Source organism: Sinohyriopsis cumingii, unplaced genomic scaffold (genome assembly GCF_028554795.1).
Source record: "Sinohyriopsis cumingii isolate HCF-2022 unplaced genomic scaffold, ASM2855479v2 utg002885l, whole genome shotgun sequence".
NCBI lineage: Eukaryota > Metazoa > Mollusca > Bivalvia > Unionida > Unionidae > Sinohyriopsis > Sinohyriopsis cumingii.
Genome location: NW_028316329.1, coordinates 332,869 through 404,957, shown reverse-complemented (window position 1 = coordinate 404,957; position 72,089 = coordinate 332,869). Strand labels below are relative to the sequence as shown.

The 72,089-nt window shown below is 32.8% G+C and overlaps 1 protein-coding gene across 2 annotated transcripts; it reads left to right on the top strand.

Moving 5' to 3' along the window:
- Positions 1-25,571: 25,571 nt before the first annotated feature.
- Positions 25,572-64,760, top strand: LOC149770000 (uncharacterized). 2 transcript variants are annotated; one of them, XM_089949551.1, is made up of 4 exons: positions 25,572-25,674; positions 26,035-26,294; positions 57,706-57,806; positions 63,932-64,760. In XM_089949551.1, the coding sequence occupies exons 2-4, from the start codon at positions 26,253-26,255 to the stop codon at positions 64,134-64,136; spliced, it is 348 nt and encodes a 115-aa protein (XP_089805677.1). In that variant the 5' UTR covers positions 25,572-25,674; positions 26,035-26,252; the 3' UTR covers positions 64,137-64,760. The 2 variants fall into 2 exon arrangements, with proteins under 2 accessions (XP_089805677.1, XP_089805676.1); XM_089949550.1 differs by lacking the exons at positions 25,572-25,674; positions 26,035-26,294 and adding an exon at positions 53,680-53,737.
- The last annotated feature ends 7,329 nt before the right edge of the window (positions 64,761-72,089 follow it).

Sequence of the window (72,089 nt, the reverse complement as noted above, 5' to 3'; positions counted from 1 at the left end):
TGGCCTGTCCCTAGCATAAATATAGTCAGAGGGCTTGGGTTATAACAAGCTTTATAAGAATAAAACTCTCAGGGTATTACAATAGTTTCATATCAAATCTTAGCCTTGAGCGCATTAAATCCATTTCTTTTTACTCTAAAATCAGCAAAACTGAATAGCGTACGTACAGTTGTATTTGTGTTCTCTCCAGGTTTGTTATCTGTTCTGCAATACTTTGACACATTAGTACAAACTTTATGCATGACTCTGTTTCATGAAGGTTCTCAGAACACAACAAACATTGCCATTGCCGATTGTTTCTTTTGAAGTCAGGTGAGTTTAATCGAACATTTCAATGCTACATTCTCTCGGCACCTGGGTGGACCATATCTGCTATAATGCTGTGTATGAATTTTGTGTCGACAGTCAGAAACCAAAACAATGGATCTGGATGGTCATGAATGGATATAAGTTGATGGGCAATAATGCAAGCATCCATGACTGAACAGTTGGTGTACTGTACCCCTCTAATCGGATGGCTCTACGGGCCTGCTTTAAGACCGCTTTGCTGCTTAGCGGTATGGTGGGGTGCAGCTCATGGTTTCTCGAATCAATGACTCTTTTATGGTCAGCCTTTGTCATGATAGTGTGTTTCGAGCCCCGTTTTGTCAGCAAGTTCTTTTAAAATTCTGCTGTGATCCAGTTCGTTCTTCTGTTCAGCACTCCAGGTCCAGGTCAGATTCATATTCAGTCTATGCTACTAGCTCGACTACTTCCTCAGGTAAGGCTGGTTTATCACTTTGGGCCGGCATCTCTTTTGGCATCTATTTACTGGCAACTTGTGGAACTGGTTGTGGTGGTGGATGGGCGGGAGGTGGGGAGGTCGAATAGGTGGAATACTTTCCCTCACCTCATTGTTTCTTTCACGTCGCCTTCGTGGTGCTGGTTTAACCGGCGGTTTAAGCTGTGGGGGATCTACTCTTCGAGAGGGGGTCCCGTCTTTGCTGAGTGGATACGTTCTATTGGGTTTTTGTTGATACCTGTTGCGATATATATTATTGCCGTATCCATTTCGCCTATTTGTATTGTGGGGACCTCGAGTGGCCGAGTGGTCTAAAGCGCGCTCTCCGTTACGGATCACTGCCATCTCACCTCTGTCTGTGGAGGTTCAGTTAATGTGGGTATGTGAGAATAAATATATGTGTGTGTGTGTGTTTGTGTGTGCATGTGTTTGTTTATGTATCATAAACTGGAGGCAAGGTGGTTGAAACAATTAAATGACTGCTTATGTGTGACCGTTACATTTTATTCACTTTAACATCGAGCAGTCGCTCGTTCATTTCATGAAGTCGATTTTAAACGCGAGCACCAGTATAGCCTTAGTACTTAGTATCATGATCACTTTTGTACATCTTTGGCACATCAATCTAATTAATATGTATCTGCCTCGTGAGTTCATTGTTTAATAAATTTATCAATTGTGTAATTGCATATTATGATCTTGAACTAAGCTATATGCAAGCAAATTACTAATTTTTTAACTAAAGAACTATTTGCTGCTGTTATTTAGATAATGTTGACATTATCTTTTTACATGTCAATTTGCGTCATTCATGCCGTAAATAAAACCTGTCAATAAGTTTAATTCTTATGACTTCTAAACTACCTTCTGGTCTTACATAAAAAGGTATACTTTGTATACTTTATCTGTTTATGCATGCTTCAGTGTATGCTATTCATATTACTTGTATGTACACCATTCTCTCTCTCTCTCTCTCTCTCTCTCTCTCTCTCTCTCTCTCTCTCTCTCTCTCTCTCTCTATATATATATATATATATATATATATATATATATATATAATCTGAGATGCATACAAATATATATGTGTTTTATACTCCATTCCAATATAGCTAATAGTATTGTGCCCATTGTTCAAAGGCATTCGCCTTTACAAATCACGGGAACGTCACCTCTGCGCGCATGGTTTCGAGTCTCATGCTCGGCCAACATTGACATGTCATATCTACACTGTGTTGTCTTGGATTCTTCTTCTGCCATATATAATGGCACCCATATATTGTAATACTGTGCACCAAAAATGGAGTTAAGCCCACAAGAAAACAACAACAGCAACAACAAAAAATTTGCTTATAGAATCGAAGTTATACCGTTGCCGGTGTATTAGTATTGTGCAATGGATTACGTTAAAATGACTCTTTAGTATATAGGCTTGTTATGCCATTCATGAGTCACATACGCTTTACATCGTGTTCGATACGAGATGTAAAATGTCGATACGTTTTGCGCATACTACATAATTGTAAATGCAGGATAGTGTTTCCGCCAATGAGTAATCAAGTGAATCTCTTAAAAGTTATATTATACTGTTAAGTATATTGTCTGTGTTACTTTGTTTGTAAGCATATTGTCTGTGTTACTTTATTTGCGATATAGTGGTTATTGTTGCTGTTGTTTTTACAAACGTAGTATGTTCTTTGCTTGTTTTTTTGCACACATTTTTGTTTTAGCATTGCATTTAGACTGGTAGAGTATCTTTGTAGGTTGGTTACAAAGAAAACTAATTACGAATAATAATGCAGACTGAACGGTAACAACTTGATGAATTATGCCTAGCATAACTTAAATGAATTTCGAACTTCCTTGTGTATTCATCGTATTTTTAATTGTTACTTCGATGGATATTTATTGCAAATGCACGTACTTTTGTATGTATTGACTGTTAGTTTCCCCATTATTGAAGGAAAACAGAATCTGTTAAATTGAGTCTTTTCATCTCGCGTTGTTCCGTTACGTAAACTCCGTAAGTAATATAGAGCTTGAGTGCACATGCTCAGGAGGTTTGATTGTTTGCCAGGCAGACATTGTCTGCATAGTCACCTTTGAAGGTCATATAACTATATTCAATTCCGAAGATAGAAGTACTTATTTGGGGGGTGGAATTGGTCATGGGGTGGGAGTCGATTTACTATGGGGACGTGCGTTGGCCATTTTATGGGAGATTAGTGGGGGTGGGGGTGGAAGCTAGGGTCGATGTGCTTTGTGACTTATATTAATTTAACGTTATAGGTCCCTCTCTCGGGGCCTATGGAAATTTAACATTTCGCTTGGGTAACTATATACTTAAGTAGTACTGAGATGGTGAGTTCTAGGCTACTCCCTTGTACCTTGATGACTTTAATAGGGATTCAAAATTGGCCAATTAAAAACAGAGTGAGTTTAAAACTTTTCAAGATTTTGGAACATCATCGCTGCTATGCAATTGGACTTACATAATTAGCATTGTTCTTCCATATGCATGACAAAACAATTATTGAAAATAAATGGAGTAACATAATCTGCTATTTCTACAGAATAAATATTCCAAATGTTATGTGTGATCAAGTAAAGTTCAGGTACACGTATACAAGTTGTGAACATTCAAAACACAAGGTTCAATGTAATGAGTTTCAAGTACACCTACACTAATTATTTACATTCTAAATACAATACGTTGTATAATCAAGTACTCCTAACGTGTTGCCTACATTGCGAACATGCGTATCCTCATCTCTAGAAAAAAAAGATGTTTCCCAACAAGTCTTGAACTGAAAATACAACAGTTCCTCCATCAAATCTTAAATAATTAAGTAGCCTTTGATTAAATCAGTGAAACATACGCATACAAGTAGCTTCATTCACTCTTTAAAACCTAGTTTGTAAGGAGTAAACGCTAATAAGGTTACGTTCCTATTTAATATCGCAGTTTCGCACTGTTTTCCATTTAGCTCCTTTGAACAAATTTACCAATATGTACTTGATAAAGTGTGCAATATCGCAATATGCTCCGTCAACTACAAAGAAACCATTAAACATTTCGATACTATGTATTTGTTAGCACATCAGCGACAGTCATGTTATTATTTTTCTAGCTTTGTACCTTAAAATATTGCAAAAGTAATTAATAGCTTTCCTTCATTATGCCATTATGTTCCCTTTTGCTATATCGATATAATACCATGTATTTGATCGCTTAACCTTTTCTTTCGTTCATTACTTCATTTCTTTTCTCATTTTTCTAAATGTTTGGTAAATTCATCAACAAAATCTAACGTGGTCATACTGGTTTTAGTCTTAATTCATGGAGAAAGCCGATGATATTTGCTTTGATATGAATGATAAAGCTAAGCAGAAATGTCATGCAGTATACTATAAGCCGACGTAACGTAAAGAAACTGCAGGTTTTCCAGATATCAGAAACATTAACCCACGCGTACTTTTGTTTGTTCTCCTTACGCAATAAATCATGTATGATGTGTGTCATTGTATATAGCTATTTATGGATTTCGTCTCATAATCTCCGTCGCATAATCAATGAAGCCAAATTTGAACATACAAATTTAGAGAATTGGTCTAGCCTTAAAAGTAAAATGTTAATCGTCTGGATTCCATGCAATAACCTCATTAGTTCACATCAGCTGTACTTAAATATAGGTTCCGTAATTAATCCTGAAATATACGGCTTCCATGATTAACCTTTACTTCCTTCATCGCTTCATGTATCATATGCAGGTGTTTAGGACAGATACAATGCCGAAATGGACTATCGAAATAACATGTTTCAAAAACGTTTGGACTTTTGACATTAATACTTATTTCGGATTAGATACACATAAATAGTAGTTACAAAACGAAAATCAAACTCTTCAATGTAGTAAAAGAATAAAAGACGATATCTGGAGCGGAAAGCGGTTTTATTTTGGAACAGTAAGGTATATTTGAAGTTATATATATATATATATATATATATATATATATATATATATATATATATATATATATATATATATATATATATATATATATATATATATATATATACATATATATATATATATATAAAATAAAGAATGTATCAAGAATGTGTCAACAAAACTGTAAATTATATGAACCATAATTCTTTCCCTTTAATTCCAAACGAGAATTCAGAGATGCTACTAAAAACTTATGATATAGTGAGACAGAATGTTCCTAGTGATTTCCAATCGTATTGAATGAACTGAAATAACGCAATGATGCAATTCAGAATCTCTTTCACTGAGTCCACCCCAAAAATACAATGTGAGGGATACATTCAAAACTTAATGAGCACTTTAATAATTCCAGTGAATATTTTAAATTAAAAGTAAGTCTCGAATAATTTCTGACACAATTGTAAAGTCTGATCACGGCATTCAAAAATTGACAAAAATCGAAACACGCAATATACATTAAGTTTAAATCACACATCTCCTCGTCAAAAATAAAACTTTAGACAAGATGGCGTCATTTTGCATCTGAGTCAAATATGCAGATGAAACCACGATTACTACAATTAAATTCAAGTTATCTTAGGAATAGCGCTCAACATAATTAGACAATTAATATGCATAAGATAAAGATGCAAATAAAGATATAAACATTAAGAAATATAATATTTATATACACGTGTGACTGCATCTGCAATTATATTATCTTTTCTCTTGTCTAATGAATTGCTCTTGCAGTATTAAAGCCTACCTCAGCAAACTCAGATTTGTATTTTACCTTTTGTTACAGAAAGAGTACGGGTTGTTATCACTAAATTCAACAATCAGAGAAAGACCTGAACTCATATCAACTTTGAAATGTCCATATGTGAGAGTAATTTGCCAGAATACGTCCACAGGTTCAGAATTTGGGAGATATCTTGCATTTCCAATTCTATTGATACAATCATCTATTCATGAAATTGAACAGGAACCCATTTTGGTAACACTGTTGACTTTTCTATTCATTTGATACAATTGTAAAGTAGTATCTAGTTTAGACACAACAATGCATGGAGAACTTCAGTTACTTGCACTTGGTTCTATAAAATCAGTCCCGAGTAAATATTGCATGTACAAACATTCCTGCTTAAGATAATGTTTTACAGCATATAATCTAGAATGTGAACGTCATGCTGACTACTGAATGAGCACCCAAGGGAATTTCATATTTTATACTAAGGATTTACTGTCGATATTATCTCAGAATGATAATTTGAGAGCACACTGACCACTTATCACCAGCGAGCACCTCAAGTGGTCTCCATTTTCTGATAAGAACCCCATTTTTCACTATGGATCAATCTGGTACTTGTGTGGCTTTCTTTTCGCTAATATGTAAATATATACGGATTAAAAGATAACACTGCACGCATATATGTCGTATCAAGGCAAAACTTAAGGAGCATGAACATACAGAATTTTGATATCTGGTTTGTGATAATATTATGTTCATTAATGACATCAACATTGGATATTGCTTACTACATCTATCAACAGGTTATTCCACAAGAACCAAATGATGCTGCAAAGTGTGTCGAGGAATGGGAAGATGATAGGTTTATGGACTGGCGCAAAGAAAAGATTCTTAAAGTGGAAGTTTATTTAATTATTCAAAGAACATAGATACATATGAACAGTCATCTTGAACCTTTGGCAATTGTTATAAATATTTGAAAGCTTTTACTAAAGTAGTTTAAATTTATCTTGGAACTGAAACCTAATTTTCGTAATGCGCTTATCTAGATGAATTATTTGCGTAATATTTTCCTAAGATGTATACTGATTTCCACAAGTATTACCCAAAACTTTCTAGTAATCAGTTATCAGGTGAACACAAAGTAACCCAAGTAAACGTTCCGTAGCACCTTACTATTGTCATCATCATCGTTATCATTAATTATTATTATTATTATATTATTATTATTATTATAACGCTTGCCCATTATTCATCTACACCATAATCATGCCATATATCCCTAGTACCTCCATGCATAACTTTATATTATAAATATTGTAGCTGGCGTTGATTATTCGCCACTCATTATGTCCGTCCTTTATTCAAAGTCTTGAAGTAGCTCACAAAATTTTTCTTATACACACAACAAAGACAATACATGTGTGTCTGTTTTGTGCGGTCAAATTAGTTCAAAGCATCGCCTAGCATATCAGAACCATGCTTGTTAAAGGAAGCAACGAAGTCTGGTGGACCATCACTGGATCTTTAAAGTGAGATCTTGTGTTGGCTGTAATTTACTTTGATGGGTTTTCTCATGTTTAAATGGACTATGTGTGCTCTATTACCTCATGAGTACGTAATAATATGATGTAGGTACGTTCATACTATGCGAATTTGTCTTTTCTGCGTCAAGAAAGGGACACAAACTTTAACACCAACGAGTGTTTAAAAAGTGTTGCCACCATTTACGTTCCTAATATGCCAAGTTCTAATTCAACACTTATCTTATCAATATGCGCATCTTATTTATGTGGCATCTCTATTCAATTGATGATATTATAAGGGATTTTTATGTCATAAATTATATATGTAAGAAATAAGAAGAGATAAAATAATGCATTGTCGGGAGTATCTATTTTAACAACTTGTGCTCGTGAATAAAATTCCTTGACAGCCTTTATAGTTTACATGTTTATCAACGACGTTCAAAATAAATTTATTAGCAGTGGTGTTCGAGTACTGATATAGGCATGCCATAATGTTTTATTTTTTTTCACCGATGTTCCAATTATATTTTCTGAGTCAAAACAGGGTCTACAAGCGGGCCTAAATATTTTGTGTATATATTGTAACAAGTGGCTCTTTAAATTCAATACAAAACAAAAGGGTTTTCTGTAAAGTTCGTCTAACATCCATTACCTAATTCTTCTGAAACGTTAAATGTTGCCGATAAATATGTGCTTTTTCTAATTGCATTTATAACAGGCGTCTTTTCGCACTTAATTAGGAAATCATATGTGTACTAGCTTCAAAGACATTATTTTCAATGCATAAATATTTATGCAAGTTTGGATATTTGCAGCTAAATGAAAAAGTTGCAATTTTGGCACACTGGTTTCACCAGTTATTAATTAAAGATTAGAAGAATGGGTATCTATTGAACAGAATGCTGCTGAACATCTTCACCTAACCTTGTGTAAACAAAAAATGATTGAATAAACTCAAGAAACATATCTGTTGGTAGCTATCTGCATTATTGAATACACAGCAACGGTATTAATAAAATCTCAGATTATATTTGCTCATTAATTTATTTTCAGTAGTCGGAGGTTTGAAACTGTCATAATATTTCCTTTTTCATGTTCCTGTAGCATAATTATACATGTCATGTTCAAACCTCCAGTACTGTAAATCCTGTGTAAATAGGATTAGTTAATTTCTTATTTAATGTTCAGGCTAACTAAAGCCGAATCCATATTCATTGTCAATCCATTTGCAAATGAAAAGTCTTTTTGATGTTTTATTATCGTTTTAATTTGACGATATTTTAGTTATGCATTCGCGGTCAGGTTGAAAAGAGGTTAAGTCCAACATGCAGTGTTACATTATAATATATGATGATTTTTAAAGACTAACAATTCAAAATAAATAAATAAATAAATATATATATATATATATATATATATATATATATATATATATATATATATATATATATATATATATATATATATACATATATATATATATATACATATATATATATATATATATATATATATATATATATATATATATATATATATATATATATATATATATATATATATATATATATATATATATATATATATATATATATATATATATATATATATATATATATATAAGAAATGTAACGACGGATGATGCTGGCAATCATCCTAACGAATTAGTTGTGATTGAAGGAATGAAAAAGCAAAATAAGATAAAACAAATAAATTAGAGTTTCGAAATATGAGCAATGACACTTTACTGACAATAAATTGAAAAATCAACCGGAAAGAATTCTGTGTACATTCAAAGAAGTTACAAGAATTTTATAGAACATTAGATGTCTTAAAATGAATCACTGATTGATAAGGTAGACTTCATCAAGTACGAGCAGTGTAAATTATTCGTGATGAGGAGATGAACAATCTTAACATAAATTATTATCATAAAAACGATATATATAGAAGAAATGTAACGATGGATGATACAGGCAAGCATCCTAACGAATTAGATGTGATTGAAGGAACGAAAAAGCAAAATAAGATAAAACACATGACTTAGAGTTTCGAAATATAAGTAATGACACTTTACTGAAAATTGTTTGAAAAATAAACCGGAAAGAATTCTGTGTACATTCAAAGAAGTTACAAGAATTTTACAGAATATTAGATGTATTAAAATAAATAACTGATTGATAAGGTAGAATTCATCAAGTACGAGTAGTGTATTTTTGTTCGTGGTGAGGAGATAAGCAATTTAAACATAAACTGTTATCATGAAAACTTAAGGAAACGATTTAAATAACAGTCATATTCTTTTATTTCCGCATGGCATATTTTTAGTATTACCTTGCCTTCAAGGGTATAGTATCAATGGATAAATCTAAAATAGAAGAACCCAATGTTTAACCTGTTATGTATATTTATATCTTTTAAACTCCTGGTACATGATTTCATCTCCTATTTAAAAGCCTTATTCATGAATGTAATGTGTACAAAATATCTTTAGCTAAATTTGGCCTGCGAGACTTGAATCTGTGAGGAGACTAATATTGCACAGGATCTATGATTATGTTTATTATGTGTTTGACTGTTATAAATACTAATTTTTCGACTTTTGGAGTCATTCACAATCATTGTGTTCCTGTTGTAAGTCTGCAGACGTGATTTATGTTGTATTTAGATATTCTAGAGAGAAAACACGTTTGGACTGGTCCGTGGAAGTAGAAGTGCTTATTATTTGGACTATCACAATATTATGGAACTGTTATAAATTATTCGAAGGAATTCTGGACTACGTCATCTTGACAACATCACAGTTCTTTGAGGACCAGTACATTTGCTGTATTGAAATTGATAAGGAACGTTTGATTCGATTAAGACCGTCATAGACCTATATAAGGGCTAGTTTGATTTTGATTCATAATAATGAATGTTTGTCTGATATTTTTCATCTATAACATTGATAATTATAAAACTTGTTCTTTTGCTTCTTTTCTGTTTCTGAAGCTTGTGACCATAGAGTCGTAACGGAAAATCGGGGGCTTCCCCGGGATTCGAATTTCATTGAAATTTAAATTGTATTGAAATTTAAAATCATTTTATTTCGGACTTATCTTAATACCATTTTTTTCGTATGCTATTAATTTTGTATAACCCGCTATCAATGTAGGAAATACGTTTTAAAAACTGATCAGCAAATTTCAGTTTCAGCCGTTTTCACAACTTATGTTGTTATTTCGTTTTATGACTTTACATGTACGTCCATTGTTATACAAATATCTATAACGATATATATATATATATATATATATATATATATATATATATATATATATATATATATATATATATATATATATATATATATATATATATATATATATATATATATATATATATATATATATATATATATATATATATATATATGTATATATATATATATATGTATATATATATATATATGTATATATATATATATATATATATTATATATATATATATATATATATATATATATATATATATATATATATATATATATATATATATAATTTCTATCAATTTTTCAATCCCAGGGAAGCATTTAACAACATGACTAAGGAAGAGATTGTCTACTACGCTAACATGAAGAGAATGGTAAGATAAGAGCGACGAGTTCGTCACTCCAATAGTAGATGCACTAATATGTATGCATGCATAAATGCATTAAAATAACAGTCTTCTCATATCGCATTAGATCATATACAGGTCAACCGTGCAAATTTGGTGGGGACAAACACACCACGAGATATCGCGACTAATGGATTCCTTTAACTAAAGATATCTCAACAATCTTTGATATCTGTGTTTCATTTTGTTAATAACAGCAATGGGTTTGTGATCAGTAAATATAGCAAATGGTTTCTAAACTAATAAATAACTCAGACTATTGCAAAGGCATTAGCGAGACCAAAGGCATTAGCGACACCAAAGATTCTTAATTTCTCTTGTGCCTCTTTATTTGCTTAGAAAGTATCACACCGAATGATTACCACTATATTATTCTCCTTGAATTAATTTTTCACCAACAAATTTGTAACTGAATTATGAAGCTAAAAATAAATGGTGTGAACTGAAGTTTGACCTTTAATTTGTTTTAAGATTCATAACCTGTTTCACACCAATGATATTTGAATTTCTTACCCATCACCTTTGTTCGGTTCAATAGCTCTTTACTAGCACTGTAAATTTGACTGTATACTCCAGAGGTTTAATTTGACTGGGCTGTACAATGTGTCCTAAAAACGTAACAAAAGCAAGGCCAAACTAACTTCTAATTAAATTAATTTTGCGATTCGAATCGTTGAGTTGATCAAAAGAATTTCTGAATGGTTTCCAAGTGACTTTTAGAGGTATCGTTGTAGATGATGTCATCGATGCATGCGTCACAATTACCTCAACTAGATGTTTTCATGTCACTTAAACCCTGAATTTTAACGGAGAATTATTAAATATGAAATTTATATCTGAAATCAGGTACAGAGTCAAGAAGGTTATTCTTGAAATTTCCATTTTAAAGAAGCTTTTATTCTAATAATTGCAATGGTATACGGATAGTAAACCCAACAACTAATTCAAATGACTAAAACTAGCGATTCTTGAACTAATTCCCTAACAGGAAACAACAGCAGGAAATAAAGACATGAATCCCAATCTTTTCATGAATAAATCAATATGACTGAATCATATGCTTCAAACGTTTGATGTAACCTCTTCAAACACCCTTGAATTTCATCAATCTGATGGGGAGACCATTTCAAATGCTGGATGTATAATTCATATACAACTTGTAGGAAAAGTCCAGAAAAGAAAAATTGGCCCTTTATCAGATTGGAGAGAATTGGGAAGGCCAAAATTAAGGATTGGTTGCCTGACATGGTCTTAGGTAAGAGACAGACACAGATTAATATTCTGCTAAATGGTTCGCAAAATGGAGAGTTTTGTCTAATCTCAACCTTATACATTTTCTGATTGAATTTTTCTACAATGTGACACGTTTGACAAGATCTACATTATTTACAAATATAAATATTACTTTTCGGGCAATAAAAATGGTTCAAGGCCTTGAGATAATTGTGGTAAGTTTTATTGATTCCTACATGATCAGCCAATACAGCTTTGTGGCTTAGATCAATAATGTCCTGTCGATATTACTTAGCAATAACAAATTGATAGCTCACTGACTACTCATCACCAGCGGGTACCTCAGGCTGGTCTCCATAATTACCCAATTTGCAGCAAACTAATAAGCTGAGACTTGTGTGGGTTTAGTTTAACCAATAGCGTTCTGAAACAAAGATGAGATCTCAGGAACCTGTACCTGTTGGGCAAGAGCTTCTCTTTTGTTACCCTAATTAGAACAGAGATATAGAGTAGTAAAGGAAGGATCAGTGTAATCAGTACTTTTAAATGAAAAATACGGGACAGAAACTAACCTCATCAAAAGACTAGACAATCTATGTTTCAGCTAAAGGAATTATATCCTTAATAATATTATTCTGAAGAGAGTTCTGTCTGTCTGTCTGCCTGTCTGTCTCTCTGCCATATTTCTGATAACTGCACACGAATGATACAAATCAGGGATTTTAATCATGATACGATTGGCCTTTCGGCCCAAACAAGTCTTGTCAGTTACAAGTGGATTACCCATAAATAAATAAATAAATTTTAAAAGAAACTTTGTATAATTTCCACAAATCGAAATTTTTAAAAATTATATTGTCGAAATTATATAAAAAGATTTTTAATTTATTTATATATTTATTTTCTATATCTGTAATGAGTGTGCATTATGCATAATACAAATATTGACAAAACTGTTTATCTCTATTTAGTAATAAATTTTATACATAGTTATAAGTAGAGATATATGTATCTTGAAGATCCAGTTTTACATATTCTTTTTGTATTAAGGTATCATTAATCTTTGCTGTATATGCACATCTCTATGTAAATTATTCGTTAAAGTATAAGGTAATTAGATTAAAAATGTAAGCTATGATGTCATCTTGTTTATGTCATATTGTTTATTTCATTGATTACTTAGAAACAACATATTTAATGACGTAAGTAGTGATATTGAATTCAGTTTGAAATCAGTCTGATGAAGCATTAAAGCGAAACCGGTCAACTTTACACTTGCCTTGGAGGATATAGTAACAAGGTAAATCAAATATTCAACGGAGATCATGTTCTAGTGAACGAATGGATACACCTTTAATTTACCAAAATGTAGACGTCACATAATATTATTTTCACTTTTTGTCATTCCCCTTATGAAGGCAGTAAAATCGTATACACACAAATGTTTGACGAAACCATTTATTTCACAAAGTTATAAGTTGATAATTTGACATTAATTGATACATAGATAATCTTCGCCGATATTAAATGAAGGTGGTTCAGGTTAGGGAACGAATTAAGTAGAGATCGATGATTGTTTCAGCGTTTGGTATGATACTCTAAGCATATCGGATATATGTACCAAGTCCTTGAAAATTAATCAGTTCATATTCACATGTATGTTCTTAAAAGCTTTCGTGTTTTCGGCGTATTTGCCATTTAGTAAGAATAACGATATTGGAAATAACGTCATGCAATTAACTGGATGCGCATTTCATATATTATTGCAAACGTCCTGCTCATGGACCATATGAGGACCAAATTCATTAACGTGTGTTGCTTATCTGTATTACTGTTGTCATCTTGTTTGTTTTCAACACATGCCTACGTTGACAGCATTTTAGAGAACAGAATATGGACTGTGTTGGTTGTCACGGAATAAGTTATAAAATAGCTTGAATAATTTGACTATGCTTTAGAACACTTTTGTACAATTGACTTAGTAGATGCGTACAGCGTTCCCTAGGGTAGTTTAATTTTGTTTTTCTTCTAATGGTGCCTGAGTAATACATAAGTCTTTTTGTAGTTCGCACGCAGCGACACACCCATATATCGTGAAGTGAAAGGGTACTTTACCCCTTGTTCTTGTACGATTATTTTAGCATTTATAGGAGTCATATTGTCATATGCAGGCACATATATCTCTTGTATCTCGTCAGGTAGTGTCTATAGTACACAACGTACTACAGGCATAGGGATGAGCAGTAGTTTATGCTGAAGTTAAATTTGAATCTGCATTTTAAATGCCTCATACCTATACACCATTTATAGCTCAATGGTCTGGAGGGGATATAAAAACTTCAAAAGGCTAGTAAAAACTTTAAAAGGCTAGTAAAGGATAGAAGAGCTGGCATCCTAGCAGCATATAGCTCATGGCCTAAGTTGTTAGAGCGTCCGTCTCAGATGTAGGAGGTGCTCGCGGGTCTGAACCCAGACGGAGTAGTAGCAAAGACTTACAAAGATGGTAGTAGCAGCTGCCTCGCTTGTCCCTTTGCATCAAGATATTAGTGTTGAGACTGATTGGTCTGGTGTCAGGATAATGTCTCTGAGTGGGACATGACGCTACATGTCTGCGGCATGATGTCCCAGTGCTAGACATCACTATGCAACACTGCAGATATCGTAGCAATATGACTGGAAGATTGTTAAAGCTACGTTAAAAATCCAGGTCACACAGACATACACATACACGCATGTAGCCCATGTAGTAGCGTGACCTGCAGCGTAGCATTTAGTATAATAGATTTTCCAGCAGTATGGCGGATGTTTTCTATGTTTAGCAGCAAGACACACCTGGTGGCAAGTTAGACGGCAGGGGCAGCGTAATTTGAATCAGAAAGCCGTTGAAAGATACAGATTCCTGAATCTCGAAAAAGACAGTGAGCAGTTTTCTGTGATATTAATATCACATGGCTGTATGAACACTTTTGTCTTTAAAACATATGGTTGTATGAACCATACTCATTTTTAAGCATTCGGTTCTGCAAAGTATACTCATCTTTCAAGTGTGTTACTGTATGAACCGCATTCATCATTGTTTTATCGTACATGAATCGTATTGTCTATTAAAATATTCAGTATGGTCGTTTTAGTGGCTATTTTAATTTTCCGAGATATTTATGTTTCTTGCGTTTAATGAACTATCCGTGTGCAAGATCGATCCTTAACGGGTCTTCGGTTTTTACTTGATGTCGCATGCTTTGACTTTCATTTCATAAAATCACATTAATGCACAAACATAGTGCAAACCTTATCGGTTTGTTGTGATATCAGCTCTCAATCACCGAATAGTAGCATTAAACATTTATATCAATTATCATTCCATACAATGTATATATTCTGGTTTCAATTTTGAAGCACACAATGTCTCCCTTTTGTCTCGGTGGTTTAAAAATCTCTTGAAAGAATGAATATGAATATATAGTATGATCAAAATCATGCATTAAACAGAACATCAAAATGTAAGAATTGGTTTTACTTTACTTGTAGTTACTTGAATATCACCTAACAATGTTTGCTACTACTACCCATGGTGACAATATCTATGATAATGATGATAACAATGGTAACGGTAACGACGATGGTAAAATTAACGCGTAATTAAGACGAGAGGAGTTATCAATTTTACTATTGAGCGGAGTAAAACAATGTACAATAGACGGATTCGTGGTGTTTCATTATATCAAAATTAAGAGACGAATTAATGAATAGCACAGTGATATGTCGATATACTTCGATGATAAATATATTTATCGACACAATTTGTACACAACGGAAAAGTTCTCTGGTGACCAACACACTATGTGAAATAATGCAATATGCGTTTCTATGAAACCCATATTCCAACCCAATATGATTTAAACGATTTATTGCTAAATATTATACATAAAAGAAAAACGAAATAAATGCATCAAGGAGTCAATTTACATAATTTTGCATCGTCTGATCCACACTTATTCCGCTAATAAAATATCGATTTTCTTATAATGAAGCAAAACACAGAATAAAACCATGATCTAGCCATAAAAATACTTACACCAATATCAGAAAAACAATCAGAGCAAGGTTTGAAGAAAAGATACAAATTGTAGCAGAATGATACAGTTTGCAATGGAATTATTACAGATAAGTAAGGAATTGAATTATTATGTTGCTTATGACGATTAGTGGGCATTTACGGAACAGGTGACAACACTATTTTAAAAAGCACCGTTCCCCCAACCATCTATCCTCGATATTGCAATTCCTTCATCAACCGTGCCTTTTTGTCATATATTATCTTGTACAAAAATATTTAAAACAATTGTTGATAATATATTTCACAGCTTTCCGAGATAGTACAGATATTATGCATACGGCGAACATTTTGTAAACCCTTGAACAACTTCCTTCTTCCAATCTCATTTTGTACTACCTCATTTTGATTAGTCACTCGTGCCATCATGGCAGTAAAGTTCCACTTGAAACTTTGACCAGAGAATCCAAATGTAGTCATTTTGATGAAAAGGGTCTAGTTACATAGAATAATTACTGCACAATACAAATTGAATACCAGACACAGGGTGAATACCCCTGGATCAAACAGGAGAAAACATATTATTTCAAAGTGTATTTAGTTAAAAAGAATGTTTATTATCTACATAAAATATTTTCGAGAGTTAGAATTTCTCACCTACTGGGAATACAGTTGCGAACCAAAACTTCTCTCTCTCTCTCTCTCTCTCTCTCTCTAGTGCACCATTATGGTAATGTAAATTGTTCATAGATATCCCCGTGTTTAGATTAGTTACTACAAGAGACAGGTTCTCTTGAGGCAGGGTGTCCTAAAGCCCAGCAATTGATGAATTCTGATCAAATGTCTACTCTACAATTATGTTTCGAAGCATAACAGTCTGCTTATCAGGAAGCTGCCTGTGGACATGCGTCACATTTGCATGTACCCAGCTAACAGTTCAAAGCTGTCATTTAACATTGCAGCAACGTGGTTTTGTGAATTTGATGGAATTTCGCTATAAAGTTGTTGTTTAACGTCATAAAGTGAGATTCCTACAATAATCTGACAAATTTACAAACTTGTACTGAAAATTGAAGAATGAAAGCTGCCTTTAGTTTCTTAAATCCATATACTGGCAAAAAAGTCCAATCAAACGTTCAAAAATGCCAACATTACTATCCATCTAGAAACAGCAGGTTTTCAGGGAGTGCTTACATTTTCTCCATATTGCATGGCAGATCTGTACCATTTTATTTTCGGACGAACTAAACATCATCAGTCTTTTGATCATATGAGAAGGAGTAGCGTAACGATGCCAAAGCATACGAGTACCCAGATAACATAAATATTGTACACATTTTCGCACTTGGAAGGCTGTGATGCGTGATACCTCCCTCAAAAAAGTTCAAAGGTGCACATATAAAAATGTACTCAGCACTGTATAGAACTTTTATTTACCTGCGAAGGTAAACTGAATAGGAATCTAAAAAGATTAAATATTAAGTTTACTTAATTAAGGACAGAAACGTGGGTATAAGGAATGAAAACAATTCAACATATATTTTACCATCACTTTGTTTAATGATTTTTCCGGATTTTATTAAGATTGAAAATCGGAACCGGTATCTTCCACAGCAATGTCGGGCTCTTGCAAATTGACCAATAATTGTAATGCTTGAGCAAGGTTGTATCATCTCAGCACAGCGTGCATATGTATAAGTCAAGTTAACTAATGTAAGGAAACTTTCTTCACTGTACTTGTGCTTCTGTTAATATCTTTAAGTATTGTTGCGTGTCAACTTTTGCACGCAACTGTCAATTCACGCAAGTGGAATATGAAACTAATTTGTGCAGAAACAGGTTTTTTTTTGTCCAGATAATTCACGTCAATAAAATTCCAAGTTGAATCACTTTCCCAATTAAACGAGATGGATGTAAATTGTAGTTGTTTGTACTCAAATTTTGTTAGTCCCAAGTACTGAAATAAGCATCAGTTTTATTTTGCAATTTGAAATGCATCCAAATTTCTAAATACAAAACATAAAACGACAAAATTGAATCCAGTATGTATGAAATAAAATCTCAGTCTGCTAACCTTTTGTTTAGTACTTCCTTGTTGGTTTGGTGCATGCTTGAGGGTCTCCGAAATGACTTAATTACCCTTGGAATTGCTATTCTTTGAAAGCAGGTTATTGTAATATCAGCACAGTGTCTTTAATACAAACTAAAGAAATATGATATATTGAATTTTTCTAACCATCTTGAATAATCAAAGGAAGATTTATAAAACTCTTTCTGTGAATTGTTGTCTCAAATGCCAATAGTGATCATCTTCTCAAACGTTCAAAATCAGTCTTTACAAATCTTAATCTGTTACAGTTTAAGTCTTCGATTCTAAGAATATATTATGTGTGTGGCTCCGTGGATATTACATCCATATTCTGTAGCAAGACACATTTTTATTTCTTATCAAAATATGCATAATAAATTACACGTGTGACGTAGTTATCCTTGTCTGAAAATAATAAAGAAAGTCAGTTATTGACAATTAGGAATGCGTCAAAGTAACGGTACATGTGTCATGTACCATACTTTTGTTTCAATTAATATGATTAAAAACAGAAAATTATTTATTTCACATTTGAATGTGTATGCATCCGCCAATCATGCTCCTCGACCCACAACCCCCACCAACAAATTATTCCAGACCTTGCATATCTATGATATTATTTCGTAAACATACTGTATAGTTGATAACAGATGTTATTCATGCGTGCTGTGTTTATTACTCAAAGAAAGCATCATATACATAATTATCACTGAAAAATGTCATGATTTAATTCTTTACCACAAATGTCATAATATTAAATGTAATATCAAAATATATGGTTTATTCTTGACTGTAATTGCCAAAGTTAATTACCTTTAAAAGTGCATCTCCAATTGTAGAACTATGCATATCAGATTGTATATATTTGTCTAAAAATACCTTTCTTTAAGTTTAGGTGAAACGTTATTCCATTTCAGTTAACCTGAATTTTAAATCTATTTTGATCAAGAAGAATAAATCTTACGTTCATGATCTAAGAGCATGCTTAATTCAAAAAGCGGTTAGCTAGAAGCATTACGTAAACCCATTCTCATTCTCAATACTTTTCTTTACACCTCCCATTAGTTTATCAACATAATTTACTGGATACAGTCAGATAAAGGTCACAGAAATACCCCAAAAATTTACATTATGTCATGTACAGATTGAATATGTTGGCCAAGGACCACATTTTGGTTGCTTGGAAATGGTAACGCATAGTGTCATGGTGTTTGCATGTGCACGAAGGCGTCCATAGACATAAATAAATATCTGTATCACAATAGAAACGTTACAACTGCAACTAAAAATGCGAATTATTGAATAATAAATGAATGTGTATATCTAGACTAGTGAAAAGATCAGATAGCTCATAGAATCATGTTGTTCTGCCGGTAAAGGAAGATCGACAAGCTACGTCTCGTAGAAATTGACAATGCAATGTTCAAATTTTCATGACAGTAATCATAAAAGCCAACAAAGAAAATTTTTACCGAAAAATAGCAACATTCATTCAGTTCTTTTGAAAGTAAAATGAAAAAAAATAACGACGAAACAGTGATTGTTTCCTCACGAGGACCCATTTTTAATTTCAAAATATTTCGCGTACCTCTTCATGCTGAAAGCTGTAAATATGAGCGAGATGCTATTTATTATGTCTGTCTTCGGGGGATCAGGTTTGGAACAACTGGCGTCAAGTTAAACACAACCTCGCTACAACGTTGTGGAAACGTTGTATATTGTCTTTGTAAAAATAACTTTCTTGTACATGCTGTTATAATCAATGCACAAACGTGCCATTTGTAATTTTATTCATTTTTTAAATCAGAGGACTATTAAAATCATGTTCATATCTAATGTTTTATCAATATTGCTTGAATGTTATTTTTCCTCGTAAAGGAATTACAACCTTGTAGAAACGTTGTGAAAAACAATTGTGTCCTACCTTGGTTGTAATGCAGACAGATCGCATCACATTGATACTATCCTGGGGGATGAATCATAAGAAATACTCCAGGAATATTAAGCGAGAACCGAGATAATAGTCTGCATGTGGAACAGTTTAGGCAGCAGTAGTATATTTTTGAAAATTATTTGTTCCTCACTCCAGGCATTCTTCTCTTAAATTAACAACTGTGATAGTGGACCAAGTTCCCGAGTAGTCTTAGGGTCCTGTCTTTATAGATCATTGACATTTATCTTCTGTCCGCGTGAGTTAGAGTCTGGGCCTCGGCCTCGGCTAAGATTTTCCAGTGAGGTTTCCAATTGCTCTACCTCCATTGTGACGCTAATCTATTTTGTATTATGAAAATGGCGTTATGCCTACAACAAGAATCGGATGCAATGAACATAATCTCAAATAAGTGCAGGTTTTACGAGATGATCAATTTTAAATGTTAAAGCCAGAAATTATTAATAATATTATATAATATTTCGTATCAAGTACCTCTAACACAGGATAATAATCAAACAGGTTTTATAGTAAGCTTTAGACCAAATCAAGTTACTGCGACCTATTTATGATTTTTCCTTCCTGTTGCTACCTGTGATAACTGCTATCAATAGGAAACATGTAAGGTTACAACAACGCAAGTCTGTGTAACAGAGTGTCAACAATAAATAAAAGTTATATCTTATATAAAATATACATATATTGTGAACAAGATTTCTCCCCTGACATAACTTGTATTTGTTAGCAAAGATGGCCTTTATATAATTTGAACATTATGCTTATAAACGTGAAACTCGTTTCGAAACAACTCAGCGAGAGGTAGCAATATGAGTTGTTTAATTTTTTATAATATTTTTGATAAATATTTTATCGTAAAACCCTGCATAAGTTTGAAAAGAAGTATCTTAGTTTTAATTTAAATGCAAATTTGTAAATAAATTATGTTGTTTTGTAATGTTTTATACATTGGTAAAGATGAATTCGTTCAACCTCTAATTGCGCTTTAAAAACTCCAAGATTCTTTTCACATAGGAATGCACAAAATAAAATAGAATGTAAAGAATTCCGAACTTTCCTCTGAGGGGACGTGTAATCTATAAGAGAGTTATAATATATTGCATGTATTGTGATTGTATATACGATATATATATATATATATATATATATATATATATATATATATATATATATATATATATATATATATATATATAATTTCAATTATTTATGCAGATAATACATCGACGGTTAGCAGAATGATTCGACTACTTTTGTATCAAGTGTGCATATGATGTCTGTGAAACTATTTTAATTGATATATATAGAGGTGATTTGGCCTTTTTTACACGTTGTACAACACAGAGGCAATGGTTAAGTCTGACATAGTCGCTTTAAAGACATCGCAATATTCTTGTCGTACTGATGACTTTTTATCTGAGCCAGGAGGCAAACCCTTTGTCTAATATAATTTCGCGATGATTATACACTGAAACGATAGCTGTTTAGTACATTTGTTTTATTTTGATACCTTTAGCTTTTGTATATGTACCAGGCACTAAAAGACAGAGGTAAGAATCTCGAGTTGATTAGTTCCTCAGAAACCAGGAAAATGTATCTTTGGTAACATGCAAATTCCTTTTTACCTATCCGTTGACAGATACACTCTGGCATTCTTTTTACTTTTCGTCATCTACAATAAATTTAAAATATACAAAATGCATTTATAAATGTATCTAAACGCGTATTTAGATCAGGCAAATATGTCACTTCAGATAGATAAACTTCCAAATGAGTCATACCAGGAAATACCAGGAAATTATGACATCATATATTCTTATGCAGTACTGCGTGACAGCTGATAAATTTCCATATAATGGAATCTCGAACATTAGAACTAATAATCTAAACCTGCACAAAGCAATTTAGAAAAAAAAAATATAAGTTCGTTACCAGTCAATGTACACAGGAAAGGCCTAGCGATAGCAAGACCTCAAATTGATGCTAAATATTTGTTGTAATAATAAATATTGAACAATCTTCAGTGCATCTCGTTTTAATTGCTTGAAACATTGTAATCTAAGTTTTTACAAAGCAGGATCGTAGATTTACAACATTCACCTATCTTATACGCGTTTTTAAAAGAAAATTATGTTGATTCTAATGCACGTTTTTATCACACAGTCAATGCAAGTTCGATCTTGTATGCTCTAGCACTACAATTTCTTTTTACTACTTTAAACAGTCTATGTTGCAATGCTATTACAATTAGCCTGAACTGGATCTTGTGTTTTGAAGCGTAGTACCAAGCTAATGACTTAGATTTCCATGTAACAAACGCAACATTTCTCAGTTGAACACTTTAATGCTTTTACAATACTATAAGCTTGATATATATATATATATATATATATATATATATATATATATATATATATATATATATATATATATATATATATATATATATATATATATATATATATATATATAGATATATATATATGTGTGTGTGTGTGTGTGTGTGTGTGTATGTCATAAGCTCGACTGCAAAATCAGCTTAAGGATAATATATTATTGTTAAATATCTGATAGGGCAGACTTAATATCTATGAAACTTTTTTTTAATATAGTTTCAGATCTGAAATTACTAACACCAAACCATGTACATCTCCACATTCGCCTCTTCGTTTTCATCTTTTACTTCTACTACTTCTTCTTCGTTTTCTTCCTCTTTTATTATTATTATGATTATTATTATTATTATTATTATTATTATTATTATTATTATTATTAAATCAAACCTCTACATAGATATCCCTTGTCTACATTATATAAGGAAATCAATGATAAAGGTTTCAAAATACTTCGTCGGTATCTTTCATCGTGGCAATCGATTATTTAATATAAATTCATGCAATTATATAAGCAAGTTGTACAAGGCTTTAACTTTAATTATCCTTACCATGTTTGTTATATCGATAAATGAGTTTTTTTTTCTTCTAAATATAATGGCTTCAATAGATTGTGTCTCCACGTGTATTAGTTACTTGAGCGGTATTCTCAATAAACTTATTTTTGAGGTCATTGGATTCTTCCAAACATTATTATCACCTATTTACCAATGTCATACTTTGTAATGTTATTCTCGAATGCACATTGATGATATTGATAGGTTCAATGTATGTGTCTCTCGCTAATAATCTAGAATAAATTGATTTGGGGGATCATCATCTATTCTAATAGAAACACCTATGGAATTTCCGTGATGTTCATTCAAAGAAATATATCTTCTCTACAGAAGGTTGTGTACTAACATTTCATTAAAACCAGAGTACGTTTCAGAAGGGGAATTTTATACTTATCCCGAAAATCAGTACTGTCACAAATATGTATCAATAATGCATGCATATGGCTAATTTTTACCAGATATAATTTCTGGAAACTATTTTTCGCCACGCTTTGTCTCGTCATTTGTTCATAACTCAGAATTAGGTCAAAACATCCTGTCTGGTTCGTTATATGATAGATACAAGGACCCGCCCATCTATTATTTCTGTCCAACTTTATGTTCTTATATCTCTAATGATTCTAATATGTAAGGATTCCAGACTTGACTATATACTACGTCTTAGGTATGTCTTTTTAAAGTATTATCTCCATTGACGAAGCGTTTGATTAGCCGGAAACGTTGTGAATACGTTTTGATATATATATATATATATATATATATATATATATATATATATACGAGTTGTTCATTCACACTGTAAAGCATCTGCCGGACCAGCCCCGTTTTTCGTTTGCAAGTTATTTATTTTGAATAACCATTTTCGTTCCAAGACAATTCCAACATGCTATAAGTTCAACATGGTTTCATTATTAATATCTCCGATTCCTTCTTTTTGCAGATTTTATTGACTTTAAGTTGTTTCCGTTACTATGGTGTAGTTCTGAGAAAGAAACAATTCTCTTTTTAGGGCTAATTAAGATCGATGGCAGTCTTGAATGATTAATATTCGCCACACAGTGGAATGTACTGAAAAGACAACACACACTTCTAAACACATGGATCTGATAAAGAACTACTTTCAAGATTATGCACAAGCCGGACGAATCATGTAGGATATTTTGAGGTTCCTCTTCGGGCATAAACAATTGGACTAAGAACATACAAATATCCAATCAACCTCTTATTAAAACTAAGTAGAACGTTAAAACTAGAACATTAATCATAATATTTCCAACATTATAATGGCAATAATGCCTCGTTAATATCCCAATGTGAGTAGTGTAAAACCAAAGGAGGAATCATTTTATGCTGTTTTATACTTTTGTAAATAAAGATGGGTCTTTAGCCATTTCCAATTTTTGAGCTCTTAATTAGGTGTCATTTAATTAGTCTACCCCATGATATTTTGCGTCTTTGCAACTGTAAATTTTCAATTCTACTTGTTTCCTTTCCTCTACAGTTGACTGCTGTCTGCCGGAAAATAACGTTATATTATTCGATGCTTTTTCTTCATCGCCAGTTTCATCGTAATACATTTGCGTGAAACGATCTCTGACTTAGTTGATGCGTTTATGACTCAAAAATACTAATGATGTGACTTAAAGAGGATGCAATTATTATTCAAATATTTTAAGATTTGAAAATATCAATTGCAAGATGTTGTTTGCAAAGTAAAAAATACTGGTTCAAGTCGAAATGATGATATGTTGCAAAACTGTTGAAACCGTAATAGAGATAAATAATATTGGATGTTGTAACAAGCTGTATCCTTGTACAAGAAAAACAAATCATACAGTGCATCAAAGTTTTATTATTCTTCTTCCAGTTTACATACCTTTTGATCAGGTTGATTAAAACTTCACGTGTATAAATTATATTAGGCTAAGAATATATATATATATATATATATATATATATATATATATATATATATATATATATATATATATATACATATATATATATATATATATATAGATGTTAATGTAAGCTGGGGCCCCGAGTGGCCGAGTGGTCTAAAGCGTTCTCCGTTACGGACCACTGCCATCTCACCTCTGTCTGCGTGGGTTCTAGTCCAAGGCTTGGCTAGCGTGGGTACGTGGGAAAGCCTGCCAATAGCCTCTCGTGGGTCGGTGGTTCTTTCCGGGTTTTTCCCGGGTTCTTCCTCCACCATTAATACTGGCCGCCATGTATAGCCTATCGTGTGCTGAAAAATGGCGTTAAACCCTACAACAACAACAACATAATGTAAGCTAATTGCGTGTTTGGGTCTCCAAGAAATCTGGTGTTTATGGGATAAATGAACTTCTTTAATTTCTTTAATTTGAATGTGCATGAGTGTCTTACCGACCTCAGTCAAATATGCCGATTGTTTGATTTTAGTATCGTTACATAAAAAAACCACCTTTCATTAGGACTCTTGCGACGGTAGGCGTCTTAGAACAAACGATCACTACGACAAATTCTATTCACCCAAAACGGAAATTACTAAAATATACCACGAGGTACCAAATCAATGATACAATTATACATTTCGTTATTGTATACTTAACTTACCTTAATACGGGCCGCCTGCTCTAAGCGTTGCTCCAATTATTTAGCGCACAGTCTGACGCTGTTTTTAAATTTGTCCTGAATCATCCATGGAGGTAAGTAAAGTATACAATAACGAAATGTATAATTGTATCATTGATTTGGTACCTCGTGGTATATTTTGGTAATTTCTGTTTTGAGTGCATAGAATTTGTCGCATTGATCATTTGTTCCTAACTGCCTACCGTCGCAAGAGTTCTAACGAAAGGAGTTTTTATAATGTTGCGATACTAAAATCAAACAATAGACACATTTGACTGAGGTCGGTCAGACACTCATGCACATTCATATAATTGCCTTTCACTAAACCACTCACAGACTTAAAAAAATGCTACCAAATTGCTATCATACTCCACTTCGATCAATCTTTTTAAATGTTTTCAGTGACTAATTTCACATTTTCCTTTTTATTACAGAGGACATGAAATGCAACTTATGGAGTCCGATTCGCCTGTGATTTTACAGAATGAATGAATTAATTTGGTTAATGAAGAGAGTAAAGATCGGATACATTGATACACCATTTTTATCTTATTTTTTTGCATTGAGTATCTTTAGTTGAAGTTCTGTCGAAAAATGCGATTTTTTTCGAAGTACAAAAGGAAATTTAGTGGATAATGTGCAGACAATTTATATGGATACATGTTTAGAAGGATATATTTATTCTGTCTTAAAGGTAAGTTTCATTGGATTGTATTTATTACAACATGTTAGCAGGATGAATAAATAAGCCAGCAACTTTCAAGTTAAAGGTGTCCATTTATCCATAAACACCAGTTTTCGTGGAGACCCAAACAAGCAACTCTCTTACGTATTAACATGTTAAATATCAATTGCTTTCTTTGGTAAGAAACAAATAACACTGAAAAATAATTGAATATATATATATATATATATATATATATATATATATATATATATATATATATATATATATATATATATATATATATATATATATATATATATATATATATATATATATATATATATATATATTCTTAGCTTAATATAATTTACACACGTGAACCTTTAGTCAACCTGATCAATAGGTATATAAACTGGAAGAAGTGTAATGAAACTTCGATGCAATGTATGATTTGTTTTCTTTGTACAAGGATGCAGCTTGTTATGACAACATCCAATATTATTTATCTCTATTACGGTTTCAACAGTTTTGCAATAAATCATTAATGCGACTTTAACTCATATGTCTTACTCTACAAACAACATCTTGCAATTTATGTTTTCAAATCTCAAATATGTGAATTAAAATTGCATACTCTTTAAGTCACATCATTAGTATTTTTGAATCATAAACGCATCAACAAAGTCAGAGATCGTTTCAAGCACATCGAAATGTAATAAGATGAAACTGGCGATGAAGAAAAGAACATCGAATAGTATAACGTTATTTTCCGGCAGACAGTAATCAACTGCAAAAGAAAGGAAACAAGTAGAATTGAAAATTCATAGTTGCAAAGACGCAAAATATCATAGGGTAGACTTCTTAAATGACACCTAATTAAGAGCTCAAATATGTGAAATGCGTAAAGACCCATCTCTATTTACAAACGTATAAAACACCATAAAATGTTTCCTTCTTTGGTTTTAAACTACTCGCATTGGGATATAAATTAACGAGGCATACTTGCCATTATAATGTTTGAAATATTATGATTAATATTATATTTTTAACGTTCTATTCAGTTTTAATAAGAGGTTGATTTAATATTTGTATGTTCTTAATTCAATTGTTTATGTCCTAAGATGAGCCTCAAAATATCCTACTTGATTCGTCCGGCTTGTGCATAATCTTGACAGTAGTTCTTTATCAGATCCATGAATGCTGAGATATAGAAGGGTATGTTTAGAAGTGTGTTTTACCTTTTCAAGTACATTTCATTGTGTGGCGAATATTAATCATTCCAGAATGGCATCAATGTTAATTAGCCCTAAAAAGTGAATTGTTTTTTTCTCAGAACTATAGCATAGTAATGGATACAACTTAAAGTGTGTAAAATCTGGACACAGAAGGAATCGGAGATATTAATAATGAAACCATCTTGAAATTATACCATGTTGGAATTGTCCTGGAACGAACATGGTTATTCAAAATAAATAAAGTGCAAAGAAAAACACCGGAGAGGTCCGGCAGATGTTTTATAGTGTGTATGAACAACATCGTATATATATATATATATATATATATATATATATATATATATATATATATATATATATATCAAAACGTATTCACAACGTTTCCGGCTAACCAAACTCTTCGTCAATGGAGACAAAACGTTAAAAAGACATACCTAACACATAGTATATAGAAATGTCTGGACTCCTTACATATTAGAATCACTAGAGATATAAGAACATAAACTTGGGCAGAAATAATAGACGTGCGGGTTCTTGTATCTATCATATAACGAACCAGACAGGATGCTTTGACCTAATTCTGAGTTATGAATAAATGACGAGACAAGGCGTGGCGAGAAATAGTTGCCAGAAATTATATCCCGTAGAGTAATGCAAGAAGGTTTTTGAAGTAAATATTTTCAAGCGCAAGTATATTCTTGTTTGTTATAAGCATACACTGAAAATAAATGACCTGATCGTGTCAGAGTAAAATGGAAACTGATTTCCTCACAAAATAATAATACTAAAATATATCCTGTATATCTGATAGATGATGCATGTAATTTTGCGTTAACGAGTATTTTCAGCGTCTCCCTTTCATTGTTACATACGTATGCACATGAATATTGATTCTTGACATACAAGTGATCTCAGCATACAAATTAGTCTAGACAACCTAATACGTCTGGGTATAATTGTGCCATCTATGGGAGGGTATTCATGGAAAACCCTAGAAAATCTTCCAACATTTCCGTCATGCACAGAACTGTTGCAGAATAGTGTTTGTGTACGACCTAAACATAAAAGGACAGATATATTCAATGCAAAAATAAATGTATTCCTGACGCGTCTTATGCTTTTCATACATATGCTGCATCTTTTTTTATTATTCAGGTTTCCTTTGAATGACCCCTATAACATCCTAAGCTTTTTATTACCTAAGTTGGACTTGCAAAACGTTTCTAGACATCTCTTCTACCACATCCATGAAATCACGACTGCCTGCTTTTTATATTACACAGGCAATATTGCCGCGGTTGATCAGCTATTCAACACAGTTCTAAAAATTAATATGCAATATTGCTTTCTAGGCAAGTAGTCGCAGAGATGGATTTCAACTGGTTGATATATTTAATACCCCGGCCTATATATCATAATAGATTGTATGCGTTTCATTTATATCATATCTGGAACTCTTAATATATAACACCATTAGAGCAATAATTAAGGTGTGTTTAAAAGCGTATGACGACCTTTTAAGTACATTTCACTGTGTGGCGAAAATAATTAATTCAAGACTGACATTGATCTTAATTTGCCCTGATAAGGTCAGTGTGGTTGTGGGATCTATAGCATGGTAATTTCAACTATTTAAAGTCAGTAAAATGTGCACGCAGGACGAACCGGAGAAATTGAGCATGCAATTATGATGGATTCTGCTATAGTGGAATTGTCCTGGATCTGACATAGTTGTTCAAAATAAATAAATTAAACTAACAAACGGGGCATTCGCTTAGCTGTTTAATAGTGTGTATGACAAAAGCCACAAGTATCTTCATGACATATTTATATGTAACTGGATAAACGTTTTATTGAAATATATATATATCCTCAGAAAACAAAATCTCTGGCAATGGAAAGCCATATATATGTTCGATGGAAAACTTTTACCTTGTTAATAATTAGTTTTCAATCAATCTGCACTTTTATTTTATTTTCTTGTAGCATTGCACCTCTTAATATTAATTATAATATGATCTTCGCAGATCTAATATACTGAGATGGAGAATTAGAAGGTATTTCAGACTTTTAACCCTTAACATTTGACATCCTTTAATGAATGCAGTGTCCTTCAAACTTTTGACAGCAAGTACTCTTTGTTGTTTTTTTTTCCCGTGTGCAATAAATATCCAATTTATTTATCATAGCAATAAGTTTTCTATGCTCAGCGTCTTATATTGCACCAGATATGCACTGCCTCATTAAGCATATTTTGAACTGAATACTAAACAATTTCGAACAATCCAAGACGAATTTAAAACAAGTGCCTTTGGTACTATAAAAAGGAATCATCACACTCAGCAGGTTATGTTAATAGAGTTAGGTATTGATCTATATAATTTGATTATTTCAGACTGATTAGTTCTATCTTCCAGCCATGTCTACTTCTTAATATCTAAGGGAAAGATAATAAAACATAGCCTAGGAAAATTGATTTAATTTTTACATACCATTACAAGTTGATTTGTCGATAACCATACCCAAATAATTCAATCGGATCATGCGTTTGGTGTCTATCTAAAAAGCCTATGAAGAAAATGTTGCAACCTAGCAAACTATATTTCCTTTTACCTTGTTATCACATAAGAATGAGATATTTAATGGCTCTTCTGCGTCAAGTTTGGTCGCCCATGATATGTGGACCTAATATATCTGATTTTCATGAGAGTTCATGCATATCTATTGAAAATAAGGTTCGAAATATTCGTCTGAATTAATCGAAACAAGCTTATTTCATTGTTTATACAATCGACTCAACTATCGACACTCTATGTGTTATTTTGTGCACATTATACTGAACCTCCCGCAATGACTGAAGAACTTCATTTGATTCTGACTAATCCCCAGCAATATGATTTAAACTGGTTCATGCCTGCGATGATTATATGAACCAAGCCCAAATAGAAGCTGTAACAGTGCTTTTTAAACCCATGTATTGTTTCAGGTTATGACTGGTGTCGTAACGATTTATCAACAGTCCATGTTAAATCTACCTTTGCAATGTATACATGTGGTCCTGATCACATACCAACTTAGTTTCTACCTTAAATTCTCCCCGCAGGAATATATTACTTAACATATTCATACTAAATTCCTAACAGCTCGGATTAATTTAAGAAACTTAGTTGACTGAGTGACATATAAGAAGAGGGTTTAAGTCTACAGTACATGCATAAGAAAATAGTCATAATTGAAAAAATCAGAAATGTGTCCCAAGCATTCCATTCCTGTCCTACAAAACTATATATTTCACTGCATTTATTTGTTTTGATTAGAAGAATATCCATTGGTATAAGCCCTGATTTCAGCAAATGAGTATGAAATTATTAAATGAAACTCGCTTTCACAAAGTTTTAGTAGACGTTACAATGACATAGTAAGCTACAAACCGAATTTTTCAACTGTCACTGATATTCTTTTCAAACAGCTTTTCAAAGTTTTTGACCTTTATTGTAAATATTATACAAAGAATGGAGTGTAAATTCTCTGAATCTAATAACTCTTAGTGAAACGAATAGTAAAAATTTTGTCCCAAAACATTCTCAATAAGCGCCATATCTCTTCAGATTATAATAAAAAGTATGAAAGGACACATAACAAATGTCTATTAAATCGGTGAATATATATATATATATATATATATATATATATATATATATATATATACATACATACATGCATGCATACATACATACATACATACTGTTTTGCATATATCATTATTGGTTCATTACCTCATCAGTAAGAGTGTCAACTCTAATTCCAAAGAGAGCATCTGTATATTTTAATTGCAAATTAATTTAGGGACAGCACTTACTCTAAATCCATTCTAAAGTATTAGTCAACAAATCTCTGCTTGTTATCGAGTTTGACAAATTTGAGACTTTATATGGTAGTAGGTAAGAAACATGACTGCAAATCTTTGTCTTATAAATCAATTAATTCAGAATTATCTTTCTTGTTGAAGTTCATAGGTTTTAGTTACGAATTTAATTTTAATATTCTCTTCTATATCCTTGTCATTTTTAACAGCAATAATGATACAAGTTTGTGTAAATAAGAGTTATAATTGATCCTTGATTTAATTATTGAATTTGATTTTATAGCTGCAAATATGCGATAAAGATGCATATATATATATATATATATATATATATATATATATATATATATATATATATATATATATATATATATATATATAGATATATATATATATATGTGTGTGTGTGTGTGTGTGTGTGTGTAGGTAGATAGAGAGAATTTCAAATATACAAGTATTATTCCTTCATTCTGTAGGATAATACATGACAATACTTGACTTAATATTTTAATGCAGATAATACTATCATACAAGTTAGAGAAATTTTAATTCGTACTCAACCGAGATTCGAAACCAGGTCCGCGGGCAAACGACACCCATCGCTTTGGTAGCATAATGTGAATGGAAAATTAATTTTCAAATTATCCAAATTTAACCAGGATCCGTCCTCATTAAAAATGACAATGTTGACAGATCTAATGATTTTCTGAATTCATGGTTTATAATATAGGCTGTTCCACCTATTGTAATAAGATTGTTTGCCTTTGACCATTCAGAATGATTTAGTCAGTTCTAACAAATTTTCGAAAACCTTTATCCTGACAGGCAAAAATAATTTGGAACCCGATTATCCAGAAAACATGTACAGGATCGTCCTATTTATGCATTATTTTATACACGAGCCGAATTTATTAGAAATGAAAGAAATAAAAAGTGCACTTGTTTACTACAACATTTTGTTTATTGATTGCATGAAACAATTTAAAAGATAACATTTTTCTTTTACTGAAATATTGCACACTCCTTAATTGCATCGACTGTTCAATCCAGTGATAAATCTAACAAAGGACGATAACAATGTTCAAGGTATTTTGTGACCTGGTGTTTATCATTAAGTGAAATCTGAGCTTCGTAGCCGCACTGGGAGCAATATTTATAGCATTTTGGCAATGAAAACTCTTCATGTATTGTCCCGTGTTTTGTTTTCGGCAGCTGACAGGATATTACAAAGCATTTTTTTCATAAAAGCCTGCAGTTCCGTAGTCCTGTTCTAATGACAAGTATGTAATTGTGTCTTAAAACATGCGGTGCCGCTCCGGTGGTCTCAGTGGTTAGAGACTCCGACTCAGATGTAGAAGGTCTCGGGTTCATTTAGTGTTATGACTGATCGCCCTGGTATGTCGGGACATACCTGCGGCATGATGACCAAGTAGTATACATCATTATAAACTGCCACATTGCAGATATCTTAGCGATGTGACTCGAATTATTAAAGCTACCTTAAAATCCGAAACACACACACATTCTCACACATGCACACATACATACAAACACATTAGCACACATACACACACAAACACACAAACAAGGCAACCTGCTGATGAGTAAGGTGCCTAAAACATTTGTTGGATGCATTGGCACGCATGTGTACGGGAGATTGAACTTCGAAAATAACCAAAACCTAGTTTATTGAATTTATTATGAGGGTGGTGATACTTTGCATTATCTCTAACAGCGGTTATAGATAACAAAGATGTTGACAAAAAGTTATAATTTACTATAATCCTGGGAATAATAACACGTCCGTAGACACATACCTAGCAAACATCAGGCAGCATATGCGTTACATCATTAATTTATATAAAAAGCTGAAAATATTTAACACTCTAGGCACGTTTTCTAAAAAATCTTTGTTTTGAAATACGTTTTGAAGTTATTAATATAATTGTATTGATGCTGATGAAACAGCTAATATAGTTTGCTAATTACATAAACGGTAGGGTAGCATATTTTTTAAAACGTAGATACGTACATATATAAATAACCATATGCATATGTAAAGAGTAAGAGATAATGTATATTAACCATCTCTTCCCAATCAAGGAGCATTCTTGTGGCCTATCTGATAGTTGGCACACTTTTCGTATTGATTTCTTTGATTTCACATTCTCTAAAAGCTGTCCCCAAAACCTTAGAAGATGCTATCTTTAAAGTCTGTTTGCTACTGCGTAGTTGAACTCCTGTGTATTGTTTTTGGTGGGTGCGGTGGGGTGATTCGAATAACGGGCTCGGCCAATATGGGTATGTGAGAAAGCCTGCTAGAAGCTTCCTGTAGGTCGGTGGTTCTTCTCGGGGATTTCCAGGATTCTTCTTCCACCAGATATGCCGTCAGCGTCATGTCCCTTGCACTGAAAAATGGCTTGAAGCAAGAACTAGCTGTGATGAGTACATATTTAAATACGTACTGATTAAATACTAAGTTTGCTAAATTTAGGGGCAATTTATAACAACACAAAGTTTGTGCAGAAATAAAAGATGAGCGGGTTCTTGTATTTATCACATAACGAGCCATGCAGTATGTTTCGACCTAATTCTAAATTGTGTAAAAAGGACGAGACAAAGCGTGGCGAAAAATTGACGATATAAAGTATATCCAAGTTGAGCAATGCAAGAAGATTTTTAAGGAATGGTGTTAAAATAATTGTGAATCGTGATAATTGACAATAATAATAATAATGATAATAATAATAATAATAATAATAATAATAATAATAACAATAATAACAAAGACAATAAAAATATTAAAAGTGTAATTATTTGGGTAGATATTTGCTCCAATTTTGCATTTACTGCATAAATAATAATTAGCTGTAATTTTCACGAGGCCGCAATGGGAAGGTTAGATATTTTAAATCTTTAGATATTTCATTTAGGCCAAATTCCTCATAAGTTTTCAATTGTTGAATTAAGTAACGTTTCGATATATATATATATATATATATATATATATATATATATATATATATATATATATACATAATTACAGCTGTTCTTTCAGAATATCACACGCATGTACCTAATCCATCTAGTCAATGAGTTCTGCGGATGATGCAGCCTACATTATTTTTACAGGGAAGAATCATATACAAGGATATCATATTTATTATATGTATTATATTGGATGTTATCTTCAAATTACACTAGGTATGCTAGTGGCATGGGTTACAAATTTAGACTTGAGTCTACGTCCTGTGTTAAGTAAATGTAGTAATGTAAATATGATAATCATTCGCATAAAGTAGCTCTAACACTGACGAAAACAATTTCAAGTTTTCGGGACGCTTTTGACTTACATGTTATTGCGATCCATGTGTCATTTCCACCTGCAATAACTGTTATTATTAGGAAACGGGTAAGGTTACAACTAAGCAAGTTCGTATACAAGACCGTCAACAGTAAATAACATAATAAGTATGAGGATTTCAGGTAAGAATACACAACATAAGTTATAACGTAAATAAGTTGTATATGGGGGAACACGTATATGTATAATATATTGCATGTTTTGCGACTGTACATACGATATAATGGTTATACTGATATTGGATGTTTCAAATAACTTTGCATAAAACATAATAGAAGTACTCAAACATATACACTTAAGACAAGATAAACATATTGTACAATGGAAATTTACCATCAGTATTATTTTCGCATAATAAATGAAACTATAGAGTGATAACTGAGACTTGTTAACAAGTTGCAAAGCATGCTGTTATTGTTAAGTCTCAAAGAGGGTCTTTTCTCCTTTCCTGGCATAAAGACATCACAATATTCTTATCTTAATGATGATTTCTCCTTGAGCCAGAAAACAAGAAATACCGATAGCATAATTTTCGCCATGCTTGCACAGAGAAAATGTAAACTGACAATATTTTGTACGCTTGTGATATTTTCATTTCTATAACGTCTGTATATGAATCAGTAATTACAAGATGAGGTAAAACTCTGAAGTTGATTGGTACCTCAGAAAACTTACAAGCGTCAGTCAACCTCCCTATGTATACATGATGCATCTATCGATCTATGTATATACGGAATACATTCATTCGTATTGTTAGTTGATGTTTCATGGTTTGATTTTTTTTCGGGGACAGCAATAACGCTTAAGTATGCAAGAGTATCGTATGAGAAAATTATTTAATTTTGATTTTCATGTATCAAAATACAACCGAATACTTACTTCAGTAATACAGAGAAATGATAACTAGAACCAAGGTTAATCCTACCGTTTTCAGGTGTGATTGTATGTTTGTGACTAAATCTGCACTTTTACCCTTTCAGGGAGTAATATTATATACGTCTATGTATTAGTACCCCTATTGCTGTATGTGATAGTGTATAGCTGTTTGTGGGTATAGTGTTTGCAAATACCTACTTTTTTGTTGTTCCGTATGTGTTGGTACGTGTCAGTAGATGAATGTGTATTGGTCAGTCAAAACTGAGTGCTGGTTAGGATCTTTAGTTTTTAACTATAACGTGTTTAATTGTCGCCATTGTGCCTTAAAATGATAACCCTATATACATTTTTCATTAATTTAATGAAAAAGATTAAATTTAATGTCTTATATATATATATATATATATATATATATATATATATATATATATATATATATATCTATGTGTGTGTGTGTGTGTGTGTGTGTGTGTTGTGTGTGTGTGTGTGTGTGTGCAGTTAAGTCGCCAAATTAAGTTCACTGTTCAGAATGGAAAAAAATGATGTTGATTGGAGACTGGTAGCGTTGTTCTTTTAATTAGTAAATCGGACAAGATTCCCGGTATATGTAGTTGCATTGGTTACATTATTGCAGAGAAACTTCAAGTAGTGTGATAGTAGCGAATTTAGTTCTTGGTTACTGACATTGGTCATGGCCTTCTATCCTAATTGGTTTGTGCTTATCCTCCAATAAACGACACGTATATGCATTTAAAATTGTAATCAGTTAAACTGATCAATATTACCATGCATATGAACAATGTCGTGGATTAAAGAATGCACTGAACAATATCAGTAATAGAGAAAACCGCTCTTATAACATTACGCATGGTTCAGGTCTTTGAGATTGTGACGTGACAAACATAATGTTTGTGTTTGGAATTTATAAACAATATTTATATAGGACATTGATGTCCACCGTTTACATTACAAGTTCATGGAATTTAAATGTTAGCTTCATTGTAATTCTAAATTGAAAGCCGGATTTTGCAAATAGATTTTGCAACCGATCCGGTGGCCTAGTGGTTAGAGCGTCCGCCTCGGATGACGGGTGTCGTGGGTTCGGTCGACGGCCGAGTCATACCAAACAAAAACAAAAATGGTACTAACAAGTGCCTCGCTTGGCGCTCAGCTTTAAGAGGTTAGCGTTAGGACTGGTCGGCCTGGTATCAGGATAATGTGACTGGCTGGGACATCAATCTACATGTCTGCCGCATGATGTCCCAGTGCTAGACATCACTATAAACTGCAACATTGCAAACATCCTAGCGATATGACTGAAAAATTGTTAGAAGCTACGTTAAAGATCCAAATCACAACCATATCACTAAATTGGAAATCTGCATTTTGTAAATAGATGGGAATAAATTCCCTTTGGCATCCTAAAATTCCTTTGGAGAACTGAATAAAATATTGTCCAAGATCGTGTCAGCCCAAATGAGTTTAAATTGAGAACATTAAGTATTGCACCAACTCGGACATGACCCGACTTTGTTTTATAAAATTATGAAATAAGTATGCATTCTTCCTATTGAAAACACATTGTTCTCAAAACCTAAATTATTGTGGGAAAACACTCATGTGTATAACACATTTATAGACACAATTCATTTACAGCATTCACATTAGATAACGTTATTGTGGCAAATCCTCTTTTTAATTGGCATTATGGGAAACATGCATTTCGCGAATTTACAAGGAATGTTAAGGGGTCAAAGGGTCATGTCTTTCTATGGTTTGATTTTATGATTAGAAGAATCTCCATTAAAAGGTCGCTGCCAATATTTACCGTGACAGAAAGGATATATTTAGTTAACGTTTAATGTATAAATGAAGGAAATGTATATACCAGTCGTGCTAAAGATTACGTACACAAACATTAGGAATTTTTTCAATGAAAAGAAAATATGGGGTGAAAAAATGTGTATGGGTATAGGTAATGTTGTTCTAACACAACATTATTATCAGTATATTATTTACTGTTAGAGGCCTAATTTAGGAATGAGTGTCTTTTAAGATATCCGAATCAGAAGGTGTTTCCTCCTTCCACGTTAATGCATTAGCGCTGCAACATTCCTCTTTATATATTTCATAAATATTTCTGCCATCTAGAATTTAACATCGTTTCTGCTTCTGTTTGTCGTACCGATTTACACTAAGCAGGAGGCCAGCAGAAATCATAACATTTTGTGTGAATCTATTATTTTAAAAGTAATTACAAGATTGTACTGATCTCTAAAAACCGAAATGTATTTATTAAATTCGCTGTTCAAAATCGTGGCTACATAAATAAGAATTTTCTCATATGAGAAGAAGAGGCTCACCCCTTATATCTGTATTTATCTTTTGCGTTATAGAAAAAGTTTAATTGTGAATAAATGGATATATTTATTAATTATACATGGGACTTTAGATCATGTTTGTATATTTAACATTAAAAGTTCAACATGGCCATACGTCAGAAATACTTCTTGATATTAATCATATGTGATTGAGTGAACCATAGAGTTCGGTGTGTACCGTCTTTATACATGTTGATGACAATAGCAATGTTTTTGCTTATGAAGGCGTTCGTGATGAGGAGAAGATGCTAGGAATTTATGTTAATATTAAACATTGCGACAAAAACATGATCACAGACCCCCTATTGGCATTTACGCTGAATCCTTTTGTATTAGAGAAAAATATATGAAACCTAACATTATATGCCAATGGAGTTGACAAATAACTATATTACTCATTCTTCCGATTTGTGCCTTTTACTGAAGCTACTGACCTCATAAACCTAGTTCTTTAAAAAAATCAAACATTACCGTGAATGGTGCGTGAATATACGCGATCTGTTAAATCTGTTTATCTCAGATTACGTTATTCGGGTAAACAGTCAGTACGCGATTTTACAGCTATTAACGGTGAAGGCTTTCTCGTGGCTAGCACACATGATTTCAAGAAACTCCAATACAAGGTTGCTAGCCACGATGTAATAAACAAACTAAGGCTTTTGAAACCTTTGTGATTGGCGTGGAAATATAATTTATCTATCTGGATTGAACTGTAACATTAGTAAATGTAAATTAAAGTCCTTTGGTTCGAGCTATAGTTTAAAGACGGAGAGGATTATTATAAAAAAAAAAAGAATTAGTTTGTCATCAATACACATATCTGATAAATAAACTCGAGTCAAGCAAACAAGATTTATTTTACCCTGAGACAAAGTTTGATTTAAAGTGGATAAATGATGCTAAAGACCTCCCTTTGAATTTAAAATGTTTATCATCTTTTCTATTAGTTAAAAACAGGAGGTCATATACAATATTCTGATTTATAGGAAGATTACGGACACTAGATAAAGGATTCTCTAAGTTTGGCAATGAATTATTTTTTATTAAACTTACCGTTGTTATCGTACATAAACACATATATACGTGTATGAATACATAGATTTAAATACTGCATGATTGCCAACATACAATGGTATCATTTAATTGGAATTTGTATATGTACCTAACAGTCACATTATCCATCAAGTCATATTTTTAACAGCACGAGAAATAAATATATCAATAAACGCGTGCTCTTACTTAGAGGATCTATTTTAAACGTTATGTAGAAGTCACTTCTTCTAAGCATACAAAATAAAGCAGAAAAATACGTGCAAAACTATGAAAAATATTATTTCTCTGTTTTATAGTTACACGTCAATATGCAGTACCATTAATATAGGACAAATCATTTCAAACATACCTCAGTTGAATTACATTTAGAATCGAGATTAATAGGGAGGAAAAGGCAATAAATCAGTCAATCCAAACAACACATCAATTAAAAAACATGAACTTCACTGTTTTGAATATATTAAATCAAATTTTGAAACTATCGACATCCTTAGTTTAACTCTTTTGCATTGGATACCAATATTGACGATAAAGAAAGATATTCGTATTTAAATATTGATCGAAAGTCAATATTTTCATTTAAATAAAAGGAGTACCATTTCAGAGGAAAGCCCCATCATAAACGCAGAGGATTTGCTATAATTACCTATTGACCCCATAAGGTTAACTGTTAGTAGTCAGTATTTCGTAAACATTACCTACCTTTGCAAAAACATTTTTATGTTTTTGGGTCAAACCAAATGCAAAGTAGCCATTCCCTGCAGGGGTTTACATTTTCTTCCTGTTTCGCCATCTGTATTGTTTTTCCTGTCAGTTAGATAAACAAGGGACATTGCGCATCTCGTATACACTTTTAGCAAATTAAGCGCTCATGTGCATATAAATATATAGACAAGCGAATTAAAATACTTATATATGGATACATGTTTAAAAGGCTATATTTAGTCTCTCTGCTTTTCATATATAATGTAGTGGTTCATTACATCATCAATCTGAGTGTCGTCTTTAATTCCAAAGACTATATGTTTTAATTCCAAATTAGGTTTGTGACAACACTTACTTTTTACCCATTCGAAAGTGTCATTCAAGAAATCTTTGTTACCTGACAATTCCTATTTGACATTTTGAGGTTATATATGGTAGTAAGAAGCATAAATGCAAATCTTTATCTTCTAAATCAATTAATAAAATATTCTCTTCCTTCCTGACGTTGAATGTTCATCGTCGCGAATCTATTTTTTATATCCAACTCTACATTCTTTTTATTTGTAATAACAGGATCCACAGCAATGATAATAGTAGATTGTGTAAATTAGATTTGTTTCTGAATTTGTACTTGTATGACATAATAGCTGGAAATATGCACGGAAGACACATACACACACTTGGAATCCTAATAATCGTGTATATATATATATATATATATATATATATATATATATATATATATATATATATATATATATATCCATAACGATGCTGAATTAAGTGTCAGTAAATCTGAATATGTATTTTTCTTCAATAATTTATAATATCTGACTGAGTGTTTTTACCTTTATTCTGTGTTGAGTTTTGGGGCTAAATAATATTGGTCAACTGGTACGTAAGTTTATAAACAAACAGTACTAGAAATAGTTGCAACTATTCGAGGAATGTAGTGATTATTTTGTTTAGAAGTTTTTAATATGCAAATTAGAACTTACTGAATTGAGCTTTGAAATATCATTCAATGCTTTTTTACAACACTTGTTTCCATTCCGTATTTAAAATTATATGCATATATGAATTATACACATGCACGTACAAGTTTGAAATTACCTGCATTACAAAAAAAAAAAAGAAAGTAAAATTTCTCATCTTAATATCTAGAATCAGAGGAATCAACTATTCCTACAAATGTTATCAGTAATGTGTTGTAACTCTGACAGAAAACATTGTGCTCTTACAAAACCATCTGCATATCTCGTGTATCGCGCTGTAAGAGAATATTTCGAATATTATTTTGAAGTATTTAACTAATGACAAAGATTTCTTTTTGAGGTTGTATCTACCTCTCTTACTATGTACATCTTGTGTAGACTCCTTCTTTATCTTGATGTTTGTATAGCAGTGCAAACAATGAAAAACAAACTTCTGATGACAATTATGAACATGGTCATACGTCAAGAAAGGTTTCTCATATTATCAATAGTTTTGCGTGAAAAACAAACCTTCACACAAGCATTCATTATACATATTGGTGATAATACTAATATTCATTCTAAGGTGATGAGGTGAAAATGCCGCATTTTCAAAATCGAGAATAAGTAGGTGATACTTTATTTCTTATTGTATCGGAAACAAAAAATACTTTAAAACTTCATGCCTATAATGTGGAATCCTGAATTAGTACCTGGATACCTATTCCTTATTTGAATCGGAAATTAGGAATAAGTAAATAACTTGATCTAATTAATGTCTTGTGGAGTTCTATAGGAAACAAAATGGTATGTAATGCAAATTATGGGTATGTGTATGAAAGAAAATACAGAATTGGTTAGATGCAAAACATAAGAATGTTTGAATGTGAACACTTTCTAAAGAAAAACAAAAACCAAAAAAGGCAAAATAAATATAGTCAGTGAATTCACTCTTGCATTCCAATACACATAAAGTATTCTTACATTAAATTTTATTTCATTCATGCAGTTATTGAAAATTACCAAGATGTTAAAATCATTAATATTATTTTGTGTCTCTGGTGAAATGTGAAAAACGCAAGTGAATACATCTAGTGAAACAAATAGTGCGAACAGAACTTGTTGGTCTTTTCTTTTATATGTTGCTTGGTTTAAGACCATAGAATCATAATGACAGTTAAACTCAGCAAGTTAAAATGGCTTTTTAAATGTCTTTTAATGTCTTTTAAACGTATGCGAGTTAAGGTACTGAAGCAATACATTGAGAGCAAGACATCAAGTCAGCGGTTGAAATATGTGGTCTAATCAAGACAGTGACGAAATTAGACGCAGACTACAGATACCAAAAATCCACTTTAGTATTAAAACAGACACGCATTTTTGCAGTTTGTAGCGGTAAATACTACAAATGTACTTTAATCAAGTTCAAAGTATCATAATGTAATAAATATGGAGTATGCGCATTTAGTTATAGCGCCCCGTTTTAAGGAATTCTTAGAGTTGTGTGATTACTTGTGTGATTATTGGAATTCGGCGCAATGGAAATATTCCTAGCTCGAAATAATTAGCCAGTTTGTAGGAACAATCGTCACGGAGTGAAGTGTTAGTGAGTTTCCATGATGCCATGGTTCACTAGTAGTGAATTTAGGCCAAAACCGCATGAATATTCCTGAAGTAAGATAGTCCATATTAAAATCTAGTGGTGTACATTGATGGTGTGACTGCAGTGCCAGTATTTACGGTAGGAAACCGGAAAATTACACAAAGGAATAAATAAGAAGGGACTAAGCAGATACCGTTTATGTCGCCATGGCGGCAAATGGGGTGCAGTTATATTGGCTAAATGTGTCTGGAAAGCATACATTGACTGGACTAAGGTGGCGGAGTTAAAATAGTTCCATGTGTTAGAGGTTACTAGTATAGTTTCTAAGGCGTGAACGGCTGGCGGTACGGAACCTGATGAAGAGAAACCATGCAGAGGTGCGGCTGATAGATATTTGGCAGGTTGTTTTATCTGTGGTCTTGCATTAATTAGAGTAAAATTTAGGTATAGAATGGAGACGTCGGGCTTTCTAATTTACAACTGAAGTTGTATGGAAGTCTTTGGAAAGTTTGGGTAAACGTATGACCTCTAACGAGAATCGCGCCAGGGTTTTGAGAACCTCCGGTCAAGTAAATAACCCTGTGCGTGTAACAATAACATGAAAACGGAAAACATAACTTAAAGAATTAATAAAACTTGAGTAAACGTTAGACTCATAACGATGTGGACACTGAATGTTCGATAATTATTATTATTATTATTGCCTTTGCTATTGTTATGTTATTTCTTTAATCGTTCTTGTGACACCAGTTATAAACAAAAACAACATGCTATTTTAACAGATACAGTCGTTTACTTGGCAAGTTTCTAATGAATATTGAAGAAAACGGACATTTTGAAAACTAAAATCAATAAGGTATACGTATCGAAATGATTGTAAAATTCATAATTCATAACGAAAATACGTGAAGAATTAATACTATATTGATATGATGAAAACAATTTCTTGCAGATATTAAACATTTCTCCGCAAATACTTAATAAACACGATGTTCATCAATATATTGATAAAACGATTCCTCAATTATTTTAGAATCCAAGAAAATAAAATCATTACAAACGTTAAAGTGTTAAGGTAGAGAACACAAAACATTAAAAATATAAATACTTTTAATATAAATTTAATTTATCATGCATAATTGACTGTGGCTTCGAATATGTTATACAAATATATTGAGACGACTCAAGCCAGAACGTACTTATTCAATCATACCGAAGTCATCGTCATCGAGATGTACATTAGTGAACTGAGAAAACATCAAAAGCAAATTTATTCTGGGTTTTGTATGTTTCTTATGGCAATTCATGAATGTTGCAGCCTAGTCATTTTGTAGGATAGCGATTACATTTTTGGTGTCTTACAACTGCCCAGTAAATAATGCGAGCATTAATTTTTGCGAGTTCAAACGAAAATATTCCCTGGTGCTCACAGATGACATTTTAACAAGACAATTTGTTTCATGTTTGCGATATAATTTAAGGCTTCGAAGTTATGGATTATGATAATTTAACTGGTGTGTTAACACGTGAGTCGAGCGCAATTTAAATTTAATATCTCTTAAATTTGTTTTAAGTTTCATTCAGAACTTGTCCGTCGAAACTAGTCGACATTTCGAAAATATGGAGGCAAGATATTTAATAAATAATGTCAAACGGAGTAGTACATAAATAACAGTAATGGTTTTAACTGACCTACTTCATTACCTTTAGATAAATACTACTTATCGCAGTTTCACAACATCACATATAATTATGACTAAAATGTGTACAGAAAATCATGGTTAACTTTACAATGCAAATATTTGCTGGTTTCCAAGAATACTATGTTACAAATAAGCGTTTATGTTTGTTATGCTTTCAGATAGTTCAAAAACGTCTATCAGTAGTACTACCTTATGGATCCGATCACATATATACTGCAAGAGGGTTATCGCTATTGTTTAGAAACTTTGTGTTTTCTTCTCGTTTTGAGGATTCTCTGACAAATTAAGAAATTAATAGCGTACTTGGTTTGAAGAGGAGTACAATGCGGTGATCTTAAAATGTGTTTGAAAAGTTTTTATCTCATCTGTTTTAATTCTGAAATGCACTTTAGAAATTGTTAACAATATGCAATTAGCTAGTTCTACAACTAGACACGTGACAAAGTTTTGTAAAAATTAATTATGAAACTTGGTTTCTCAAATCAAATTTTACCATGATAATCATCGTGCTTTATTACTAAGTCAACCGATTGTATGTACTGCCCAAATATCTTGGGAACTCCATTGTATTCTTCCTAGAATGCTTGTATCTTTCCTTGCACTCAAATGATTCGGTGCCATTTTGATTTCCCGTCTTTAAAATGAAACGGATCCTCTCTTTAACTTCCATGTTTAGAAAAAAACAGGAAAGTATATAATATTGGTTTTCAAGCAAACACAATCTATCAATGAAACAGAAGAACTCTTGTGGCAAACCATCAAATCTCTATTTAGTTATCTCTGAGTCCACCAGTCAGAAGCATCCCGTATCTTGTAGATACATACCAGGAAGGCTAGGTTCCGTAATTGGGATACCCATCTAGGCCCGAAACGTTCACTCTGGCTACGTTTCAATGTTGCTGGTTTTGATTATTATTGTAGCGTTTACATTTCATACATGAAAATAAAATATATTAGTATGTTGACAGAGTATCCGGTTAAAGGGCCTCATCTCTTGAAAGAAAGAAATCCGGTAATGCTACTATCACAACAGGTCAATACATATCAAAGGATAATGAAGGTACTGAAGATAGATTTAAATGAGGTCAGCTCTGATTATTGTTTTAGCTTTTAAATTGTATGTAAGGAAATGTTTAAATTGGTAGCAAAAATATATAATGTCTGATGACAAATTATTAGGTGAATGGGCTCAGCTCCTGAAATAAAGAAATATGATAATACTGATTTCGCACCAAGATCAGGATTATCATCATCATTATCATCATCAATAACACAACCTAATAGGTCGTTGGGGTACCACATATGACTTCACTACCAATTCTCCCCATTTATTTTGTTTTCTATTGCCCTTTGGAAATCTAGAACCACCATGCCTATCCAATCTTTAATGTTGTCTTCCGACCTTTTTTCTGTCTGCCTCTTCTTATGCACCCTCGCACTGTGCCTTGCCAGATTGTTTTTGCCAGTCCAGATGATCCTCGGACATGACCGTAGCATTTTGCAGTAAGTGAGTGATATCTGGTGATTTACATCGGTCATTGTCGTAACTTGTACAACGGATATGTATGTAAAGTAAGCTTTACCTGAAATTTAAATTTGTATACATTTTTATGCAAGCACTGGAATAGGTTGATTATTTTTCTGCACTCATCTTTTTTTCAAGCTTACCTCTGTCAAATTGGGCCAGTCCAAATGAAACAGCTGGTGCAGGTTTTCAATGGCTATAGACTGTGCGGTTTCTTCTGAGTGGGCGGGGTGGATGGAGTAGGGGGAGTGGCCAACTCCAGTATTCAAGACAAGGATTTTGTAGCTAGCATACGTAAATAAACTCTATTTTGTACAACCGACAGTAAACTCTTAGAAGAGAGTTGTATTTACAATGGAAAACATTGCAATGTGCTGGGTGTCACAGTCACTACGATGATACTACGATTACTACAATTAAATTCAAGTTAACACTCAACATAATAGGCAATTAATATGCATAACATAGAGATACAAATAAAGGTATAAACATTAAGAACTATAATATTTATATACACGTGTGATTACATCTGCAATTGCATTATCTTTTCTTTTGTCTAATGAATTGCTCTTGCTTCATTAAACCATAACTCAACAAACACAGATTTGTGAATTTTGCATTTTGTTACAGAAAAGTGTGGGTTGGTATCAATACATTCAACAATCAGAGAAAGAGCTGAACTCATAGCAACTTTAAAATGTCCATCTGTTACAGTAACTTGCCAGAATACGTTCAAAAATTCAGACTTTGGGAGATATCTTGCATTTCTAATTCTATTGATACAGTCACCTATTCATGACATTGAACAGGTGCCCATTTTGTTAACACTGCTGACCTTTTTTATACATTTGATACATTTGTAAAGTAGTATCTAGTTTAGACACAACAATACATGGAGAACTCCAATTACTTGTACTTGGTTCTATAAAATCAATCTCAAGTAAATATTGCATGTACTTTTCAAACATTCCTGCTTTAGATGATGATTTTACAGCATATAATCTAGAATGTGAACTTCATGCTGACTCCTGAATGAGCACCCAAGGGAATTTCATATTTTATACTAAGGATTTACTGTCGATATTAGCTCAGAATGATAATTTGATAGACACTGACCACTTATCACCAATGAGCACCTCAAGTGGTCTCCATTTTCTCATAAGAACCCGAGTTGTCACTAAGGATCAAGTTGGTACTTGTGTGGCTTTCTTTTTACTAATAGCGATCTGAAACAAATTAGAGATCTAAGTATCTTGTTCCTGTTGGACAAAAAGTGATTTGTCTTTTGTCACCTGATTATAATAGGTACAGTGGATCGTAAGTAGGAGATCATTGTAATCAGTACTTCTTGAATTATATTTTATACAATTGTAAACTCTGATCACACAAGCTGATCGAAAACAGTAATGAATTATACATGTGACATTCCTATTAATACGCATATTTACTTGACCTATGATGAGAAACAATTCAGTGGAAAGCCGAGTCGAATTGTCAGTAAGGCTGGCCTTGTTTACAACCCACGCTCATGGACAAATATTAAACATGCGACATAAATTAAATATACATTGCAACATACATATATATTGTTATTGATTAGCAAAGATTATGCCAATATAAGAATAGTTGGCCAAAAAACATAAGGGTCCCATACGTACAAATACCTTTAAAAATTAGGAATAAGAACGCATTGAGGAATTTATATACCGTAGCAACTTATCTTAAAATAAAGCCCTCGTCAATACCTGGCAATACCTGTTTCAATACCTGTTTCGTTAGTATAGGTATGCATTGTATTCAACTTTTACCACATAAAAATATCATAGGCAAACATATCAGACTAATAAGTACATTCCACAATTTCTTTAGTTTCATCACTTACAGGCTGGATAATTTACAAGTACTATTACTACTAGTAAAGCTGACAACATTTTTTGTTGTTGTTGTTATAGGGTTTAACGCCATTTTTCAGCACAAGATAGGCTATACATGGCGGCCAGTATTAATGGTGGAGGAAGAACCCGGGAAAACCCCGGAAAGAACCACCGACCCACAAGAAGCTACCGGCAAGCTTTCTCACATATCCACATTGGCCGAGCCGGAGACTCGAACCCACGCAGACAGAGGTGAGATGGCAGTGATCCGTGACGGAGAGCGCTTTAGACCACTGGGCCACTCGGGGCCCCGGAAATTATTATAGTGTTTGCAGTAGTCGTTCTAGTAGTAGTAGTATTGGCAGTAGTTAGGAGCATCAACAGTAGTACTTGTAGTAGTAGTAACCCAAGCAAACGGTATTAATGGTTTTATAGTGGAGATAATAATTGGAGCAATACATCAATATATTTATAAACAGTTGCAGCAGTAGTACACCTGGTAACCAAAGTAATAATTTATATAAGGTGTAAAAGAGTAGTAAACATGTTTATAGTAGCAGTGTAGTAGTAGTAGTTATTGTCTGCTAAAAAGTGACATCTCTTATTTGGTGAATCAGTATATCTGCAATGAATTTGTACATTATTTTAATGCAAACGTTTGCCAAAAGTTATATATCTGTTTAGTTTAATATATTACAGTTTTATGAAAACGTCTCTTTAAACAAGTGACCATTTACGTTTATCAATTATAGTAGAGGTAAATTAAGGATGTTAAATTGTTACTTACTCACTCCGAATAAACGAAACTTACCCAGTAATAAGGGTTATAACCCATACTCCATCCCACAGTATGCTGGAATGCTGGAGACACCAACACTGATCCACTCTCAACAACCAAAGCCTCAGACTACCAAACATGATTGTGTAAGATTCTCTATGTAAATATATACGTATTAAAAGATAACACTGCACGCATATATGATGTATCAAGGCAAAACTTAAGGAACATGAAAATATAGAATTTTGATATCTGGTTTATGATAATAGTATGTTCATTAATGACATCAACATTGGATATTGCTTACTACCTCTACCAACAGGTTATTCCACAAGAACCAAATGATGCTGCAAAGTGTGTCGAGGAATAGGAAGATGATAGGTTTATGGACTGGCGCAAAGAAAAGAGTCTTAAAGTGCAAGTTTGTTTAGTTGTTCAAAGAACATAGATACTTATAAACATTCATCTTGAACCTTTTGCAATTGTTATAAACATTTGCGAGCTGTCACTAAAGAAGTTTAAGGTTACATTGGTACCGAAACCTAATTTTCGTAATGGGCTTATCTACATGAATTATTTGCGTAATATTTTCCAAAGATGTATACTGATTTCTAGTAATCAGTTATCGGGCGTACACAATGTAACCCAAGTAAATATTCCGTAGCACCTTACTATTGTCATCATCATCGTTATTAATATTATTATTATTATTATTATTATTGTAACTTTTGCCCATTATCCAGCTACACCAGAGTCATGACATATATCCCTAGTACCTCCATGCATAACTTTATATTATAAATATTGTAGCTGGCGTTGATTATTCGCCACTCATTATGTCCGTCCATTATTCCAAGTCTGGAAGTAGCTCACAACATTTTTTTTATACACACAACAAAGACAATACATGTGTCTCTGTTTTGTGCGGTCCTATGGTGTCTTTAATTTGTTTGGACAATGTTGGGCTAAAAGTTTCAGTTTCGGAAGATAGAATAAATCTCATTTGATGTTTGTCTAACTTAACTTAATATAACCGTTTATCATATATATAATTAGTTCAAAGCATCGCCTAGCATATCCAAACCATGCTTGTAAAACGAAGCCTGATGGACCATCACTGGATCTTTAAAGTGAGAGCTTGTGTTGGCTGTAATTTACTTTGATGAGTTTTCGCATGTTTAAATGGACTATGTAAGCTCTATGTCTCATGAGTACGTAATAAGCTGATGTAGGTACGTTCATACTATGCGAACTCCACGTATGCTATTGTCTTTATTACATCAAGAAAGGGACACAAACTTTAACATCAACGAGTGTTTAAAAATTGTTGCCACCATTTACGTTCCTAATATGCCAAGTTCTAATTGAACACTTATCTTATCAATATGTGCATCTTATTTATGTGGCATCTCTATTCAATTGATGATATTATAAGGGATTTTTATGTCATAAATTACGTATGAAAAAATTAGAAGGAAACTATTTTGAATGCCTGAAACATTTAAGGAGAGTGAGATATAATAATGCATTGTCGGAAGTATCTATTTTTACAACTTGTGCTCGTGAATAAGATTCCTTGACATCGTTTATAGTTTACATGTTTATCAACGACGTTCAAAAGAAATTTATTAGCAGTGGTGTTCGGGTACTGATATAAGCATGCCATAATGTTTTATTATTTTTTTCACCGATGTTCCAGTTATATTTTCTGAGTCAAAAGAGGGTCTGCAAGCGGGCCTAAGTGTTTTGTGTATATATTGTAACAAGTGGCACTTTAAATTTAATACAAAACAAAAGGGTTTTCTGTAAAGTTCGTCTAACATCCATTACCTAATTCTTCTGAAATGTTAAATGTTGCCGATAAATATGTGCTTCTTCTAATTGCATTTATAACAGGCGTCTTTTCGCACTTAATTAGGAAAATCATATGTGTACTAGCTTCAAAGACATTATTTTCAATGCATAAATATTTATGCAAGTTTGGAAATGTGCAGCTAAATGAAAAAGATGCAATTTTGGCACACTGGTTTTACCAGTTATTAATTAAAGATCAGAAAAATGGGTATCTATTAAATACAATTCTGTTGAACATCTTCACCTAAATTTGTGTAAACAAATCATGATTGAATAAACTCAAGAGACATATCTATTGATAGGTATTTGCATTATTGAATACACCGTCACGGTATTTATAAAATCTCAGATTATATTTGGTCATTCATTTATTTTCAGTAATCGGAGGTTTGAAACTGTCATAATATATCATGCTTGATGTTCCTTTAGCATATTTATACATCGGTCATGTTTAAATCTCCTGTACTGTAGATCCATTGTAAATATGATTAGTTAATTTGTTATTTAATGTTCAGGCTAACTAAAGCCGAAACCTTATTCATTGGCAATCCATTTGCAAATGAAAAGTCTCTTTGACGTTTTATTATCGTTTTAATTTGACGAAATTTTATTTATGCATTCGCGGAGACTTTCGGTTTGTTTATCGAGTACTCGGCTATTTGTCAATGCACATAAGTGAGCTTTTTATCCGAAATCATGTCCTGACTTTGTCTTTGAGCTGTACTGATATTAATGCAGGGTTATGTCACTGATGTTAAGCAAAATAAATCCTTTCTGCAAGGGAGATTCGCATTTGGTACAGTTTTTTTTTCCAGGCTCCAATAGCTTTTAAAATGATCATGAAAGTGTTAAGAAATCAAACTGCACCTAATGTGTGGAGTTAGTATTACTGTCATCTGGAATGTCTGACAACTCCACTTCCTCATGTGAGCTTTATTCAGAGGCTTACATTGTGACAGTGTTTATCGTATTTGTTGTTATCGTCTAGGTACTTAAGGACTTATTTTGTCTTAAGGTGATCGACTTATTCGTTATGTAAATTGTATTATCATTCGATAACAGGCTTGTTTGCTTTACTTGCTTGTTTGCTCTTAGCATACATTTTTCTTCCTGGAATATTCAATTATTATGTACCCACAAGCATCGAGAGAGATATGGAATTTGTTGCGAGCCTACGCTGTTAAAATAAGCATCAGAAAAGAGTGAGAGAAAAAGAAAATAAGCTTGTAAAATCCAACAAATAATTTATTTCCATAGAATACAAAGAAAAAATGAAGAAACGATCTTACAGTATTGCGAACTAAATCCCAATAATAATCCAAGAATTAAAGGCAAACGTCCCAATAAAAAAGGTCCTGAATTAACGTAAGTGGAAATTCAAATTAAATTCAATGCTGAAGGTGTTGATATGCCTTAAGCGATCTCTATCTTTTAAGCACAGTAATATAATGCAAGGTCTGAATTCACAATAAACACCAGTTAATGTTTCTGTCCAAGAATATTCTTTTGTCTGAGTACTCTCTATTTACAGAGAATAAATTCACTGAATTAAATAATTTGAAGAAATAAATTCTATTCGAAACGAACTACTGGATGCAACAATAAAATAAAATTGCCTTAAAGAACGAGTGAATACTTTTTCCAGTAGCAAGATTAAATAGTCCTCTAATTGACTTCAGATCACAATTATTATTATCTGTAAAAAAAAAACCTATTATCTAATGCAAAATAACATTCTAGAAACTTCTTAATATTTACAAAAGTAAATGTTAGCTATAATTAGAAAGTATGTTACTAAAATTATAATATATAACGTGGACTATGTCAGGTGCGCTAGGGGAATCAAAACAAAAACTAGATCCAGCCCCATATTAACATATTTACTTATATTAATAATGATAACAATATCGAACCCATGCACATAGAGAATATATTTGCTATGTATTAGTTGTTTACAGAATTAAGAATTCAATAACGCAGGTCAAGTAGAAACAAGATTAAGTGCAAAATGCAATGTTACATTACTATAAATAAATAATGATATCTAAAAAACAATTGAAGACTAACAAATCAAGTATATATATATATATATATATATATATATATATATATATATATATATATATATATATATATAGAAGAAATGTAACGATGGATGATACAGGCAAGCATCCTAACGAATTAGATGTGATTGAAGGAACGAAAAAGCAAAATAAGATAAAACACATGACTTAGAGTTTCGAAATATAAGTAATGACACTTTACTGAAAATTGTTTGAAAAATAAACCGGAAAGAATTCTGTGTACATTCAAAGAAGTTACAAGAATTTTACAGAATATTAGATGTATTAAAATAAATAACTGATTGATAAGGTAGAATTCATCAAGTACGAGTAGTGTATTTTTGTTCGTGGTGAGGAGATAAGCAATTTAAACATAAACTGTTATCATGAAAACTTAAGGAAACGATTTAAATAACAGTCATATTCTTTTATTTCCGCATGGCATATTTTTAGTATTACCTTGCCTTCAAGGGTATAGTATCAATGGATAAATCTAAAATAGAAGAACCCAATGTTTAACCTGTTATGTATATTTATATCTTATAAACTCCTGGTACATGATTTTATATCCAGTTTATAAGCTTTATTCATGGATGCAATGTGTAACAAATATCTTTAGCTAAATTTGGCCTGCGAGACTTGAATCTGTGAGGAGACTAATATTACATAGGATCAAAGATTATATGTTTACTTATGTGTTTGACAGTTATAAATACTAATTTTTCGATTTTTGGAGTCATTCATGCTGATTGTGTTCCTGTTGTAAGTTTGCATACGTGTTTTATGTAGTATTTAGATATTCTAGAGAGAAAACACGTTTGGACTGGTCCGTGGAAGCAGAAGTGCTTATTATTTGGACTATCACAATATTATGGAACTAATAAATTATTCGAAGGAATTCTGGACTACGCCATCGTGACAAAGTCACAGTTCTTTGAGGACCAGTACATTTGCTGTATTGAAATTTATAAAGAACTTTTGATTCGTTTAGGACCGTCACAGACCTTAATTAGGACTAGTTTGATTTTGATTCATAATACTGAATGTTTCTGTGATATTTTTCATCTATAACTTTGATAATTAAATTTTTAAGTTTTATAAAACTTGTTCTTTTGCTCCTCTTCTGTTACTGAAGCTTGTGACCATAAAGTCGTAACGGATTATCGGGGGCTTCCCTGTGATCCGAATTTCAGAGAAATTTAAATTGTTTTGAAATTTGAAGTCATTTTATTTCGGACTTATCTTAATCCCATTTCATTTCGTAAGCTGTTATTTTTCTATAACCCGCTATCGATGTAGGAAATACGTTTTAAATACTGATCAGCAAATTCCTTTTTCAACTGTTTTTACAGCTTATGTTCTTTTTTTGATTTTAAGTCTTTACATGTACGTCCATTCTTATACAAATATCTATATCGATATATATATATATATATATATATATATATATATATATATATATATATATATATATATATATATATATATATATATATATATATATATATATATATATATATATATATATATAATTTCTATCAATTTTTCAATCCCAGGAAAGCAGTTAACAGCATGACCAGGGAAGAGATTGTCTACTACACTAGCATGAAAAGAAGGGTTAGATAAGGGCGACGAGTTCGTCACTTCTATAATACAAGCACTAATATGTATGCATGTATAAATGCATTAAAATAAGTCTTCTCATATCGCATTAGATCATATAAAAGGTCAACCGTGCAAGTTTGGTGGGGATAAACAGCCCACGAGATTTCGTGACTAATGGATACCTTTAACCAGGTTATCGGAACAAAATATATCTCAACAATCTTTGATATTTGTGTTTCTCGTTGTTAATAAGAGTAATAGGTTTGTGATCAGTAAATATAATAAATGGTGGCTGAACTCATATATAACTCAAAATATTGCAACCAAATGTTCGTAATTTCTCAGATGCTTCTTTATTTGTTTAGAAAATATCACACCGAATGATCCCCACCATATTATTCTCCTTGAATTAATTTTTCACCAACCAATAAATCGCTTGCATCAACAGACAATTTTAAACTGGAATTTCAAGCTAAAAATAACTGGTGTGCGCTCAAGTTTGGCCTTTAATTTGTTTTAAGATTCATAACTTTTTTCACACCAATGATACTTGGATTTCTTACACATCAACTTTGCCCGGATCAATAGTTATGGAGGAATTTGAAACAAAATTTCCGATAATACCTATCCATGTGCAAATTTCGCACGAGTCTCTCTTTACTAGCACTGTAAATTTGATTGTATACTCCTTAGGTTTAAATTGACTTCTTCGCACAATGTATCCTAAAAACGTAACAAAAGCAAGGCCAAACTAACTTCTAATTAAATTAATTTTGTGATTCGCATCGTAGAGTTGATCAAAAGATTTTCTGAATGGTTTCCAAGTGACTTTTAGAGGTATCGTTGTAGATGATGTCATCGTTGTATGCGTCACAATTACCTCAACTAGATGTTTTAATGTCAATTAAACGCTAAATTTTGACGGAGAATTATTATATATCAAACTTATAACTGAAATCGGGTACAGAGTCAAGAAGATTATTTTTGAAATTTCCATGTTAAAGAAGCTTTTATTCTAATAATTGCAATGGTTTACAGACAGTAAACCCAACAACTAATTCTAATGACTAAAACTAATGATTCTTGAACTAATTCCCTAACAGCAAACAACAGCAGCAAATAAAGATCCCAATCCCAATCTTTTCATGTACAAATGAATATGAATGAATCATATGCTTCAAACGTTTGATGTAACCTCTTAAACACCCTTGAATTTCACCGTGATAGGGAGACGATTTCAAATACTGGATGTATAATTCATATACAACTTGTAGGAAAAGTCCAGAAAAGAAACGTTGGCCCTTTATCAGATTGGAGAGAATTGGGAGGCCAAAATTAAGCTGCTTCAATTAAGTTTTTACAAAGGATTTGGTTTCAATATTTCTCTAAGTAATCGCCTTTGGTACCCTTGAGGACGTATACATTTTGATCGACAAGGATTATTTGCCTGACATGGTCTTAGGTAAGAGACGGACACAGGTTAACATTATTCTGATAAATGGTTCGTAAAATGGAGAGTTTGTTTGAATCTCAACCTTAGATACTTTCTGATTGGGTTTTTCTACAATTTGACAAGTTTGACATGATCTACAGTATTTACAGATATAAATATTACTTTTCGTTCAATAAAAATGATTCAAGGTCTTGTGGTAATTGTGATAAGTTTTATTGATTCCTTCATGATCAGCCAAGGGAGCTTTGTGGCTTAGACCAATAATGTCCTGTCGATATTACTTATTAATGACAAATTGATAGCTCACTGACTACTCATCACCAGCGGGTACCTCAGGCCGGTCTCCTTAATTACCCAATTTGCAGCAAACTAATAAGCTGAGACTTGTGTGGGTTCCGTTTAACCAATAGCCCTCTGAAACAAAGATGAGATCTCAGGAACCTGTAGCTGTTGGACAAGAGCTTCTCTTTTGTCACCCAAATTAGAATAGAGATATAGAGTAGAAAGGAAGGATCACTGTCATCAGTACTTTAGAATGACAAATTCGGGACAGAACCTAACCTTATCAAAAGACTAGGCAATCTATATTTCAGCTAAAAGAATCATATCCTGATTAATATTATTCTGAAGAGAGTTCTCTCTCTCTCTCTCTCTCTCTCTCTCTCTCTCTCTCTCTCTCTCTCTCTGCCATATTTCTGATAACTGCACAAGCAGGATACAAATCAGGAATTTTAATCATGATGCGATTAACCTTTCGGCCCAAACAAGTCTTGTCAGTTACAAGTGGATTACCCATAATCGTATCCCCAGCTAGGTCATTTCCCTATAATAAGTGAATATCATCTATAGGTTTTTGATTAAGGTCCTGCTCTAACAGTCAGAGGTTCGGAAAGTAATTATGATGCTCAATTGATACAAATGACAAAAACATAACAAAGCCGCACTCTACTCCCCAAATAAGATATCTTTCCCTGTCTCAGATAAAGAAAAAGTACCATTTAACAAAAGACTGTTAGAAGCTCCTTTCATCAATCATGAATCTCCAAAACAGAATCAAACTGGGGATTATTTGATTGCAAAATTTATTGCATTCAATAAAAGACCATGACCTTGATCTCTTCAAACTAATAGCATTTGTAATAGCTCTTTCTTTATCCTGTAGCAATTATTAACGACGTTCCCTTTCTTCTTACAATAAGTGCACATAGGAAAAATAACGATTTCTTATTGGTCTTATCAGATGTTTCATTTAGATCCGTTGTGCCAGACTGAGATTTGGATGTAATTATATGAGACTAAGATGATTTGTTTAAACATAAACTCTGAGAGAAAGCCTTTTTGACAAATGAAACGTTCTTAATGAAGGAATAATCATCAGTTGTAAAAGCAGCATTTTCCACCGTTTGCTAATGAAGATATGCGTTGACATTATTATAGACGTTATTGTTGTCCTCCTCAATTAATATTCTTTGTCTGCGGTTATCGGAATCTTGATTAACCTTCCTGGCTGAGCACTACCTATCAAGCAGTTGTTATTTCTTCCTTCCAAATCAAGATCGGTGTGTCCATATTCTTCTTTACATTTCCAAACTTTCTCTCGATGTGCCTCAGGTAACAAATCATAATCCTTCAAGATGGATTCTTTAACCACGTCATAATGAGAACTTTATTGTATCCACAGTGATGTGCAGACTTCACTAGATTTGTCATAAAGCATACTTTATAATAATTCCAATGCCGTCATGGCTATATTAAAGTGTTCAGCATTTTTAACAAAGTGAACTATGTATTTATTAACTTCCTTTTCCTGAAAAGGGAATATTAGCCAACATCAAAGCCTAAACTTGTGTAAAGGGGGGAATATGCTACGTCTGACAGTTCCAACTATTTCAATTTCAAATGCATATCCTTTTCATCTCTCTTTCTCTCGATCTGTTCGTGCCTCTCTTATTTCTCTCCTGAATCTGCATTCCTTCTCTGTCTACATTTCTCTTCTCGTTTCTTCTTTCTGAATTTGCATTTCCAGCACGTTCCATTTTCCATGTCCATCTGAAGCTTAATCTTTCTTAAATCTATGATCATCTGTTTTGTTTTAACTGTAATTATTTTTCTTTTGTTTCATTGCCTACCAAGACCAAATACAGACCTCCAAAACCGACAGCCCTTTTCATCTATAAATCCTGAATCCACAGAGATTATAATGTCTGGCAAGCTCAAACAACTTACCATTTTTCATAGACTTTAACCCTACCTGAGAAGGATTTAAAACTAAACTCTCGATTTGAGATGACATATCACAATAAGTTGGACGAATTTGAAACATCTTGATTTAATAACTTAGAGAATTAAATTACTTGTTAAATAATACAAAACTTGCTCGTTTCGCTTCTTTCTGTTGCTTAATTTATTATCTTAATTATATATATATATATATATATATATATATATATATATATATATATATATATATATATATATATATATATATATATATATATATATATATATATATCCTATTGATTTATAGGCTCCTAAATTCTTCTACTCATTCCTGGAGCATGATAGTCATATTACAGACCGCAAAGATAAGGCCAACTTTACACTTGCCTTGGAGGATATAGTAACAAGGTAAATCAAATATTCAACGGAGATCATGTTCTAGTGAATGAATGGATACACCTTTAATTTACCAAAATGTAGACGTCATAGAATATTATTTTGACTTTTTATCATTCTCCTGATAAAGCCAGTAAAATCGTATACACACAGATGTTTGACGAAACCAATTATTTCACAAAGTTATAACTTGATAATTTGACATTAATTTATACATAGATGATTTTCGATAACATTTAATGAAAGTTTTTCATGTTAGGTAACGAACTAAGTAGAGATTGATGCTTGTTCCAGCGTTTGGTTTGAGACTCCATGCATATCGCATATATGTACCAAGTCCTTGAAAACTAATCAGTTCATATTCACATGCATGGTCTTAAAAGCTTTCTTGTCTTTGGCGTATTTGCCATTTAGTAAGAATAACGATATTGCAAATAACGTCATGTAATTAAATGGATGCGCATTTAATATATTATTGAAAACGTCCTGCTCATGGACCATATGAGGACCAAATTCATTAACGGGTATTGCTTATCTCTGTAACTATTACTGTTGTCATCTTGTTTGTTGTCAACACATGCCTACGTTGAAAACTTTGCTTAGTTTACGTGCATTGACAGCATTCTAGAGAACTGAATATGAACTATGTTGGTTGTCACGGAATAAGATATAAAATAGCTTGAATAATTTGGCTATGCTTTAGGACACTTTTGTACATTTGATTTAGTAGATGCGTACAGAGTTCCCCAGGATAGTTTAATTTTGTTTTTCTTCTAATGGTGCCTGAGTAATACATGAGTATTTTCGTAGGTCGCTTACAGAGACACACCCATATATCGTGATGTGCAAGGTTACTTTACCCCTCGTTCTTGAACGATTATTTTAGTATTTATAGGAGGCATTTTGTCATATACAGGCACAATTATCTCTTGTATCTCGTCAGGTAGAGTCTATAGTACACGACGTACTACAGCCATAGGGATGAGTAGTAGTTTATGCTGAAGTTAAATTTGAATCTGCATTTCAAATGCCTCATACCTATACACCGTTTTTCTTTCATTCCTTTTGATTAAAACTCTAGAAAATTGTGTAGTGTTTGGGTAAAGAAAAATATCAGTTTTGGTGCAATTCGTCTATGAAGGCTTTATATTTATTTAGAAAATAGAAAGTAGCATGTATTTCATAGATGTTTTTTTCTGCAATGTTTGGTGTGCTTCTATATGTTGGTCATGATTTAGGAGATATTCATATTTTAGCATCGTTAACGTTTATTCCATGCAATACGTTGACCGGTTGTGTATATTTATAGCTGAATGGTCTGGAGGGGCTAGAAAAACTTCAAAAGGCTAGTAAAGGCTGGAAGAGCTGGCAGCGTAGCAGCATATAGCTCATGGCCTAAGCTGTTAGAGCGTTCGTCTCAGATGTGGGAGGTCGTGGGTTTGAACCCTGCCGGAGTAGAACCAAAGACTTACAAAAATGGTAGTAGCAGCTGATTCGCTTGTCCCTTAGCATTAAGACGTTAGTGTTAGGGCTGGTTGATCTGGTGTCAGGATAATGTGACTGAGTGGGTCATGATGCTACATGTCCTCGACAGTGTAATTTGTATCAGAAAGCCGTTGAAGGACTTTCATTTCATAAAATCACATTAATGAGCAAAGATAGTGCTCGCTCTTTTTACTCGATCCAAAATTTATTTGGTTTAAATCCTGTTGCCGTGGGCTTTATTACTTTATTTTCCATTGCATCGACTGGTTTCCACATAGATTGTCTAACGCTTATGGCACGCAATCGTACGTAATATATCGATTCGGCATATAATCGAAACTAAGCTCGGATTTCTTTGGCGCGCCCAACTTTACGAGAGGCTTTTATTTTCAACCCTATCTTTTCAAAATATTTAGTTCGGTTCACATGGTGCTGCACGCTCAGTGCCTGCAGTAAGAAACCCGTTGACATCGAGATCACTAACCTTGGATTTGGTCATAACCGGGGTACCTTAAAGTGTATCCTTTCTTGTTATCCAGTTATGCGATATTATTTATTTATTGAGTCAGACCTATGTCACAAAAAAACATGCTATTGTAAACAGACTGCTTCAAGTTAGTCATGTTATAGATGAACAGACAAGCTGAATTCAGTTGCATGTTGCATGAATTAAAGATGCATTATTTTCGATAGCTCACAATCCAGTTCATTTATTCCTGTCGGAGGCAGATTTATGTGAAACGTTGTTATTACACACGTATAACGCAGTCTGTTCATGTGCTGGCTTGCTTAATATATATCACTGTATTCGCTCTTTACCGCATCACATGTACAACACGTTTGAGTTATTTGTGTCGATGCTGTTGTCTGGAAAAACATAACTGCTTTACTCGCAAAGAGTGACCAATGGTTTGAAACGAACGGATTGTAAGGGAATGAGGTTTCACGATGGATCCTTCGGCAAACTGGAAGGAGCGGACCAAGCTTAGTCTCTCTTTGGCCGTCAGACGAACGCTTTGGAACCGGAATCGTTGTGATCGTCGACTAGACGATACGATATATATATATTGTGAATATTATTCAACATGGTTATATGAGCGAAAATAAACTATACACGCACCATATATGTCAATGAGCCATGTATAGTTCATATGCGTCTAAATGATATGATTTGATCGTCCCTAGTGATATTCATATATCACATTAGTTTCTAATTTCAATGAATTGATCTTTCCTAGTGATAGGTCGATATATCAGCTCTATTTGTCTGCGTTCCATCCATATATTGTCATTTGATTATTCCTGTAGTTACATGCTCTGATTAGTTGCACTGAGGAACTGTTCGTTTTCTTGTATCGCTGGTTGAACTCTGCCCATCATTTTCTTGTAATAATAAGTTATCTTTGAATCCCATTTTAAATAAACGAAAATGTGTTAAGAGTCTCCGGTAGATCTAATCAAATTCGGGCTTCATCCTGTTACACCTTTTTCGGACTGTCACATGCTCGACGGTAAACGGACATATGCATTTGATGTAATTTTGATGGACGGTCGTGTATTTAGCTCACATACAAATTTGAGTTCTATTTGTTAGAGTTTGTTGATGAACTCGTGTGAAATGTTTATTTACATCAAGTTATTTCGCTTCATATTGTTGTTCGAATATATTCAGGTGATGTAACTTCGTTGTGTTTTCGATCTGCTGCTACGCACTTTTCATAAAATCATGCTTTTAAATTTGTTGTTTGTACCTTTCCTCCATTACCTCACTTTGTTTTATTCCTTAAGGACTTGTTTCAAAGGTCTTTTGTGCAGTATAATGTTGGTAGGTAGCAACAATTAATTAAGTATAGCAATTAAAATAGTCATCTTTTCTATCTCTTCTCCAAACCTGGTGGCAGCATTGATATGGAAGAGTTAACAACCAGCAGCAAACAAGCAAACAAACCAGAATCTGAAAACGCTATGCACGTATTTTATTGACAAATCATCCGTCATTCAGTTATATTCCATCTTTGACGCATGCGTTTCACGCGTATATCAAGACAAAACCCATTTCCCATTTTGTGGTGACAAAATTGTCGTTTTAATCTTCCGGTGAACGTTAATTTATAGTCATGTATGCTATTTTGTGCAAGTGGAAATCCAGTGCCTTGGACGATGTCGAGAAATTTGTTATACTGTGCATTAAAACATACGGACAGTTATGGTCATATGTTAGATTTTACAAACAATTTTTTTCATATCACTCTGTTTTGACACTGACAATATAATGTAAAAACAGACGAGTGGTTCTTTTTTGTGGGGTTGGTGGTTTTAAAGCACCAACGTTAGTTATAAGCGTGTAAACGGCAATTGGTGCTAGATCTCTTATTCTTCTTGCCGGTGTTTTAACTTTTCCAATAGGCACTCAAAATATTATCAAAGAGTTTTTCCTTTAGTTATAATTGCCCACGGTATGTAGTTTAAGTGCACGCAAGTCTGCAGCATTTGTCTCATTGTAGGCTCGGTTTATTTGGGTTTACTTGAACTTGTCCTTTCTGGGCAGTATCTATGACCTTGATCTTTTGATGCTAAATAATTCAACGCTTTAGTGATATGATATGTTTGGACAGATTAGCAGTATTAGGAATTTGAATATGTTACTAGTTTGTTGGAGTTAAGCTGTCTTTCTTTTAGTTCAGTTTAGTAGGAACGTTCGTGCTCAGTCCAAGTTGCATACACAGTAATATGTCATATTGTTTTTTGGTTTGGCGTTACACAATTTAAACATAAAAAATGTTAGCGGTTTCGGAAGAGTAAATTAAAGTCAAAATCTCATTTGCAAGGGCTAATATCAGTGTTGACTTGTACAGTGTTTTGAATTGCTATTTTTGTTAATAAACCAGTGTATTACGATTATAATGAAATCATTACATTCAAAACTGAAAATCGTACGTACATGTGAAAACAGAAGTTTAAAGTTGTTTCTGGAGACGAGTACACACTCAAAGAGCAGGTTTGTTTTGCAATGTGGACTGATGAAGTTAAGAAATTTTTTGTTTAATGTACACACTGTACCCCGTTTTATACACAAAAGCACAAGAGTCGATAGCAAGCAGAGTACCAATTTCAATAATAGAATATGCTTAGAGGAAATATTGTTTTAAAATCATAAGGTTTTATTTTTAAAAAATGTTTACTAAGTTGAATCAATTATGCAGATGTTTTACACAGAAAGCAAAACCTGCGAAACCATTGCTTAATGGACCTCCTGCAAAAGCCAGTTTGAAATTTGTTAAGAATTCATATCACAATAATATGCTGAAGAATATGGTTTGGACTTGATTATATCGTGAATGCTAAAATTTGTATCAGGCACAAACACGACTCAATTAAACAATTTGATTTATTGCTCAGCTAGAGCGAACGAAAGATCTAATATTATCAATTTATAATCGAGTTGCCGAAATATTTTAACGAAAAGAATGGAAGCTACGAGTATTTTATATCCTTTCCCTTGCTATGCGTATTTATTTATTGCTTCTTTCAATACAAATGCAGCATCAATTATGTGTGTATGATTTGAATTTTGAATGTACCTTAAACACATTTGTCAGTCATATCGTTACGATATCTGCAGTGTGGCAATTGTTAGTGATGTTTTGCTCTGGGGCATAATGCCGATGACATGTAGCATGATGTTCCACCTTGTCACTTTATCCTGACACCAGGCCGACCAGTCCTAACACTAACCTCTTAATGCTGCAAGCCAAGCGAGGCAGCTGCTAGTACAATTTTTATACGTCTTTGGTATGACCCGACCAGGGTTTGAACCTGCAACCTCTCGCGTCCGAGGCGGATGTTCTAATTACTAGGCCACCGCAGAGGTCTTCATCCATTACGAATAATGTATTGTATGAGAATCCGACAAAAGAATCTACTCTTGCGTGTATATGTCATGCTTTTTTTCTAGCCGTATGATTCAAGTCCTCAATACCTTATTTTTTTTCTTCTCGTAACGTCGTGACCGCATTCAACAGTTTCTGGGACGAACCGTATTATAGACCAGGGGCAACTTGCAGGATCGCATTTCTACAAGTTCTCAGTAGCTTAGCTATCGGAGTGGTAATGTCACTCTCAGCATGTAGTGTATTTCTAAAAATGTTTGTGACTTGATTTTCAAACGGTCTCAATAGATCACTACTCATTCTTTCTATCCGCAAAAAATATATATGATTCGTTCTTGCTTAAGTTGGAAAAGTACCTTTACTAGCCTCCAAACACCCAAAATTCTTTATGACACCATTGTTCTCAAACTTCCAGGTGACATATTAATAGAATCCACTCTGAACAAAAATCAGTGTAACCTACTAGAGGAATCTAATGTTGGATTAGGGTATAGCTGAAAGGGATTACAGATCAGTCTGGGTAGGGGCATTTCCTTATGTTGTTAGTGTTGAACAAGAACATTTCGTTTTTGGCAAAATAAATACTTTTTTATTTATGGTTAAATTTGTAGCTATATATCTATCTAGAGAGCTACATTTTACAATGTTCGTTGAGAGCAATTGCCATAAGATAATTTGCTCTTGTATGAGCTTTTATATCTTAAATTACACACAGAAATGCATTAATTTATAAACTAATTTCAACTTTCTCTCTTTTGGCAGAGACATTAAGAGCCAGCAAGAGGACGAGAAAATGAAATATCTAAGAGATGATAACAGAAGAGTTTCTTTGGAGGATGTTTTTGGAAAAATTGCTGTCTTACTGAGCATAATTGGTGCTTTAGCACGGAACTATCGTCTCAGAAGATATTCATGGAATATTATCAACAAGCTGTATTTAATATCTAAAAGAAATATTACATTATAGCAAAGAACTAGCACAGACAAATAAACCATTAAACAACACATATATTAATACATGAAAACGAGAACGTTTCGATTTTACTTATTCATAATACAATTTGTCGGCAATACATTAGTGGATACACGAACACATGAAACGAGATTTTAGTTTATATTCTACAGTGCCTACGTTGTTGGACTGATTCTATCATGGTTTCTGTTTCAAAGGTGAATAAGCAGTCGCATTTATGTAATATATTTAGTGAAATTTTAACTTGGAAATTTGCGAGATATGTTAATATTTTTCCTTTGTTCTACTAATTGTCTCCATAAGGAAAGCTCTCCTGTTTTATTTGTTTTCACTGTCTTTGATACTATCGTGTCCGGAAGACAATCACAGCATATCTTGAGAAACATGCTTAATTTTAGACTATGCAGTTCTGTATTAAAAGTACTCTATATATAAGGATTTGACCACTATTTCATTTCCAATAGAACTTTATATTAATAAAATAAAACTAAAGGAACGTCTGCATAATGCTGACATACAAACATTCATGAGAACATTGATTTCCAGCTTGCAATAAACATTTACTGTGCTCATACATTATGTATATTGATAACTAAATAAATGCAATCATTTTGATAATTTGTCTTTTTATTAATTTCCTATGTGTCAGTCATACGCATTTGCAAGCATGAAACATGCATATATAGGTATTGTCAGACAATATGCATCAGATTACACAATGTCTGGTGAAAATATATTTTCGATGAAAAGGTTTCTTGATTGGCGCTTCGCTTTCCAGAACCATATATTAGGAAGTCTTCATTGCAGGTGAGAGGTTTACTTTACTTTTCATTATTTGTCAAACGACAAATGATGACAGTTGGTGTCTACATGCAATGACCAAAGCAGATCTGGCAAGACCACAAGGTGATGTAGTTTTCCTTGATGTGTATATATGATGTAAGCAGTCTAATAGCGCAAGCCTAATATTGCAGTCAGATTTTGAAATTCGTATTATAACTACAGTCATAGTACAGTGTCAAAAAATTACAAAATAAAAGAGACAGACAAAGACATCCTTTATTTGAAACCGGGAAATATTTATCATAACGTCGTTGTAACAGGCGAGAAAATGTAGATTAATTGAAGAGGGCAAGTATAATATTGTTGAAACAAAAAAATAAAAACAAAGCTTACAGGTTCAGACTTTCTTCACAACATGGCACTGGAAAAAGGTCGATTTGGTGCAATATAAGTTTATCGGCAGGTTAATACCAAACAAACTCCGAACAATGGAGATAAATATACATTCATCATTATTCAATGCTATAAAAAAGCATTAGTAATCAACGTGTTTCTTATTTTGCATTTACTCAAACAATCCTCTTTTCTAAGAGAGAAGACTCGTGGCACATTTCCTAATTGTAATATTAGAAATGCGAATTGCGTGTGCCCTTTTAGTTTCAAATGTTCAGGTCTAAGAGATGCAACATATGCTTTGGAACCAATACATTGCCATACACATGAAAATTAGAATCGTAATTAAGCCACTTAAAACCATTGTGGACGAATACATGTAACTTAGATTCTATCTTACTAAAAAGATAACGCCTTCAAAAATTTTATACCAGGTACAACGAACCCACATGAAAGATATAGCAAGCATGTAAGATGACATAGGTAAAGTGATTTTGTTGTGAGTCGATACCGAAAACAGTATTGACATTCATTGTGATGATATTTACAATATAGCAAAAGATTTTAGGAGTTGTGAAAATGCTATTCCAATTTTGCGATTCACAGCTGTTACATTCAGGTAGAAAATGTAATCAAAATTAATAATGCGATTGAGGTAGTGATGAAACAAACTGAACCACTAAGATGAAATTCGTATACGCGCAAATAGTGTTTATTGCTAGAGAACTATAGTAGTCTAGTCAGAAAGTAATTTTTGCTGCCGTAGCTATTTTGGTTTGTTTCTCTTTCAAATTCAAAATCGCTGTATTCAGCGACAACCATTAGCAATACATGCAATATCTTAAATTTTAGGACGTAAGTATTGCGATATACAATGCTATTGTATGTGCATACACCACGAGCAGTTGGGATTTTGTGTGCTTATGATATGTATTAAATAAACACATGTTGATTAAACCATATGGATTTGAAAAGTATTAAAATACATCAGATGTCTTTTTTTATGAAGAAGTTGTTTTGATATGTAGCTTGTTATATCGCAACTTTATATACTTATCGGTAAATCGATTCATATACCTATAATGGGACGATCGATATAGTTTGGCATTGTTGACTGCAAAGACTGGGATACGATATTGGTTCCGGTTAGTAGACGGACAAGGTCGTGATCAATATACAAATTTATATGAATGAATGAACAAGAGAATGCAATAAAGTGCACAGGAACCTTTGTTTCCGTTTAACTTTCAAGAACATTACAGAAATGTGTGAAAGTTCTTGCGAAACGCATATAAATCATGGTTTTCGCTGCTCTAAAACAGTTTATGACATTTAGTAAGAAGTGGGGATATCAACGTTACCTCATGGTATACTCTTAAACTTTGTAGTAACCAAGTGTTCATTTGAAGGGATGATATTTTTTTATGATATTCCAAACATGTATATACAAAACCATTGCAAAAGAATACCGAGCAAGGTTTCTAACATTCGTTTTTGTGGCTGCGTCTATCTGGTGTATAATTTAGTGACAATGTTGTATTAGGACGTGAAGCCAAGATGAACTTTGAAGATTTCGGCTGCAATATATTGACCAACAGTTGCGTGAAGAATACAGAGTCCAAATTTACTCTTACCTTTCTCGGGTGGGACTTATTTCTAGTAATGTTACTTTGGTATGATGGCTTATATTTATAAAGTGTACTATAGATATAGTTATTTAGAATTGAGAGTCATTTTGGATGGCTTGGACTTTGGATACTAAATACAAAAGTATAGATTCTTGATTTGAAGGTTAGCGGTTGCAATCATGGTAAGTATCATAAGAAAATAATGATGTATGTACAGTATGTATAGTTTGAGACATCATACCTTGACCAAATGTCCAGGTCACTGAGACTCGTGGCAAATGTTATACATATTTATTAATACCATAAAAGGAAGTACACATGGAAGTATTAAACATCGTGAGTTTTATAATGTGCCGTTAGTATATGGTTGTAATGATTTCGAAATGTTGAATATCAGCGCCTTCTGGTTGAGATTTGTTTTATAATGCTTATCCTATTCAGCTGAATCCAGTCAGCATCGGACAAGTCGAAATGCTTGTTTATAACATTTATTACACGTTATGCATTAGACTGTGTTCGCTATTTTCCTGGGAATTTTCAAAAACTTATACAGGCAAATTGTGTGCTTTTGTAAAGTAACGACTGTATATGTCAGATTTGAGTTGAATTTTGCAATACGCACTGGACGTAAAGACTCTTCTTGTATACTTAAGATATTTCTAAAAATGTCAGTTAAGTCTTAACAAGACTGCACTCGCTGAACGTAAATACTCTTCTTGTACACTTATGATAATTCTAAAACTTTCAGTTTTGTCTTGACAATGTAGCTCCCAGTAGACTAAAGACTCCTCTTGTACACTTCAGATAACTGAAGGATCATACTGCACATCCTAGATGTGAGTTACATCTTGAGTATACACAAGTCACTGTTCAATTTAAATAACGCTAATATCATTATATTTAACAGATGGCGTTTACCACATTAAACATCATACCGGCAATCATCAAAACAAAGTTCTATTATTGTTTAAGTATATTATTTAGAAAACAAAATTGGAATTCATTTTGCTTTACAATTGTATCAAATGCCATTTCAGCTGCACGACGCTAAGAATCTAATGCCATAATGCCACATACAGATGAAGATATTTATTTTTTAAATTGCATGAATATTATTTATAGTAAGTACAAATTGATAAATTGGGGATTTGAACGGAAGCCAAAAGCTTATTCATTTTTTTCTCATTTGAAGATGCAAATAAATATGACTTTGATAAAAATCAGACATATACCCGATTTAGAATTATGTGTTAGATAACCTCTACAGATTTTGCAAGAGTTATTTGTATAAATTGATTTATAGATATTACGATTTTCAAAAATCGATACCTTATCAGTGTGTTATGATATCAGCTCTCAATCACCGAATAGTAGCATTAAACATTTATACCAATTATCATTCCATACAATCTATATATTTTGGTTTCAATTTTGAAGCACACAATGTCTTCCTTTTGTCTCTTTTTGAAAATCTCTTGAAATAATGAATACGAATATATAGTATGATCACAATGATGCATTAAACAGAACAGCAAAATGTAAGAATTGGTTTTACTTTACTTGTTGTTACTTGAATATTGCTTTAACGATCATCATATTTTCGACATCACCTAACAGTGTTTGCTACTACTACCAATGGTGACAATATCTATGATAATGATGATAACAATGGTAACGGTAACGACGATGATAAAATTAGCGTGTAATTAAGACGAGAGGAGTTATCAATTTTACTTTTGAGCGGAGTAAAACAATGTACAATAGATGGATTCGTGGTGTATCATTATATCAAAATTAAGAGACGAATTAATGAATAGCACAGTGATATGTTGATATACTTCGATGAGAAATATATTTATCGACCCAATTTGTACACACTGGAAAAGCTCTCTAGTGACCAACACACTATGTGAAATAATGCAATATGCATTTTTGTGTAAATGACATATTCCAACCCAGTATGATTTAAACGATTTATTGCTAAATATTATACATAAAAGAAAAACAAAATAAATGAACTCTAATACAAATAACCTCACGACATTGTATCAAGGAGTCAATTTACATAATTTTGTATCTTCTAATCCACACTTATTCTGCTAATAAAATATCGATTTTCTTATAATGAAACAAAACACAGAATAAAACCATGATCTAGCCATCAAAACACTTCTAAAAATATCAGAATTTACTGAGCTAGCACGAACATGATAATACAAAATTCAGTCATCTAATACTGTCAGACATAAAATAAAATTATGCTGACATTGTTTAGATTTTTCGAAATGTTTCAAATTTTGTTGAAAGTATGAGGTTTTGCATTTTTTCACCAGGAATAATCAATCTGTATCGAATGAGGATCGGCCCATAATCTCCTGCTAGAGTTTGATAGTACTGGGCATAATAATATTGTATCCCTAACCATTAAAGTGATTAGCTGACATTATTAACATCTACACTCTTGCTGTTACAGAAGACTGATAATAAAGAAATTATGATGCAACGATTTTAAAAATTTACATATAAAAAATAACACTAAGTGAATCAACATGTATAACATATTGCCTGTATTAATTGAGTATTTATTCTGTTCAATAAATTTCAATTTTCTACTCTTAGAATCTATTATAAACTCTTTAAAAGATTTTTAAAACAATAATTCTAGACTGATGTGAAATCGTACCATGTTGTAGTATTCTATAGCAACTTCTGCTCGAGAAAATACATGCAATTTTGTTCAACTGTGTATAATATTTATTTGTTCATTCATCTTCTGTACACGTTATCGAAATTTGCAAACTCCTTTACAAATATTACCCACATTTCTGTTTGTGTTTAATGTAGTCTTTTCGGTGTCATCGACTTTCTTTTTTTTGTTTAGTCTCATGTATTGATAGAATATAGCCGATTTATTTCTCGTTTGTCACATATAGTTTATCATGAATTGACTAGAAACACTTAATCCATGAACCATGATGATACGATTTCCACAGTTTAAACAGCCACTTTTGTTTAAAGAAAACACATCCTGACCGCAGCTTGCAATACATATACTGTAGCCTTTAGCATTGGTACATTCACCCTCCATGTATATACTGGTACTCGGAGATAGACAATTAAACTTTCTTGCTCAGTCTTAAAACAATCAGAGCATGGGTTGAAGAAAAGATACAAATTGTTGCGGAATCCGATACTGTTTGCAATGGAATTATTAGACATAAGTAAGGAATTTAATTATTATGTTCTTTATGACGATTATTGGGCATTTACGGAACAGGTTGCAACACTATTTTAAAAAGCACCGTTCCCCCAACCATTTATCCTCGATATTGCATTGCATTCATCAATCATGCCTTTTTGTCACACACTATCTTGTAAAAAAATATTTAAAGACATTGTTGATAATATATTTCACAGCTTTCCGAGATAGTACAGATATCATGCATACGCCAAACATTTTGTAAACCCTTGAACAACTTCCTTCTTCCACTCTCATTTTGTACTACCTCTATTTCATTAGTCACTCGTGCCATCATGGCAGTAAAGTTCCACTTGAAACTTTGATCAGATAATCCAAATGTAGTCATTTTGATGAAAAAGGTCTAGTTACATAGAATAATTACTGCACAATACAAATTGGATACCAAACACAGGGTGAATATCACTGGATCAAAGAGGAGAAAACATATTATTTCAAAGTGTATTTAGTTAAAAAGAATGTTCATTATCTACATGAAATATGTTAGAGAGTTAGAATTTCTCACTTACCAGGAATACAGTTGCGAACCAAAACTGCAAGTTACAATTGTTCTCTCTCTCTCTCTCTCTCTCTCTCTCTCTCTCTCTGTGGTGTGCCATTATGGTAATGTAAATTGTTCACAGATATCACCGTGTTTAGATTCGTTACTACAAGGGACATGTTAGCTCGAGGCCTGGGTCTCCTAAAGCCCAGCAATTGAGGAGTTCTGATCAAATGGCTACTCTGCAATTATGTTTCGAAGCATAACAGTCTGCTTATCAGGAAGCTGCCTATGGACATGCGTCACATTTGCATGTACCCAGCTAACAGTTCAAAGTTGTCATTTAACATTGCAGCAACGTGATTTTGTGAATTGGATGGAATTCCGCTACAACGTTCTTATTTAACGTCATAAAGTGAGATTCCTACAATAATCTGTCAACTTTACAAACCTATACTGACAATTGAAGAAAGAAAGTTGCCTTTAGTTTCTGAAATTCATATACCCCGCTGCTGGCAAGAAAGTCTTATCAAACGTTACAAAAATGCCAACATTACTATCCATCTAAAGACAGCAGGTTTTGAGGGAGTGCTGACATTTTTCCACATTGCATGGCAGATCTGTACCATTATATTTTGGGACGAACTAAACATCACCACTCTTTTGACCATATGAGAAGGAGTAGCGACACGATGCCAAGGCATACGAGTGTCCAGATAACACAAATATTGTGCAAATTGTCGTTCTTGGAAGGTTGTGATGCGTGATACCTCCCGCAAATAAGTTCAAAGGTGCACATATAAAAATGTACTCAGCACTGTATAGAATTTTTATTTAACTGCGAAGGTAAACTGAATAAGAACCTAAAAAGATTAAATATTAAGGTTACCTAATTAAGAACAGAAACGTGGGTATAAGGAATGAAAACAATTCAACGTATATTTTACCATCACTTTGTTTTATGATGATTTTTCCGGATTTTATTAAGATTGAAAATCAGAACCGGTATCTTCCACAGCAATGTCGGCCTCCGGCAAATTGACCAATAATTGTAATGCTTGAGCAAGGTCGTATCATCCCAGCACAGCGTGCATATGTAGAGGTCAAGTTAACTAATGTAAGGAAACTTTCGTCACTGTACTTGTGCTTCTGTTAATATCTTATGTAGTGTTGCATGTTAACTTTTGCACACACCCTGTCAATTCAAGCAAGTGTAATATGAAATTAAGTTGTGCAGAAACAGGTTTTATTTGTCCAGATAATTCACGTCAATAAAATTCCAAGTTGAATCACTTGCCCAATTAAACGAGATGGATGTAAATTGTAGTTGTTTGTACTCAAATTTTGTTAGTCCCAAGTACTAAAATAAGCATCAGTTTTATTTTGCAATTTAGAAATGCATC

What these genes read in the sequence shown, in the direction of transcription:
- LOC149770000 (XM_089949550.1), top strand. Translation starts at nt 53,693, where the DNA reads ATGACCAGGGAAGAGATTGTCTACTACACTAGCATGAAAAGAAGG. An exon ending in ACACTAGCATGAAAAGAAGG is followed by an intron (nt 53,738 to 57,705) that starts GTTAGATAAGGG and finishes ATTGATTTATAG; the next exon opens with GCTCCTAAATTCTTCTACTC. An exon ending in TTGGAGGATATAGTAACAAG is followed by an intron (nt 57,807 to 63,931) that starts GTAAATCAAATA and finishes CTCTTTTGGCAG; the next exon opens with AGACATTAAGAGCCAGCAAG.